General features: G+C 30.2%; 2 protein-coding genes across 4 annotated transcripts; both read right to left on the minus strand.

The window, feature by feature from the left end:
- Positions 1–2,831: 2,831 nt before the first annotated feature.
- LOC143080598 (transcription termination factor 4, mitochondrial-like) lies at positions 2,832–6,434 on the minus strand. Its single transcript, XM_076256521.1, has 2 exons — positions 6,259–6,434; positions 2,832–4,043 (listed from the first exon to the last, which is right to left on the minus strand). The coding sequence occupies exon 2, from the start codon at positions 3,922–3,924 to the stop codon at positions 2,893–2,895; it is 1,032 nt and encodes a 343-aa protein (XP_076112636.1). The 5' UTR covers positions 3,925–4,043; positions 6,259–6,434; the 3' UTR covers positions 2,832–2,892.
- A 2,044-nt stretch (positions 6,435–8,478) lies between these two features.
- Positions 8,479–53,749, minus strand: LOC143080599 (protein broad-minded-like). 3 transcript variants are annotated; one of them, XM_076256522.1, is made up of 36 exons: positions 53,680–53,749; positions 50,415–50,587; positions 49,042–49,197; positions 46,536–46,713; positions 46,013–46,084; positions 45,372–45,497; positions 44,806–44,881; positions 44,293–44,399; positions 43,171–43,232; positions 42,537–42,681; positions 41,522–41,578; positions 40,771–40,861; positions 39,104–39,238; positions 37,382–37,459; positions 36,385–36,524; positions 34,958–35,091; positions 34,305–34,506; positions 33,214–33,302; positions 32,619–32,757; positions 30,351–30,438; positions 29,346–29,464; positions 28,709–28,828; positions 28,178–28,266; positions 26,902–27,012; positions 26,321–26,432; positions 25,481–25,580; positions 24,338–24,373; positions 23,153–23,275; positions 22,207–22,290; positions 20,483–20,524; positions 16,204–16,273; positions 15,152–15,285; positions 14,210–14,364; positions 13,716–13,856; positions 12,142–12,330; positions 8,479–11,284 (listed from the first exon to the last, which is right to left on the minus strand). In XM_076256522.1, exons 2-36 carry the CDS (start codon positions 50,564–50,566, stop codon positions 11,171–11,173), a joined length of 3,966 nt encoding a protein of 1,321 aa, XP_076112637.1. In that variant the 5' UTR covers positions 50,567–50,587; positions 53,680–53,749; the 3' UTR covers positions 8,479–11,170. The 3 variants fall into 3 exon arrangements, with proteins under 3 accessions (XP_076112637.1, XP_076112638.1, XP_076112639.1); XM_076256523.1 differs by lacking the exon at positions 24,338–24,373; XM_076256524.1 differs by lacking the exon at positions 20,483–20,524.
- Positions 53,750–54,905: the final 1,156 nt, after the last annotated feature.

Consider the following 54,905-nt stretch of genomic DNA (forward strand, 5'->3'; position numbering starts at 1 on the left):
AGTTAAAAGGGGCTTAACGCCAATGTGACTCTCTCTATCTTGGGTCGTTACAAGTTTTCTGTATTTTGTCTGCTAACCCCTTCCAATGAGAAATTTTTGTTTGGCCTCTCTCCTTCGTGAAAAAAACAAAATAGAGCAAAACGAACCTAACCAAAAACTTAGATGAACACAGTAGGTTCCGAGTGGTGGGCAGTTCTTAATTCACTAGTCAGACGCGGAATCAGAGGGACAAGGGGGCGTTTCCTTCCTTTATAACGCTTCATTTGTGGTCAATCCAGCATTTTACCTGTTCCAATCCAACCTCTGTCTAGTTTAGGGTCCGCATCTGCTAGTGGCACCAGTCTATGCATATTTCAAAATAAAATCTAACAAGTTACTTTCGGTTATGTCATAAACTGATTATGAAAAGAAAACGGGATTGTGGTAGTAAAAAGTTACAATGTTGATCTTAGACGCCGATATGTCAAAGAGGTCAACTAAACATCAATCAAACTCGTAAAATAATTGTTAACTTTAACATTAAGAACCATTGGGTTAATAGCTTTCTGTCAGCAGAAACCCTATATCAAACAAGTTAATTTAGGAAAAAATCAAAACCTGTGTTTTAACTACTTGTAGATGTCGAATCCATATGCAGATTCTGTTGTTCAGTATTTTTGTGATTTTTCTTTTTGGTACATAGAAATGTAAGGTTCACAATGGGAACTTAAGTTCATGGCCCAACCGACCATTAATGCATGTCAATTTCTAGTTGAAAGCTTGGACTATTACTATAATTACTATAATACCAAATAAATAGTCCTGGTTGAAAGTCAAAATAGGAATCTTTATTAAAATTTAAATAGGATAAAGGCAATCAGCATATATTACCAAACGTAATATATGAGTGAGGGGATACAATCTATATAGAGGAGCCTGAAGTTAAAGGACGTCATTTCAAGAAGACCTTATAGGAAGGAATAAAAAAAGAAGATAACACGAAGATGAGCAAAATTGTTTTCATAAGTGAACTGAAAAATTTGACCGTCAGTCTATTGAAAACACATGTCAATCAAACGTAAAGTAAAAAGTAAAGGCTCTAAAGAATCTGTATCGACCGTTCACCTATGTCTTATGTGCAAGCAACATATACAACAATGTTGATCTTGTATTGCTGATTTTTTTCTGTTTATAGTTTTTATTGTCGCAGAAAGCGATACATAGGGATAGTGATCCGCAGGAGGCCGGGTTTAATAACTAACTAGCTTAAGTAGTATATATATTAAGTTCGAAGATGCTTAAAACTTTGTCTATGTCGATGTATTATGTTATGAAGTTTCTCTCTGTCCATTGTCCTTGACCTAATTTTCAGTGACTACTTGAAGAAAAGATTTGTTTGCTATGCTAATTTCTCTCTTATTATGAGTAATAGGATAACTATATGCGTACCTTGCAAGGTCAACATGTCTCTCAGACAGTTTTCCGTTGACATCAACCTCATTTCATGGATCAGTGGACAAGGTTAAGGTTTTGTGTCAAGGTCATATCTCAGATACTTTTTAGCAATAGGTTTACTATATTTGATGTATGGACTGATTGTAAGGTGAACATGTCCAACTGGCAGGTGTCATCTGACCTTGACCTCATTATCATGGTTTATTGCTCAATGTTATTTTTTTTATTTTTGGTCTTTCTTCAAACACTAGATGCATTAGGTCAACTGTGTATGGAATGATTGTAATGTATTTATTTCTAGCAGGTATAATCTGACCTTCACCCTATTTTTATGGTTCATTGGTCAATGGCTTCTAGCTTGGTTTGTCTGACTTTGACCCCATTTTCTTTAGTCATGTTAAGTATGTAACACTTGTAGTAAAACTTCTATATTGAGGACTATAAACATAAAATCAATGGTCAGTAAAGCAGCACACTGAATCAATCTAGTGCTTGCTTAAATCTGCAAAGTTTGTAAAATGATTGGCAATCAATGTGAAGACTGTTGATTTAAATATAAAAAATAACATATATTGCTTTATTTACTGTTTTAACAAATACCAAATTCGTTTTGTTTGTTCAAATCACTTTTCAACTTAGCCATTTAAGATGAAATAACTCTTATAGTAATTTTTTATGAAAAACATTTCAGGAAATTTCCGTATATTTCATACTTGTTGGAAGAAAACAATTTTGGTGTCACCATTCTTTGACTTTTTATTTTAAGCATATAACAAATCCTATCTTCTCATATTTTATTTTTAAACTCTTTCTCATTGATCTCTCTTTATTCGCTAGAAAGTATTTCTTCATGAAAAATTGCAATAAAAACTAGTTACTTTTAAAACAACATGGTGGCCAATCATTTTCATTATATTTTTGAAGAAAAACATGGTATATTCTAAATTTTGGCAAAGTATAAGAAAATTTTTATGAGGGAATATATCCCCTTGATCCACCTTAAAATCGGTAAACAATTATTAAATCAAACATGGAATGCCTATATCATTTTTATGAAACCATTTGGTCCAGATGGAATGACAGCAGCAACTTTCTTTTCAATTTATACACAGCATTTATATACTGGTTCAGCATAGAACATAACTGTAACATAGTGTGTACTGTGTAGACACCTGTCTATTATTGATAACTGTTTGTTGCTTTCTACAGGTTGTTCTTGACATCTTTTGTTTATTTTTGTGTTGGGTTTCATTGAAATATACCCTACATATCTTTTTATTCAAAATATATGCTCTTTGATAAATTGTCACTTGGATGGAGAGTTGTCTCATTGACACTCATACCACATCTTTTTATCATGTTTATATCTATATTCTCTTAAAATAAAACGACAAAAATCTTTTTTTATTATTTATGTACCAAATCAATCAATTTCCTCTTTTTCATGTTTTAATGACTTCAGTCCACCTCCTCAGCAGACATCTCTTTTTCAAATATTTTAACAAATGTTTGATATTCAGCTACTGTCATTTTGCCATGTTTCTTGGCAAATATCTCATCACTTGTGTCCAACATTTCCCGAAGTGATGGATTCTTGCCTATTTCACCTGTATCCTTGGTAATTTTCTTGTACAGTCCTGCTCTTGTTAAGAACTGATGCCTACACTTGATATAGTCCATCGAGTGAGAAAATAAATTGCTACGTATAACCTGTCCTGGTGTTGCTCCCATTCGATGAGAAACATATTCATATTTCAAATGGATCATATTTATATCTTCCGTAAGAACCAAAGGCGACTTTACAATTAACTGTAGAACTGACTTTGATAAAAACATTTTTTTAAGTTCATCAACACGATGAATTACGTATTCCTGTTCAAGTAATAAGATCGTTGGATCCGATACAACCAGAGCCATAAGGACATCATCACTGAACCCAATGTTACGAAATATTTCTAAGTTCTTAAGAAATGTCTCAAAGTTCATGTCTAAAATATCTGGAAACTTACAGAGTATATGAACCAGTTGTTTAGGAGAAAATCCATACTCTCTTAACTGTTTTGTAAGTGTACACGTGTCTTCCGTGGTGAAAATCTTTGGCGATGTTAACATCAATTGTTCAATATCCTTTATTTTCAACTTTAAATTAACCAGATGCTGGACATAGTCTTTTATTCTCTCTTTTCCTGATGAAACAATCATTATGTTGCAACTTCTGTAATATTCATAAATTTTGTCTGTTGTTTCTTCAATCTGTATTTCATAGTTTATTGTCACTCTTTCCTTCATGTTAGTAAGAGCTGCTTCAGAGGCACAATGTCTTATATGGAAAGACTGACAGCTGTTTTCATGAAAATCCCAACATTGTATACTGCCTCTAATACAATAATGTACTGATCTAGAAGACATGGTCATATAATTGGCCCCATATCTGAATAACAGAAATAATCTGTTTTTCATAGCAGCATGAAGAAACTTACAATGGAACATAATTTTTAGATTAATGTGACTATAAAACCTCAGAAATCTAGTTTATCCTCTTTTACAATCCAGAATTTATGTTTCTTCTTCTAAATAATCTTCTACACCTCAAAGGTGTCACTGAAAATCTGAAAAATATCAATAGTACTTTAAACTATATACTAGTAATCAGTTTTTGCACACTACATGTATCTATGTCATAATTATATAGTAGTGTGTTTGTGTACATTTTTCATAAACATTAATACATTTCTATAAACATGTATAATAAACATGATAAAGCTAGAATTTGAAATTACAGCATTAATTTTAAAATATCAGTATCCATGCATGTCTGGTATCAGAGACTGGATAGTGTAATTGTCTTAATAGATGACTGGGTATTAATTTGTCATGTACCTAAAAAAAACTTGTATGGTACACAACAGCCCTTATAGATTTTGCTCTTTCCACCTGTTAACAAAGGAGAGATCACCTGTGCCCACTCTTCTATCATGACTATATTCTCCTTTTATTGGGTAAAGAAATTCAGGACACAAAATTCTTCCATAAGACATTTTTTGAACTTAGACACTTGACATTGCAGGAGGTCATGTTTTCCTCTGACTGCTAATGACGTCTTTATACTATATCCATTGAATGTTTGATGTGTTCTGAATGAAACTTGGTCGGCAGCAGCTCTTTTCACAAAAAAAACTTAGGAGTAACATACTAGTTAGTCATACACATTTCAGTATAAATTTAAGATCAATTTTACAAATGTAAAAATATAAAAAATACAGGCAAAGTTTATTTAGTGTCCTATATTTTGACTTTTGCCAGTTTTGGAACCTTAATTGTGGAAAGAGTCGAAGGCTGACACCATAATTTATCGATTATTCTGCAACTTTCAAATTGTTTTAAGGTTTTATGATTTTAGTATGTTTACATGTCTGTCATTGTTTTATACTAGTATTACTACTCTTATAAATTTTGTTGCATGTTGATATTTAATCAAATACATAAACAGCAAATTAAAGTCAACAATTCTGAGTGGTTGGGCTGACATCCATAAAGGCGTACCACAGGGTTCGATACTAGGGCCATTGTTGTTTAACATATTTATAAATGATATTTTTCTTTTTGTTAAAAATGTTAGTTTAAATAACTATGCAAACGACAATACTTTGTCTTTTTGTACTCAAGATTTCGATTTCTTAATTTCAACTTTGGAATCTGATTCAAAAATACTTCTTGAGTGGTTCAGGGTGAATAAAATGCAAGCAAATCCTGATAAATTTCAAGTTTTTGTTGTTGGCAAAAATACCTTTGAAAAGAACCCATCTATACATATTCAAAATTCGAACCTCACATGTGAAAAAACAGTAAAATTATTAGGCATTGAAATAGACTACCAGCTAAATTTTGATGTTCATATCAGCTCAATCTGTAGGAAGGCATCACAGCAATTAAATGTTTTAAAACGTTTAGGCTCATGCAGTTTTGGATAGACCAAGGATTTGTATAGTACAAATCCTTGGATAGACTTAATAAACTTACTATATTTCATACTTTTATTCTTAGTAATTTTAATTTTTGCCCTTTGGCATGGCATTTTGCACTGAGAAAAATTCCAAAAAACTAGAAAAGGTGCAGGAAAGAGCACTCCGTTTTGTGTATAAGGATTTTACCTGCTTCTACGAGGACCTTTTACTTAAAGCTATGGTGCCCTCCTTGCAGATCAGACGGATAAGAACAATGGCTGTAGAAACTTTTAAAATTATAAACAACATAGCTCCTGTGTGCTTACAAAATTTGGTAAATGTCAAAAAATCTAAATATTCTTTCAGGTATGTAAATATTCTTGAAATTCCACAGGTAAAGTCAACCTGTATGGTAAAATACGTTTAAGTTTGCTGCTGCTACTTTATGGAACAGCCTTCCAAACCATTTCAGGACTGAAAACAGTTTTTCACATTTTAAAGTCTTGTTCAGTCCTGGAAGGGTTTGGAATGTAGCTGTTCTGCTTGCAGATAATTTCTTGAGCTGTTTATTATTTATGCTGCTTTAGGTTGCTCTGATCAATCATGTTTTTATTTCATTTGAAAATTTGTTGCTAATTTTTTATTGCATGCTATGTATGTGAGATTTCAACTTTGTATTAGAGGTTGTTTTTAATGTCAAAATGCACTGTTTTTATGTTATTTGTGTTTTTATATTCGGTCAAAAGCTCCTTAGAGCTTGTGTTGCTTATTTGTACTTATGCCGAATCAAAAAAAAGATTTTCTTATCTTATTTTATCTTATCTTATATCTATAAAGGAAAGGTGCATGTGTGCTTTGAGTCCTTCCCTCAGTGGTTTACCTGTTTTCATGGTATTATTTCCTGGCGAAGTCGTTGGTTGTTGATTGCTTTGTCAGCATACACAAACTGTATCACAGCGAATTCGATTCCAGACCATCATTAAATGAGTTGCAGTTCAGATTAGTAGAGGTCGAAGAATTTCTCCAATAGGTCCATATGTTGACGGGGAAAGAAACGAAATAATGATGCCAATTTATGTATGTACGTATATTCCTCCGTTTATTGGAGCACCATCCAAAGCTGCAATACCAGCACTGAATGTTAACTCATTAAATTTTCACTTTTGTTTTAACTGTGTACAAGCTTTAGTGGCCTTCTTTTACCGTCAGGGGTCCCCCACCCATATAAACCTATTCTAAACTACCCTTCACCCTAAACCTTACCCTATTAAACCAATACTTAGCCTAACACTTGCTCTAATAATAAAACCTTAACCTAACGAGGCTAGAAAATCCCCTAACCTATAAACCATAACTATGAATGAACCCTATAGTTAAGGCTACATCAGATAGTTTTGCTAGTGCCCTCCTCCCCCTTTTTGTGGTAAAAATTTGGTAAATTATTAGGGAATCACTGAAGCATGACTGGGGTGGGTCCCCTCTAAGGCAGTCAGTAGGCCCCCTTTTAAAAATTTCTGGATCAGCAACTGTCTTTGAAATAAAGGGGGGGAATAAAATTTTTTCATCAGATACCATTATTCCATCATGAATTCCCAAAATTAATGGGTTGTTAGTCTGTCAAGCAAATGGAATGTTATAAAAAATTTTAAAAAACTTGTTTTCCATCCAGTTCCATATTTTTTCTCATCTTTTTATGTGCACTCAAACTTTTTTAGAATGCATAACCATGTAAAAATGATTTAGAAACTCTCATATTTTAAAATAGCATAGGCGGATCCAGGGGGGGGGGGGGCCCTGGGGGGGCCCGGTCCCCCCCTTTCTTGGGAAAAATTTGGTTGATTATATAGGGAATCACTGAAGCATGACTGGAGCGGGCCCCCCCCTTAGGTCAGTCAGCGGGCCCCCCTTAGGCAAAGTTCTGGATTCGCCACTGAATAGTTTCAGTTAAGGTGTGAAAAATTCAAATTAGCATTGTTTTATAAAATTGTTAATGGTGAATTTCATCTGTGATGCACAGAGGCTCAACAAAAGCAACACCTATAATTTATGTAATCCGGTGGTGATCCAATGGGGAGGATTAGAGGGTGTACACCCCTTTGATTGCCATCAAAAATATTATTGTTTTTCATAATCTATATGATTTTTTCAGTATAAAATTATTCAAAAAATTAATTATTGAGGGACATTATATAGTTTGTTCTTATATTGTACTGCTACACCACTATCCAAAGTAAGGTGGAGTTTTGCTAGAAAACATGATTTACCCTGCCATATTCTGTATGTGCCTGTCCTCAGTCAGGAGCCTGTAGTTTCGTGGTTATTGTATATCATATTTGTTTTTCAGTTATTGTTTTGTTCATAAATTAGTGGCCTTCAGGGCAATAGTTTTTCATCTGAACTATTTTGCATTTGTCCTTTCAGGGCCTTTTATTGTTTCCAATGTGTAATGAGGGTAGGGATGCTCTTTACCGTCAGGCGTCAAATGGTCATTTTCCACTACCTTTAGCATCAAATTAGTTAAAATTTTACCGTGATCCATCAAAATCCTTCTGGTGATTTATCAGGTCTGAAATAATTATTGTTAGGCCAAATAAAAAAGATGTGTGTTTCATATTACTGTACCCTCCCTATTTTTTAAGCTAAACAAACCTACCCTAAAGAGTATTTTGCCATTTTTCAATAAGCACTGTTTAAGTTAGAATGTCCCTTCCATAGACTCAATGTAAAAAAATAATATTAAAATAAAAAAAAAATCCTACTTACCTACCCTATTTTTTTAAAAGCTGTAATAGGAAACACATATATTAATTTTTTTGGCCTTACAATTGTTTTTATTGTCTAGAAGAAATAGTACATTTTATCATTATGCATAATAAATTACTGTTAATGCCATTCTGCAATCATTTTTATCGAATTTCAACATGAAGGTACCCCCATTACAACTCTCAGTAATGGGTTTTGCTAATTTTTGAAAGATGTTGATGACTTATAGTTGGTAACTTCTAGTTGGTCTCTGGTGAAGAGTTGCCTCATTGACAATAATACCATCCTATCTGTCTAGTGTGTTTTTTATTTATAATGGATAACAAAATTCCAGACAAAAGTTTCCACATTTTTATTATCTCCCTATATAACAATTATATTTGTTACTTTTGTATAAAATCTTTCAAAGGAAAGAAAAATGTAAAAACATAAAATACATGTTATAAATTATAAACAAATAATAAATAAATAAAAATTTAAATGAGATATATTCAATGCATACTTTAGATTTGTTTTTAAAGCAATTAAAATGCCAGACAGCCCTTGAAATGTTTACCGGTAAATTGAATTTTGCTAATGTTAAACTACTTCAATCCTGTGTCGAAAAGAAATACATATCTTTTATGATTTGATTATCAGGATAAGGAGCTGCTTTTATATCTTAGTTTTAATTACGGCTTCTCATATAGAACCTATCTTTTTAATTGATTAGAGGTATTACCTAGAACTCAGGGCTGTTAAAAGATTTTACCTGTTTGAGACAATACACCTAATCACTAATCCCGGTTGACCCGGCCGCTTGAATTTTTGACGCATACAACAATCACTTTTCCTTTGTGGCGTCAGATATTTTGTTTTATGACGTCAAAATTTTACGGGAACCTGTGTGATATGCAGTAATGGCGGAAAAATAGCGATAAGGTGTATTTATATCTTCCCTGTCCCTTTACTTAGCTGCTACAGAGTTAATCCTAAATGTACCTGTTTAAACAATATCAAATATTTTGAGTTTTTTTACAAAGAAGTTTAAAATTTACAGACTGAATGACACAGAAAGTCCAAGAAAAGTATTTCAGGACCGTGGTGCAACAAAAAATGAAAAGAAAAACCCGTTTTATCAAATGTGTTATCTTAAGTATTTTTCACATTGTTAATAGATTATAGCAACCTGTTTTTTCTCAAATTTTGAACAAATAAAACACACTGATGAATCCTGGACAAATTTAAAAAGTATGAATATACTCTTTAACTGTCTAAATTTAAGTTTGGACAATTCTTCATTACAATTGAAAATACAGTACAATTTTTTATTAATGTAAACTTCTCAATGTATCAATGAAACCCTTACCATAACACATACAGTATCAATGAAACCCTAACCATAACACATACAGTTTCAAATACTGTTGACTGTGTTGTCCATCCACTTCAACTTGATTTTTGTAAAAACATTTGGAATATCTTCCTTAAAATATGCTCTAAATTTGTGTAAATTTTTTTTATTACATTTTCATGGTTTAAAAAAAAATCTGTTTATTTATCTTTATTTTATGATCAAATACATTTTATTGTCTTGTATTATATTTTTTTCCAATCTATACTAGAAGTAAACCTTTTCAAGATATACAATAAAATAGACAAAACTTGTTAAAACAATATAATCAAACCCAAATATTAATGCAAGTGAACTACTTAATTCAATAATAACAAATAATAGTACACCACCGGTTTAAAAACTGATGGCAATATAAACATTTCGTTAAACATTCAGACTTAAAGGAAATTCTTCCAAGATGATTGCAAAAAGTATGATTTTTGAATAATTTGTTTTATCATGAACCAGTATCTAATGAAAGATGGTCAGTGGAGTTTCCTGGGGATGGACCAGTGGTCGGACCCCCTCTTTTTGTTTGATGATCAATGCATTTGAATGGGAACATATGGTTGAACCCCCTCCCTTTTTTCTCCTAGTTGGACCCCCTTTTTTTTAAATGGCTGGATCAGCCCCTGATGGTATTTTAAAAATGAATTTTATAAAGCTTATGCTATAGAAAGATATGGAGATGTCGTTTGACGACCAATGAGACAACTAGTTCAAATGAAGAGGATGTAAGCAATAACAGGCAACAATACAACCTTCAATAATAAGAAAACCTATACCATATAGTCTGCTATAAAAGGCCATAAAAGGCCATAAAATGAAAAATAGCATGGTTAAACATGTTTGTGAGCACTCAACCCTCTCCTAATCTGGGATCAGACAATATTTCCCAAAGCTTGGCTATATCATACTTTTAAAAAGCTAAAATAACATTATAGTAATATTTTGTATTTTATTTTTAAGGGGGACCACTACATTTGTAAGATATCATTTTATATTAGAGTTTATTTCTAAATACATACTTAAACAAAGATCTATCATATATAAGATGAAGGTGATATTAACATGAATATTGCTGAAAAGCATTATTTTATATATTTATTACATAAGTAATGCAGTAAAATACATACAAATGTATGTAATATTAAACATATACTCTGCAGATTTTTCAAAATATATTAAAATTGCCATCGGATTACACTAAATGGTCCTTCAACATTTTTTGGTATACTTGTACACGATAACTTAATGAAAAACACATTCATTCCAAATGAAAACTAATAATATAGATTTATTTTCTCTATTTTCCGTGATTTCTAATCAACTGAAAAAATGGCACAACATTTTATGAATTTTAAAATCATAATATTTATCTATGTGTACAATGTTTCTTTGAGATTCATGAATGTTCAGAATGCATAAAATAAATTTTGGTATCTACATTGTCAAGAATTATTGGTTGATTATGGCTCAATGTCAAATGTACTACATTTTCACTATAAACATAAATTATCATGTTATTTCTGTTTGCAACATTTACAAATTGTAGCCTTTGATATTTTTCTCCATTTCCAACTTTCCTTTATCACAGTTTTATCCTCTGAGTTTTGCTAGCATATAACTTTTCCTGGTATCACATTATTTTCCCTCAAGGGGTTGAAACATGCATCATATCTGGTAGGACTATCTTACGATATCTTTTCTCTAAACTTTGCATATACTTTATATTGTCAGCAACGTGAAAACCATGAATGGCTGTTTCCTGTTGATAAAATAATAAATCAGTCAACATCAGTTGTTACAGAAATAGATCTAGACAGAAACAATGCACACTATTTCATGTCTCCACTATTACATTTTCATGTAATTGCAAAGTCTAGATAAAAACCGAATTTTTACATACCCCGGTACATATTAAAAATTTTACATCATAATGAACAGTTGTACTAAGTTTCAAGTTATTCAGACTACAACTTCATGTCAAACTTCCCTAAACAAAACTTTTAACTTGATATGGAATGGACAGACTAAACAATCTATGTAGAGTAGAAACAAGAGTGCTCCCTAATATTGTAGGCAGGATGTAAAAATGCACCAAACTGAAGAAAATCTTTAGTTTATCATGGGTGTGTGGTTATTGTTGTGTTTGTCTTTATTCTTGTTTAACTTGTAAGTTTCATGAAAATTTGGCACCAAAAAAAAAGAAAAGAAACAGAGGTGTTTAAATGTATAACAAATAAAAAGGTCATGTGAATTACCCATTATTGAATGTAGAAATTTTGTTGTAATTAAACAAATAATATCATTGATGTTGAATTCAAGTCTTTATGTAGGAATCTGGATAGTAAGTATGTGTATGTTGATCACCTTGCACTTTCACAACTTGACTGTGGTTTTCTATAGCAGTTTGTTCAAATTTCTGACCAACTGAACAGTTTGGTTTTAAAAGAAAATGCAACGCAATGGTATAAAATAAAATACAATTCAGTCATAATTTTGAATATATAGGTATAGAGCAACACTTACAGTCAAGTCACAGTACATTGTAATTGAAATCCGAGGGAAACTGGGCTTATCAAAACAACATTAATCAGCCTTATACTTAATAGTTAAACATACCTTTAGAAATATGATAAGATCCTGTGTTTGCATGTGTTCCATAATTTCTTTCTGTAGATGTCTTAGGATGGCAATACACAGATACACTTGGTAATCAACACCCATGACTATACTTATACATATGTAATGACAAATGTCTAACCAATCAAGGTAGTTCCAGAAACATTGCTTTAACCAATGCATACAAATCTGAAAAATACATGTGTAAAATACAAGATGGGATAAAGATGATAAGGGCCAAAAAAATAATACTTGTGTTTCTGTTAACTTGCTGTAAAAAAAATAGGGTAGGTAGGTAGGCAATATCATTTTATTTTACAAACAATTTTTACCTGGTAACTTCTAGGGACTAAGTCTGTTTTAAACCGTGCTTGTTCCAAAATGTCATAAAAAAAGTTAGGTTAGGCACTAAAAATTAGGGTAGGTAGGGTTAGCAGAAACACATATACTAATTTTTTTTTGCCTTATATCGCATTACAATGATAGTTTTGTATCTTATTCTTATAAACTTATATTATTGATTTACCCTTACATTTGATTTGGAACAAATTTAGAAACCCTCAAACCAGCAACCAGTTCAGTATTGCCTCATCATTTATCTGACAGATAATAAAATTGGTTCTACAACTACTGGTATGTAAGAAAATTGGTGCTACAACTACTGGTATGTAAGAAAATTGGTGCTACAACTACTGGTATGTAAGAAAATTGGTGCTACAACTACTGGTATGTAAGAAAATTGGTTCTACAACTACTGGTATGTAAGAAAATTGGTGCTACAACTACTGGTATGTAAGAAAAGGGTATGATTACTCTTTGGAAGCATCTAATAGATATATTTAATTTGTATGTAAAATTGTTCACAATCAATTTAAGTCAAAGAAGTTTCTGTAAAATTGTGTGTCTGATTCATAAGTGACCTTTAACATGACGGGTGCCACATGTGGAGCAGGATCTGCTTACCCTTCCAGAGCACCTGAGATCACCCCCAGTTTTTGGGGTTCATGTTGCTTAGTCTTTATTTTTCTATGTTGTGTCTTCTGTATTATTATTTGTCTGTTTGTCTTTTTATTTTTAGCCATGGCGTTGTCAGTTTATTTTCTATCTATGAGTTTGACTCTCCCACTGGTATCTTTTGTCCCTCTTTAATAGCTTTACTTTCATAAATTGTGACTTGGATGGAGAGTTGTCTCATTGGCACTCACACCACATCTTCCTTTATCTATATAATAAGTCTCATTATTTAAACCAGTTGACAGTATAATTAAAAAGTAATTGTTGCATGATGCCAGAAGATTTAATTTTAGAAAGATCAAGGGCAAATTGGAATACCAAGCACCTGTGTAACCTCACGATTTTGATGAGGGTGGTAAAGGGTTATTTTTGTGCAACATGTTTTGCCATTTCTATTTAAGGTGCAGCTGTGAAAAAGGTTCATTATTCATTATAGTTTGTTTGTTTTTATTTGCTATGCTGTTGTCTCTATTTCATCTACTTTAAAGTTTATGACTGCTCCCTTTTTACTCTTCACTTTTCACAAATATCAAGGGTGAAAAGGGAAATAAACATCTCACCTGAGCTGCAGTATAACCAGACATTTTAAAAGCTGAGGCTACCAATGGTAGCTCTATTTGAAGTAAAAGTTCTATATTGTGTCCAGTACTAGAAAACATTGGTGATATACCACTAATCATTACTGCTGAGGGAAGGTGAACCTGAAATAATAGAAACAAAAAAATGTTTTTAAATTGCTTTCAGATTTTTATTACAAGTGTAAAATTTTAACTTGATCTTTTAATTCTTTATTTACTTTTTATTTTTCAGAGAAAAAAAAATTTCCTGCTGAAGTTTGGTGGTTCTTTCCAGGCATTCAGGCATCCTCCACCAATAAAAAATGGCCATCACATAATACCTCAATTGTGCTCAATAGTGGCAATCAAGACCAAATATCAATCATCAATTATAATAACAAACTAAGTGTCCAAAAAGTTATTTTCTTAAAAAATTCATTCAAAGCAAAACATATGGATATAACACCCATCACTCAGGTCAAATTATCTATACTTACAGAACAATGAAGCCTATGTGGCCATAGATATCCAGATGACCCTAAGCAGGAAAACTTGTGTAAGAAATGCCATGACTTCTCTACGTTTCCATTAAATATTAGAAAAACAGTTGCTGCAAACCAGTCAAATCCAGGGTATCTGTTACTAATAAATTCTGAACAATTATTAAGGATAATAGATCAGAGATTACTGTACTGATTAAACTGAGAAAAAGAACAATCAGAATTTGCCTAACTAGCAGCAGGTTCATTGACTAGCATTGAATCTCTTCAGTTAAGTCATGTATGTACCAAACCAATCATTTCCCCCTCCCTGTTTTTTTTTTAATTCTCAATAAAGCAAAACAGTTGTGAGCACACTTTTATAATTTACTGCACATGTTCAAGAACCTTTGACCTTTCATGTTGTAAATTCATAAAATACTCTTTTTTTTTCCAATTTGCAGAATGAATAGCTTTTTTTGTGTTGTTTGATTGCTGTCTTATTGCATTACCCCATGCTTCCTTTTATTAATATTTCATCAAACTAATCAGTTCTAATCAGCTAGGAGAAAATTGTAAGTGTCAATGTCTTCTTATCTTCTTTTTATGAATCACTGCATACTTAAATGTGATGAATGTGAGCATACAAGCATAATAAAGTATATTTAACAGCACTTTTGTCATAAAGAACATTCTGTATTGAAGTCAATAAAACAACAACCAATAAACAATAAAACAACACATGTACAGCAATATATGGTCTTCACAGTCAAGTGTCTGTACCATATGTGATAGAAGCTGTACATTAAAATAATCTGGTAATAATTCAAGAAACAACTACATCTACCATCAAATTCTTAAACATAAAAAAAAATCTAGCAAAAAGGGAATATAAGAGATCAAACCCCTCTTACAGTAACACAGGTATACAAGACTTTATTTTCATTGTAATAAGGATACTGATTTTAGCATGTCCCCCTCTTTGTTCTGGTCTTTGTTGTTGCTGTAGGTAGAAAGCACACTGTTTCAATAGTAATGTCAGTTTCTCTGTCACATCAGAGGAGGTGTGGATCACTTTCAAATGGATTCCATATCTATAATGAACAAAAATTGGTGAAAACATGACAACCTCCAAAGATCAATTCTGTCAGGGACACAAAGGAAGTCCCTGTTTCTATACATAAATACTCCTCTTTTAATAAAAATCATTTACAATACAGTTCCTAAATACCTAGATAGAAATTCTTAGTGAAAAACTTACATACTTAACATCAAAATAACCTAAGAAAGATGCTGTCAATGTAATATTGTTCATTCTCTTAAGTAAATCATGGTCATCAAAACTTTAAATGGACTTTTTCACCTCTGTAACCATTTGAAATAATAAGAAAATTAAATGTTTAACAATTTTAACGTTATAGTTTGTTTATATTATCAAATTACTTATGTTGATAAAAAATTCATATATAATGTATGATATTATAGGGTTATTGCATGAATATTGGGGAATATTGTCCTGAGTAGAATTTTATATTGCATGAGCTTGCGAGTGCAATATATGTTCTACGAGGGACAATATTCCCCAATATTCATGCAATAACCCTTTTATTGTATAGCAATATAATATTTAAAAGGAAAAATTGGTTTAAACTAAGATTTTGTCGTTGATGACATCATGAATTTTGAAGATTTATTGCACTAGTGCAATATCAGAATTTATTGCATGCTAATACTTTCTTTTTGGTTACTTTCTGTGGGATATATTATATTACTATACAACAATATATATTATTTGTTCTTTTAACTAAAGTATCAAATGAGTTGAAAGAATTTTGAACAACATATTTCTATGATTTAATTATACAAAATCTTTGCTTAAAATTGTGTCTCCTTTCATTGTATCAAGATAAAGTTAATGCCACTTTTCTTTTTAAGTTAAGCTAGGTATAAAAAATGAAGTGGATTTAGAAAAATACTAATCACCAAAAATTTGAAATATCCAATATAAATACCTGATAGCAATCTTAATGCCTAGCTGTTGTAATGGAGTTAACTGGAATGATTTCAACGAATTCTCAGACCCTGAAATATAGTAATTAATCTGTTACATTCCTCAAATATCACAAGACCTTTTCCATTAGAAATAAATTTCTTATTTTAAGAGTAATAACTTCTTGTCTTACTGATTTAGTGCCTTACTTGATATCATGATAAATACATACAGAAATTTTGGTACATGTAATGTTTACTAGCATAATATGTGATGGGCAAAGTGCATATGTATATATTAAAAAGAACTTGCATTTAATTGCATTTATGTTTGTTGATTAACTATAGCATGAACGAAAGCACACAACACTTTTTGAATTTACACTACTACTTCATTGTAACAATTTTCAAATAAATAGTTTAATTTGTAATGATTCCCTATTTAAACTTTTATCAAACCAGATTAAAAACCCAAGATTGCATAAAGTATAAATATTAAAGTCCACTTCATATGAAGCATATTTATTAATTAATGTCTACTTTTATTCCTGTTTTTTTATTAATTAATGTCTACTTTTATTCCTGTTTTTTTATTAATTAATGTCTACTTTTATTCCTGTTTTTTTATTAATTAATGTCTACTTTTATTCCTGTTTTTTATTGATTGATGTCTACTTTTATTCCTATTTTTTCAACATGTTCAACACAAAAAGCCAGTTGTTTTTAGAAACTTTTATTGAAGGAATAGAACCTGATAAACAAGATGAATCTGAGATATATTTAAACTCTTATGCAATGGCATACTGTGGATTCATTTATTTTCATGGGTACTAATTTTCGTGACTTGATAAAAAGTTGTTTGTTTGAAGACATTTGATTTTTGGATTTGCAATGTGTATACATTTGTATACACATTGTACATGTGTATATATTTCATCTCCCAAAAATCAAAAGGATTTGCAAAAGTTTGAAATCAATACATGTATTTACATGTTGTATTAATGACAAGAATCAATATCAATACAAGTACACATATATTAAAGTAAATATCTGTTTAAAACTACCTAGCTTCCAACTTTTCTAAACATGGAAATTTATTGCACCAAAACCTAATCAAAACCTTACAAAAATATATATCATATGTCTTTATTGAAACTATTACTTTCAGTACCTCTCTACATACTATGAATATTTATAAAACTGAAATCAGACATAAGATCTAAACCAAAACCATCAAAACAATTCTACAGATATTTCAAACTTTACTCAAATGCCATGAATATGTAAAATCTTTGTTCTTCTTTGCTGAAATACAAATAACATTGGGCTGTTGAATGCATCAGGTTTGAGAATATAATGTAGCTTTATTGATGCTTTAGACTAATATATTTAGAAATTTAAACCTTAAATTATTGATATAAACATCAGATGAGTTGATTGATCAAGTCTGGTCCCTTCAACTTCGACACAACGAGGTTTAACTGTATGAAAGAAATAGACATCCTACTATTTTCGAAATGACTTCCATAGTTTTTGCTGAAATTTGCCTTTAAACAATGTCTGTTCTGGCAACTCTTCTGCCGTAAATGTGGACTGCGCTCCATAGGTACTATTTGCTAATTATCTCCCTTTATTATTGTGAACACACGGCATGTAACGCAAAACAAACTTTTACATTTTGGTTCCTGTGGATAACTATAGTGTATGTATGACTTAATTACTTTATTTTTTAGATAATCTTATGTTGCAGAACACTTACCTTTGAGGATTCAGTTGTTTTTATTGATAATTTCAGTAATTTGTGACAAATCGAGCCTTCGCTCTTGATAATTGTTTAAGTGTGTTAAATTCATAATTTTTGTATGAAGTAAGCCCGTTTTTTATCTTAATTAACTTTCCCTTGGTCTACATTATAAATCTAAGCTTTTTGAGAAATTTATATCATTTTTGTACAAGGGTTATGCTCGAAAATTTTCTGTGTATGGAACGCAAAAGCTGTCATAATTGAAATTGTGTAAAATTTTGTATTTTTTGTAAAACTCGATTTTTCTGTTAAAACAAGTGCTTGAATGCGTGTTTCTTTGTATTTTGTAGCTTTTTACCTGCATTACGTCCAATAAAGAAATTATTTGAAGGCCCGTCTTATTTAATCTTTGGATCTAATCTGGTAGAACTATCTGTGGTGACAGAATAATGTCTGCATTATCATGCCAACACTAAAGTTTTAGTCTGATTTTATAGTAAAGGACTAACAGTTCATCATCAAATATATGAATGCATTTGATATGCATTATATTAATTTTGAACTTAGGACATAAAAACTTCTTGTTGCCTAAAAATAAACTTATTTATGGTGGGAGTTATCTAATGTAATTGTTCTCAATAATAGAGAACAGATTGCACTGCAAATTTACCCATTTTGCAATATAGCAAGGAAATTAGTAGTGAACCCAGTCATAGATTTATTTCACCAGTACCATCTTCATAAAAATTGAAAACTTTAAATTATGTTGTTTGAAAACAAAAATGTAGACAACAAAACTATTTGGGAGTTAGAGATTGATATGTGTCCTGAATATTGACCTTCTGATGGTATGTTGTGTTATTGAAGCATTCAAATATAAAATAGGAAGTTCTTTTGCGTGAGGTCAACCCTTTATCAATTTTTATGCATATCCACATGACAGGATTATTGTAGTGTGGATTTATTTATTTTTGTGGATTGAGGAAATCTAGCTTTTTTTTATGATATTTAATTTCATTGATTGATTTTCAAAGTCTGTGTACATTCCTTCAGACAACTTGTATTTCAAAGTTTGCGTACATTCCTTTAGACAACTTGTAATTCAAAGTTTGCATACATTCCTTCAGACAACTTGTAATTCAAAGTTTGCGTACATTCCTTTAGACAACTTGTAATTCAAAGTTTGCATACATTCCTTCAGACAACTTGTAATTCAAAGTTTGCGTACATTCCTTTAGACAACTTGTAATTCAAAGTTTGCATACATTCCTTCAGACAACTTGTAATTCAAAGTTTGCGTACATTCCTTCAGACAACTTGTAATTCAAAGTTTGCGTATATTCCTTCAGATAACTTGTAATTCATTGAACATTTAAATCGTTGGTTCCACTGTACATTCCTTCAGACAACTTGTAATTCATTGAACATTTAAATCGTTGGTTCCACTGTACCCATGAAATCAATGACAATTGGGATCCAACAAATATTAATGATTCTACAGTATTGATAATAAGAGAAATGGCTGGGTTCTACTGAACCACTTTGTCATATCCATATAAAGGTTGAATTGATAATAAGAGAAATGGCTGGGTTCCACCTACCCACTTTGTGATATCCATATAACGGTAGAATTGACCAGCATTGTCTTTGAATACAACTAACAATAGTTTAGAATCAGTAAAAACAGAAGGTACAGAGACAGAAAATAATAAGTTATCCAGCTGATTTTCCATCAAAAGGTGAATATTCTTATTTCTCTAATTCTTCGTCAATTTATCCCTTTCTGCACCCATTGTATAAAAAAAATTTAATCAACGTGTGCTTCGTTTGATCTCAGTACTTCAATGGTTAAAATCCGATTATGAAGTCGAATTTTCTTGCTTTCCTCTGAAATTCCTATTGTGATGGCATGAAAAAAGGCGACCATGCCTGATGACGTCACATAGAAAGAACACATCTTTTTGCAGATCATTTAAAAAGAAGGAATAAGTCTGCATAATGTTAGAAAATCATTAGAGAAACAGATTAGACCACCAAATCTCGTGCAATACGATATTTATCCACTCTCGACAGTTAAATTTTAAATATTCAAAACGCTCGGGCAAGCCTTGCGTTTTAAATTTGAAAATTTAACTGTCTCGAGTGGATAAATATCGTATTACACTTGATGCAGTGGTAGAATCTATATTTCTATCAAATGTTAGACCAGGTACTGTAAATTCACAAATTATTGCAAGATTTTTTATTATTGTGAAAAATGCGACAGGGTTATATAAGAAATAATTTATACTCACATTTTTTTTCTTTATGTATAAACTAAACAGGATTCTACTCATTATAGAAAAAATTGAAATTGTATTTCAGTCTCAAATGACAAAATCGTAATAATAAATGCATTCAATAATTTCTGAATTTACAGTATTAAGACAATATATGAATGCTAAAATTAAGTTTGTTCTGTCTCACAGACTAGTGGTTGTCCTGTTTAGGTTAAATGTATTATATATAATATATAGTTTTATGTTATTCTGATAATATTGTGCACATGTTGTACTCACACATGACTTTAGATGATCTGTATATTTTGCCCCTATGTATAACTGTAATTTATGCAGATCTTTTTATAAATACACTATGTCGTTGGGTTGTATTTTACATACAGTGGATTCAGTATCATTTCGCGGTGACGAATAACAAATTTAAAGGTTCAACAAACTTTAAACTTGTAATTTCTGATTTTGGCAAAACAAAGAAATCAAATATTCATGAAAAAAGTTTTTCATTAACCCCCATAAATTGGTATCCATGAAAATAAATGAATCCACAGTATATAGACACATATGTAGGATTGTATTTCATACACTTATGATTTGAGTACAGGAAAATAATATTACTTCAGTCACCTACCAAATTATTCATTGATATTATTATGTTTCTTAAGTATCATTCAGTGATTTTGGAATGGAATAAAAATACAAATCCATTCCATAAGCTTAGTACTTATAACAAAGAAAACAATGATGTTTTTTTTTTAAATCAAAAAAAACATTTAAGGACCTAACAGTCAGCTAGAATTTCAAATCATCATCAATTTACTAGTTTCTGATGCTATTCATCCATAAGTTCTAATCAAGTTAAGTTTAAATGCATGTTAAGCTTCTCCAGATGTTTAATAAAAAAAAGGGGATTAATAGCCTATATACATCACGTGACAGCAAAAACTGACACCAACCTTTGGACCAGGGAGGTCAAATATACAAAACCCTGATTCTCAACCTTAATGCCAATTTCATTTCAAACTTTTTTTGTTCCTATCTGAGATTATCCACCTTTTTTTTTACCATTGAAGTGTTATTGTGTTAAAATTCACATAATAAATATAGTTGAATTGCAACAAGTTTATTCTGATGATGCATACGTATATGATACATGGAGAGCAACCATGAGGTGCAAGTAGAAAAGGGGTCAATGAAATGATATTGTATAAATAATGATTATCTCATACAAATGATAATGAGTTATCTGTCATCTTTTGCATGTTTTTAATTGGACACACCTGCTTCTCTTGTAAAGAATGAATAGTGAAAAGAACTGATAGAATTATATCAAACTGTTTCATTTTATAAGATTATTCAAAACATTAACCAACAATGTTCCAAAATATCTAAGAAGCTACTTGGCATTATATTTACAATTACCTTTTTGTTTCTTCCTTATAATTGCAAATTTTTCGCTTTGGTTGGGATGAGGTAGAAAACAAATCCTTATTATTTGCAATATATTATATCTTCTCACTAGCTGATTTTGATGCCATCACAAAAGGGATTTCTTTAAAATGGATAAATGATTTATTTTTGAGCTCTGGTTATGTACAAACTAACTCATATTTTCATATTTACTGAATGCTGTACAACCTTATCTTATTTACACCCCCAAAAAAAAACATGTGAATTTTTGCAGATCTAGCATATTGATTGATAGATGACTGTTTACTGTCCAGTGGTAAATTAAATGTCATTTCTGGATAAAAACATTCTTGATGAGAACATTTTAACAGATATGAACATGAACCCTGCTTAAATAGTACTAGACAGACCTGCTGATAAAGATTTTGAACGTGCTTGTTCACAATATTATAGTCTACAGGAAGACATGTTATCCCAGCCCTAGTCTTACCTTTATCTCATCAATGCATGAATGCAACGTGTCTATATATCAAGAGAGTCTTAGCTTTATCTGATAATTGCTGCTGAGTGTCTATTTATGAAGAGAATTTACTTACCTGTAAAATCTACTGAGGGAAAGATGGACTCTTCCTGTATCTTTGACATGATAGGTGTGGCTACATCTAATAGCTGCTGGATAACTATAAAAATATAATATTATATGGAGTTAAAAAAGTAATAAAAGGAGTTATAAAAATATAAGATCAAATATTAATGAATCAAGAGACTGCTGGAATACTACTTATTATTGATGACAATATTCTCTTGTCAAGAGTTGTCCCATTGGCATATACATTTGTACCAAATTATCTTTTTCATTTTTTATAGATACTTATAAAGACTGATAATTTTTTCACAAGGAGCACAAACAGTTTTGTTTAAAAGCACAAAAAACATAGTGACAAGAGAAGGTACATTTGCACAGGTTGTAAAATAAGTATCATTTTAATTAAGCCAACATGTTGAATAAAATTAATGGGGGTCTCATTGGAGAGTTCTGATCCCAGATCCTGATTACTGTTTTGTCAGATTCCTGTATCCCGCTTACACTATGTATGTAAGTAATTCTCACTTTTTTGTTATTTCCTGTGTCCCACTAGACTTCATTTCCCGTTTTCACAGCGCAAAAATTTGACTTTCACGTGTCATGCTTACAGAAAATCGTCAATCCTGTGTCATGCTGACCCCAATGAGACCCATATTAATCACCACTTTTCTCAATACAATTTTTTTTTCTGATAAATCAAGAAATACTGATTAATCAATATCTGACACTAAATGAACTTGGTTGATATGTTAAATCAGGATATAATATAACATTGGTAAAATTAAATTTAATTTATATCAAAATAGGGTTTTAGGCATTTCTTATTAAAAAAAATAAATAAAAACCTCATTGCTGCCCAAAAAAATGAATTTTATACCCATCATAAGATGAAGAAATAAAAGTTTCAGATATATTTAAAAAGAAAAGAATAGACTTTTATCAGCCATAAATCTTACCATTTCCTTTGACTAAATCTGCTCGGTTCAATAAAATCTTGATAAGGTTAACTCTACATTTGTCTAGCCAACTCTTTCCTTGATCATGTTTCTTAAGTGAAAGGAACTTCACCAGGTCGTTCTCTGAAACAGTCATTCAATTTTTATTTAGGGTATATTTATACAAAGCATTCATTAACCATACATGTAGTAGTTCTTATGTCTTCATTGGATCTTATAACTTAGTTATAGTGTACAAAAAATTGTATGATTAATGTATATCTGTTCTCAAACAAAAGATAGAATGCAATAAAGGCCTTATGTATCCTAATTTTTAACTGCAACTGGTATGTTATTTTTGACTTTGAATTATTCTTGTACTAAGCCACATTTGTTTCTTTAAAGATAGGTGTAACATAATTGTTAATAGACCTATTTGGTATTTTATCCTGATTTGTATCAATAGTCTCAGTCCTAGCCTGTTGGTATAAAGTATATCATAAAGTTGCAATAACTTGTTTCCTAATCCACTATAAATAAATATGTTTAAACTGAAGTAGCTACATCTTTTTTCACCTTTGGACAATTTGGCATTGAAATATAAAACAAAACTAAACTGCCTACTTTGAAACAGCTGATGAGACAGCTACAAAAAAAAATCATTAGTAATTTTCATATTAAATCTACTTTTAAAGTTGATGTTGATGATAATTGGATTAACTTTATAATAGCTTCAACTATATTCTACCATAAGAAAATCAAATTTTAGATACTATAGAAAAAACATATAAACAGATTTCAAAACATAAGTGAAGAATTCCCTATTGCTTACACTGCTATTTTACACATTGTTGTACAATACAATATTAACTTTGTTGAAAGTTTCCTTTAAATATTCATATTCCATTTTTCCAAAAGCATGTGCAAACCTATTCACACTGATTTCATGCAAAACATGTTTTATAACTCCACAAGTTTCATGCAAAAGTCATTGAAAAAGAGTGCTGCATAAATGCCAAGTGATACCAAGAGTTAAATAATTCTATCAATTTGTCATTCAATTAACTGTTTATTTATCTTGAAATATTGCGTCATCATTAAATAATTGGTGTTTTAAAGCATTTGTCAAGCCATTTTCAATATGTGCAAGCAGATGCTTGAATCCAGATCACCAAAGTGCTTTCATTTCTACTCAGGGGGAAATACCTTGAAGATCAAACAAAGCTTCATCTGATTCGGATTCTGTAAAAAGCATACTAAACTAAAACTAAACCCTTCTATGTAATAAAAAAACATTTAGCTCAATCTAGGCTGTGACTGTCACTAAAAAATCTACATGTCTAATAACACATGTGGATATGAAATGTATCTATCTACTTTTCAATGCTGTTCAAATCATGAATTATAAAAGTTTATTCAAGTCAATTTAAACTAAACTATACATATAATTTAATTGAAAATCACTTTTCATTAAAGAACATTATTAAGTTTCCTGTGTATATCTTGCTCTTATGGACAGATATTGTACTGATGAAACATTGTAAATATAACCTAGCTCTTTGCAGATTTTACTTCTGACCGTGCAAGGGCTGTATAGCCAGTCAAGGTCGTAAAAACTTTCATTTGTTGTCAGATTTTCTGTTCTTTAAATAATTAGCAAACCAAATATATTTGAATACAATTTACAAGCCCTATAGTGTAAAGAATTAGATTACAAAACATACAAGGAGAACATGTTCCCACAAAGACCACATATCTTTTAATCTTTTAAAAAAGGCAAAGATGTGACATTTTTTTATGAAAATATATTTTATCTAATTCACCAATTCTGTTTAAATCTTATCCATCCGAACAGAAAAATAAAACTTAAATGAATCTCTTTTTTTCCAGATATACAAATAACAGTTAATCGTGTTTAATCATATACTCCAATACATTTAACCTTTTTCAACATTTTATCTGAACCCAAATAGTGCTTTTATTTTCAAAATACAAATGTACTGCACTCCTTTTTATTTACACAGGTTATCAGACAGGTTGGAAATATAGAATGTTTCAGTGTTTCCTCTGTGTTATACACAATTGATCTAGGCATTTCCTAAAAATTCTTGGTCAATGGATTAGGAATACATGTATAGACAATATATGGTAACTAAGACAACAAAGATTTTGAATTGATTGAATTAAAGCAATTTTGATACCTTATTTGACTGTAGATTTTAAAACATTTAATAATACCTTGTTTTACTGTAGATTTTAAAACATTTAATAATACCTTGTTTTACTGTAGATCTTAAAACATTTAACAATACCTTGTTTTACTGTAGATCTTAAAAAATTTAATAATACCTTGTTTTACTGTAGATCTAGCTCCCAGGTTAGGAATGTAAGCTCTGGGTACTGGATACGATGATATTAATGGATAAGGATATACATGTCCACGAGTGTCCTGTTAAAATATCATTTATATTTAAGAAATAAGTCATGGCACCCATAGATTTGATGTAATTTAACCATGGGGTGGGCATTTATATCCGATTATTTTATCCTGAGCATTAGCGGAACAGCAGTTTTGTGTGTTTCTGCGTTTGCGCTAAAAGTAGATATACTGTGACTATACTGGTTGACGATAATAGGTCCTCATATTAGAATAACAAAAGTTTGTCAATAAATAAAAGATCATAAAAGTCAATTGAATATCTTGCAATAGATGAATAATAACTAACAAATAAGAAACTTTACAACAGTTTTATCCAAATAAATTATTTGTCATTTCTAACTTATTTACAACTTTCCAAACTATGGCGCAAAATCAGGGTAAAAAAATCTTATTTACGTATATACATAGTTATTTCTAATTATTATTGTAGAGCCTAAGTGGTCAAGTGGTCTAGCACGTTGGGCATATTGCAAGGCAATTTGGTGCAATGATATCTCAGAAGCATGAGTTTTAAATCTCGGCCATAGAAGAACAAAAAATATACTTTCACGAATTTACAGATGTTACATTGTTGGGCTGATATTTAGAGTAGACAAATCATAAGTATTTTTGTATATACGTAATTCAATTTACATAAATACAGCTTTTGATTTCTATGTTTGGTTTGCTTTTGACAAGGTTAACAAGTGAAAACTAAACAATTCACCAACAGTACATCAGACAACTTTATACATGTTATATATACTTACCATATCTAACCCTCTCGGTGGCAGAATCCTTTCAGAAGGACCCCCTATTAAGAATGCTCTGACTAGTACGTAGTTTCTTTCTATAGATAACATGTCTATTATTATCTCTTCTCTGCAAAAAAAAGGAAAGATAAACTGTAAGCAAATCTAGGTAATAAAAAACGAAGTATATTCTCTTTTCTGTCTTAGAACATAAGATAACATTGTTTGTTTGAATATATGAAAATCATAATATGGACACTGTTGTAATGCAGCAAGTGTACAAACAGTATAGAAAGCTCACATAAATCTTAGTTCCAAATTTCAGAAATGAATACTTGGCAATAATGTGTTAGAATGTATAAGTATTCAGTTAATAAAAAACTGATGAACAATGAATCTGAAAATCCATCAAACTAAATAGATGCTTAAAAAAACTTGTTTTCAAATTTCAATAAGCCTTGATTTAAACTTCCTGATGAAATTGCATATTTTCCACCTTTGAGTTGATAACTTACATGTCTTTGATATGATTTTTCACCTGTGAGTTGATAACTTACCTGTCTTTGATATGATTTTTCACCTGTGAGTTGATAACTTACCTGTCTTTGGTATGATTTTCAGCCTGTGAGGTAAGCAGTACATCCTGGAACTTATACTGTGACTGCAGTAACAGATACGTATCCAAACAGGAAATCATCACACTAAGACATCTGAAAAACATTATAATAGCAAATATTGAATCAATCTACAGGTTTAGAACAAAATTATCAATCAATTAACAGTACTGTATTCCAACTTATTTATTTCCAGATACTCTATTTCATGTTTAGTCCTTTTTAGCCCACTTCGCAGGGATTTAATTTCCTGATTTTTAAATTTACTTGATGCAGTTTAATAAGAAGAGATCCAAGTTTTACTTATTCATGACAATTCATATTTGCGTTATTTTTCTACTTGGGAAATTCGCAAAAATAAGTCTCTTAACCCTTTCGCCGATGAGTCCCGGTTTACCGGGATTCACGCTTCAGACAGCTGACGATGAGTCCCGTTTTACCGGGATCGAAATACATCTTTTATGTTTCCCGCTCAAAACAGTGCAAACATGAGTTATCTTTCTTTGATGAATACCCGGATAAAAGTGTAAACATGGCGCTTCCGTTTGTTGAAAACCGTGTCAAAATCAGACGAAATTTACGGAATTTACGAGAATTTGAAATGAGGGAACATTTTTTTTGGAAGAATATGGAAGAATTGAAGCCAAACTAGTATACTTTTTTGAAGTAAAATGTCGTTTTACGTACAAAACACTTGGAATGGACATCGTTCAGTGTGAAGAATTTGTACAGCCTCATAAAAATTTTCAAAATTTTGCCGTTTTGGGTTTAAAAATTACGATTTGGGGTCTAAGAGCAGAATTTTGAGAATTTCACCTAGATAATGCCGAAAATTTGAAAATTTGAATATTTTATGAAGAAAAAATTATCAAAACATGAACAAAACTGTGAACATGGTGTTAGTGAATGAAATAAATATACAAATAACTACGAACAAGTTTTTATTGACATATATTATGAAAATCTCCCACTTGAGTAATAGTAGCCAGGGAAGCCATCGTCTCAGAGTAGCTTCTCTCTGGGCAGCAATCGGTGAAAGGGTTAAAAAATATATGTAGTTTCTGCAATGTGGGTCAAGTATATTGAAGGATGATCAATTTGGAACACATTTAAATTTTAATAGTACAGATATTTTGTTTTGCCTTTGCCTGATCCATTAAAATGTGGTAACAAATCTTTAGACAATACTGATGTTTTTCATTTAAAATTAAATGTTTTTACTTAAAAAACAAATATGATATTATAAGCATATTTCTCTTACCTGAGACCAAATACATGAGACTGTTCAAAATTAAATAATGAATGGATTTTTGCCGGTGAGTCTACTATCACAAATCTGTCTACAAACTCCTAAAGATAAAAACATGCTTAAATAAAGTATACATATTTGAGATACAAGAATGCTTAAATACTATATCAATATCAAGGATAAAACAAGAACTTTAATTATAAGGAAAAACTTTATTATGCAAAAAGCCAGAAAAATTCAAAGGTTTTCTGCTCTTTGGTAGTGTTTCTGTTTTTTTGACACATTTTACCAATTTCATTTAAAATTCTATATAAAAATTTGTATATGAAATATCTCTGATATTTTAATAAGTTCAATATACTATTAAAAAAATCCAAACATTCTGGAGACACGAAACCATTTGGCAACAAAAAAATACAAACAATTAATATCAACAAATCTTTATCTCCATATAAATAAGAGTGATAGATCCTTAAATTCTATGGATGAAGGAATTATCAATAGTATTTATTATAAATGTTCAATTATGTAATAAAACATTACCACAACTGAATCAGGAATTTCTCGAAAACCGTAACTTTCTTTCTTTGGTAAAGTTTTATCTCCCAATAATTCATACACTGCATGAAAGCTTGATAACACATTTAACAACTTTATCAAACTCTGAAATGTAAAAATAAACATATTATGACAAAAAACTGTTATTGAAGTTTTTAAATTAATGTCTCATTGACAAACACCCACATTTTTCCGTGTTGTTGTTTTTCTTTTCTTTAGAGGTATTGACAAACTGTAATAAGAATTTTGCAGAAATTAAAAGAAATAAAATAAATCAGTATTTAAAGGTGCAATAATTGTATGCAATTATTAGGTGCAGTTAATGTGTTTAATGTTACTTTTATTTCTATTCTTCATACTATTGCTATACTTGTAGATCAGTGTTGATGTATCTTAAATTTGCAAAATAAGCAAGTTTTATCTGACTTTATCCAAATGTATCATACATGCACTGTCTTTAAACTTAAAATACACCAAATATTTAAAGAAAGTTGAGAAAATACTCATTAAATAGAAATGACAAACATTTTAAAAGATTTTGTTTTTCAATTTAAGTACAATAATTAAATATAAATTACAATGATTTTTTCTTCCATCTTATAAATGTGTTTATTAATCTTACCTTATGAGATGATCTTTCTATGGGATCGACTGGCCAGGCCTTTGGTGTAAACAACACTGTATCTAATGGACTTGACTCTATCACTGACCACAGCTCGGACAGCAATGCTTTAATATATCCTATAAATGTATTCCAATAAATTAATTATTCATAAACATTTTATTCTGTACTCCATTTTAAATCATAAATGAGAGAGTTTTTACACATGTAATTTGAGTTGTTTAAAAAATCTTACACAGCAACTAAGTACATGAAGTAGTATATATTTTCAATAATTAAAAACAAGAGAAATGTCTGCCCTGCTTTATTGATCTTGATTGATCATTATGTTGCAAATCTTTAAGATAAAAATATCTTCCACAAATATCTACAAACACTTAACATTATCAATATTTTAAAATTGGTATTTGCTGCATTTACACTAAGCATGCAGCATTAAGGAATAAGGGCAAAAACTGGTCAGCTCAAATTTAGTATAATGTAACAGGTAGAATGACATGACTTACTGCAGACTGTTAACTAGCATGTTTAAAACCTTGCTTAATATGACAGACTAGTACAATGCAGGTTAATATTGATATTACATTAACATGTTCTCGTCCTGAATATGCATAGAATTGACTTTAAACAGTCATCCATCATCGTTTGAATTCTTATAAGTGAAAAAAATCATATGATAAAATAGCTTTTCAGTTTTTGTCTAAGCAGTTGGTGAACAATGAAAAAGAGATCATGGACAACAAACGCTGGATGAAATTTTGCAACACAAGTCATCTGTATACATGATATGAAGTATTCTGGTATTCCACCTTCTGAAATATACCCTGATTAAAATTTATATGTCGCACATTCTGCAACATTTGTAGCAGGCAAGTAGAAAAACCAAATCAATAGAAAATGTTTTCTACTGGCAGAATCTGATGCATATCTAAAATGTCAACTTTAAATACATTATTATTAAGGGGATTGGAATAAACCATCTGTGACTACAACCAAACAACTTACCTGTTTTCTGTAGAGCAACCATACCAGGGGCAGTCCCTGCTACTTGTGTTACCATAAAACCATAACCAAACTTCTCACATTTGCTAACCTATACATATTCAAAATAAAAAATAATTTACATAATAAAACAAGAGTGCACACGCTGAAATCATGTGAAATGTCTCGCCTTCTTTACTAATCATTGATATTATGTTGATAGTCCTAAGTATAAAGCTTTATTACAACTGTCTTATAAACTTAACATTAACCAAGATAACTAAACATTGACCAATGAACCATGAAAATGAGGTCAAGTTTAGATGAACCATGCCAGGCACACATGTACAGCTAACAATGCTTCCATACAACAAATATAGTTGACCTATTACTTATAGTTTAAGAAAAATAGACCAAAACACAAAAACATAACACTGAGCAATGAACCGTGAAAATGAGGTCGAGGTCAAATAAAACCTACGCGACTGACATATAGATCATAAAATATTTCCATACACCAAATATAGTTGACCTATGGCATATAGTATTAGATAAAAAGACCAAAACTCAAAAACTTAACTTTGACCACTCAACCATGTAAATGAGGTCAAGGTCAGATGACATCTGCCCGCTAGACATGTACACCTTACAATTATTCCATACATCAAATATAGTAGATCTACTGCATAAAGTATGAGAAAAACCGACCAAAACACAAAAACTTAACTATAACCACTGAACCATGAAAATGAGGTCAAGGTCAGATGACATCTGCCAGTTGGACATGTACACCTTACAGTCCTTCCATACACCGAATATACTAGCCCTATTGCTTATAGTATCTGAGATATGGACTTGACCACCAAAACTTAACCTTGTTCACTGATCCATGAAATGAGGTCGAGGTCAAGTGAAAACTGTCTGACAGGCATGAGGACCTTGCAAGGTACGCACATACCAAATATAATTATCCTATTACTTATAATAAGAGAGATTTCAACATTACAAAAAATCTGAACTTTTTTTTCAAGTGGTCACTGAACCATGAAAATGAGGTCAAGGACATTTGACATGTGACTGACGGAAACTTCGTAACATGAGGCATCTATATACAAAGTATGAAGCATCCAGGTCTTCCACCTTCTAAAATATAAAGCTTTTAAAAAGTTAGCTAACACCGCCGCCGCCGGATCACTTTCCCTATGTCGAGCTTTCTGCAACAAAAGTTGCAGGCTCGACAAAAACTAAAAACTTTTGAAAGTATAGAATTATAATCATAATGAAAATCAGTCAGTTGTTATCATAATGAAAATCACAGGCCAGTAATATGATTATCATTACCCATACTGATCATTCTTTTAAACTATTTAAACCTATTAAATTTACCTTTCTTTCTTTCTTTTTTTAATATAAAAAATGCTCCCAATGCAGCATCATATTTTGCACTGTCAAAATCTGCCACACTATATAATTAACAAGAATGTGTCCCCAGTACACGGATGCCCCATCCGCACTATCATTTTCTATGTTCAGTGTACTGTGAAAATGGGGTAAAATCTCTAATTTGGCATTAAAATTAGAAAGATCATGTCATAAAGAACATGTGTACTAAGTTTCAAGTTGATTGGACTTCAACTTCATCCAAAACTACCTTGACCAAAAACTTTAACCTGAAGCGGGACAAACGGACAGACGGCCAGACGGACGCACAGACCAGAAAACATAATGCCCATAAATGGGGCATAAAAAGAAAAGTGTTTTATATGTTTAATGATTACTTTTATGCCAATATATTTTAATCATTTCCTCATTACTCTTTTTAGGGTGGCTTATGTTGTTTACCTTTTATATATGATGACGTAACAAATAGGTTGTATGCTTGTATATATATATTTCTTTTAAGTTTATGTGTTTTTATTCAGTCTCTCGTAATTCTTTTTAGAGTGGCTTATGTATACGTTGTTGTTTACCTTTAATAAATGTTTTATATGCATGTACATAAGATGAGACTTTAATAAAGCATTTGTTCTTGTCTTTTCTTTGTCTATCCAATGCATTTTTAAAATTTCATAATTGAGGGTAATGCCCTTTAGAGTTAGGCGTCAAACGGTCATTCAAATTGATTAAAATTTTACAGTGATTCGTCAAAGAATCCTTATTGTCATTCATCAGAGGTCTCAAATTTCATTGTCATGCACAAAAAATAACGTTAACATCATTTAGCGAGAATTTTTACTGTTATTTTTCATGAAGGTAACCCCCATTACCACCTTCATAATTGGTAAGTCTTACCTGTAATTTGTTTTTATATCTATCATACATATAGGTCATACATTCATTCATAGCTTTAGTTTGTTGCAACAACAATATTCCTTTAGCAGTACTAGCAAAGTTCAGTAAATTATCTCTCAGAGTGTCTTCCCAGGCATTTCTGTAAATAGTTACGACCAAAAGGTGTTTAATAGAAACATAATGTGCTTATAATTCATTATGACATCATGTGTTACAAGAGATACAAATATATGTGCTGTGTTTTGATTCTTTCTAGATAGTGTATATTCTGTCTTCATATGATTTTTATAAGACCATTTACCAGTTTGATATCAGAATTGTGATTGTAAATCTACAACGTTGGAGTTTGTTTCTACCTGTAAATCTACAACGTTGGAGTTTGGTTCTACCTGTAAATCTACAACAGTGGAGTTTGGTTCTACCTGTAAATCTACAACGTTGGAGTTTGTTTCTACCTGTAAATCTACAACGTTGGAGTTTGTTTCTACCTGTAAATCTACAACGTCGGAGTTTTATTACATGTATATTTATTTGGAATAATTTCTTAATATACAGTAATAATATGAATCAATGAATACTAAGTAAGATTATTTACATGTCATATGCTTTAGTTGTAGTGGCAGTAGAATCAGAACTATCATCAGACATGGTGGGTGTAGCTGTTCTTTCTGCTTCAGAGTAGGCCTGCAAGTATAAGTAGTTTATTTAAGTTACTGAAATCTCTTTATTTAATGGAACTTGGAAGGACATTTTACCTCAATCTCAAAGAATACTAATTACATCAGATGTATGTTTCATATAATATCTTATTTTGATTGGATTACAGCAATCTTGCGTCATTCATTTCAAAATAAATTGTAACATTCATGATAACACACATTTGAAATAAAATGCACAGGTTAATAAAAGAAAAATTTGATAGTAATCATGTTTTTATGATCACAGCGGGAAAATGTAATTACGGTATAAGTAATGGAGAGTTGTCTGATTGGCACTCACACCACATCTTCCTATATCTAATAAGTATTGAATGCTTCTTCAAGTAATTTCATAGGGTTGTAAAAGTGTTGACTGATCTCAAATTATTAGAATGAAGCGCTTCTACGCTTCATACAAAAAGTACTTCAGTCAACACTCAAACACCCCAATGAATTTACAAAAAGAAGCATTTGAGATATTTTTACAAGCCTCCTTCTCAAAATGATCTCCCAACTTTCTGATTATAGGACTCCTATGAAGTTTTGACGAGTTGTAACCTTTAAACAAATTTGTAAGGATCTAGCCAAACTTCAGTTTACTGTAGACAAGAGTAAGATGGGATTTGTGTTTAAGTCTCCAAATGACAAAGGAGATCAAAAATTTAATATCTAGTAATGAATATCAGTCACCCAAATGTGTAGAACATCCAACACAACCTGAAAGCCCTATCATAGCAACAAAAAGTGATGAATGATGGACACACTAATGAATGGGTCAGTATATACAGTATATAAACAACTTTGGTGTATGGGTTCATTCTTGTAATATTTGACACTTGGCAATTTAGCAAAATGCATGTACAATCAATCAAAAATATTCATATACTATTATTCTATCAGTTGTTTTGATGATGTGAATTTTTTGTGAAACATGTAGTAGCAATATACTAATCATCATTAAAAACAAAATTCTAAATAAAAGACAAACCTCTCTCCAGGCTTCAGCTACAACTTTATGTAGTTCATACTGATATAGTACAAGTAATCCTTCACATGTGTTGTATAACTGTCTACAGATATAAAGGAATGCTCCAATCACAGCCTGGGAGGGCTTTGGTCCAGATTGTTTTGGAAGTTTGTCTAATAATGCCCTCTTGGTAAACCTTGCAATCACATGGGCAGCAGACGATCTGTTAAAATTTGGATAATATAGACTGATAAAATTAAAGAATGCATAAACCAAATAGAAAAAACAAAACACATAGTAAACATCTAATTTTTTCATCAGTTATATGAACTGAAATAAGATCAAGTCTTTCGTCTAAATTCCTAATGAATATTTTAATTTCCAAGAACAGTAAAGTGAAATTTGTGGCATCCCTATGATGGGCAATGTCATCTGTTGTTTTGAGTGTGTACAATTTGTTTAAAGATGATGACAAATTGGAAATGAAAGAAAAATTATTTTCAAACACACCATGTCTACATTAGATGTATGTTTTGATTTATGTGGCAAATATTAAATGTATGGTATCAACTTTTGTTAACATAACTTTACAATTTTTTAAATGTTTACATCAAGGTATTACTGGTGTCATCTTTGAACTGATGTTAATATTTATATTATGCCATTTAACTTACACATTTGGTTTAGTAAACATATCTTTTCTTTCGCCATACATCAAGTGTCGTCTGCCCCTAGTACTTGATGCCACCATGGCAAACAGATCAGCCACATGTAACATTGTATTCTCACTTGGTGCATAGTTATGCTTCTAAAAACAAAATAAGGAGAAAGTAGTATACGATTAGAAAAAAATAACTATACTTCTTTAAAATATATATTTATGTGGACCTGAAAAATAGCTGCGTAAAATAATCTACTTCTACAAGAGAGCCAGTGTTTCAGATAAGGTCTGGAATTTAGCCTTAAAAATTAATATACAGACCCTAACCCCAATTAATTAATAGATATTATCCTCCATCATGCAAATACCTAGAATTCTTCAAATACATTCTTTAATTGTAACATTTCCATTAAGACCAGATACAAATGCATATATTTATACATGGCCAAATTCAATAATGATATATATGTTTGTGAATTGTATATTTTTTTAGACAAATATTTCTTCCTTTTGATATTTAAATATAAACATTACAGAATAAAATTTCCTTGAAAAAACAAAAATCTGAATATAGGAAAGCAAAAACTATCAATAAGATTTTGTACAATCATTGATTTGGAATGGAATTATTCAGTTATATATTATGTATGCAACGGAAGTTTTTAACAAACAAACAAAGTTTTTTGAAGTTGGAAAAGGTTTGGTTGCGGTATATAAATCTTTCTAGACATGTGATTTTTCCAAATTTTAAAAAGCTTGCATTTTAAAATCTTTAAATGATAATCAAATATTGAACAGATATATCATGTTAAGGAGGGGTATTTGCGAAAAATACCAGTCGAGAGAATGTTAAATTTCACGAGCCGTAAGGCGAGGGAAATTCATTCTCAAGACTGGTATTTTTCGCAAATACCCCTCAATAACATGATATATCTGTTTAATTACACCGAATGTTAATGTACTAAAACGCATTGATGATCGTGACGTTACAAGCGTCCAGTCGGATAGAGTATTTTTTGGCAAATACCACGGCAGAGAGGGTAAAAAAGGCATATCCTTTTAGCAAATACCCCGGCGACGTTAAAAATGAACGATATTCATTTGATAACAGTAAATTGGTGAAAAATACACTGGCTATTAACCAATCAAAACCCCGGATTCTTACATAAGGTGTAATTAGATACTAAATACATTACTGTTACTGGTAAACCAACTTATTATCCAGGCTTATTTTTTTCATATTTGGACCTTTTTATCACAATTTAAAGCAATTTCATTTTAAGATTCTAAAAGTCACTGGTTGTAGTTATAGACAAGGAACAATCCAGGTTTTAAATTTTCATGAAGATTCATATTCATGTTACTTTTCTTATAGCCAAAGTCGCAAAAATAAAACACAATTGCGAAAATTATTAGGCTTACAGTATTAGAAGTACCAACCTTTGGTTCTAAGTAATGTGATACAGGAGCCAGTAGAGCTGTAACTATCTCATCTTTATACATACATATCTCACAGACTTGCTCTGAAGTACATATTCCTTTAACAATCTCTGTCACTAAATTCCCTGGCTCATATACAACTAAAAATAATATTGAAATCATATAACACTGTGACACCTTTAAACTCTTAAATCTGATTAAGCACAGGATTTATAATCTATCTATTATCAATATTTTAAAACAATTGTGAAAGAATTCCAAGATTTATCAATTTCAATTTCTTTTAGAAAAGAAGAAGCTCATGTCATAAAACTATTGCAATTGGGTCAATGTTCGCAATAGTTTCTCCATAGGCTGTTATGGTAACGTTTTCTTCTGTTGCCCAGTCCATATTGCTAACTTGGATAAGTATGATGGCTTGCTTCGAAGCTGAGACATTTCCACATACGTGGTTAAATTTTCAGGGTACAACGTGTGATTACTTTTTTTGTAAATTAGCAAAACCAGAGTATCCTTTCCTCATTTCGAGGCGCATTAGGGATATTGTCCCAATTTAGAGGCAAAGTACTTAAGGTTTACTGATAAAGAGAATAAGGAATAGAATGTGAATTCAAGTGATGTTGAATCAACTTTCACTTTAACTTTTCAATAATATTATTGTTCAATTTTACATGAAGTAAACCAGCAGTCAGAAACATTGACAGTGGCATTTTTATTTCAAACGAAATGCCATATGGAATGCCAGGTTCTATCATAGTGGAAAATATCTTCCATTTTCTAAACATAATATTCTCCTTAATCAGAACTAATGTCCTAAAAACATTATACAAAAGTTATTATGATGCATTATACACATACTAGTGTTGAGTGCTATATTTTTTTTTTACAGTTACATATTTTTCATGCAATTGAGATTTATTCATTATTTCGTTAAACCTTCATTGAATGGATGAAATATTGCTAGTACATTATATTCTGATGAAGCATGAATGTATACCTGATAAATGTTTAGATGGAGATGGATCAACCAGCACTACAACCATGGATACAAGTAATTTAGTCACTGTTACTGTTTCTGAAAATGATTATAGCATAAACTTTTAATATAACCATTTATAAAAAAAAAATGATTTTAAAAGTAAGCTATGATGATACTTACTTAAGTTTGTTAATAAGAACCATCTTCAAAATATATGTATTAAGCAAGAAAAAAGTTGTTTTTAAATAGCAAAGAATTTTTAATCTATTATTTAGCAAATTTCTTCCGTTTAAAAAATGTAACATTTAAAAACAGTTCAATGCAAAGAAGCAACGGTATAGTCAAATCATACATTTTTATCATTAGAAATTTGTTTCATATTCTTATTTAATTTTCTCTTTATTTTTATGTTATTCACACCTCTATGCCAAAAAAAATCACTAGGAATCATTATCACCCGGAGTTCTGAAATCGTCATATAAGAGTTATATCTTTTTTTATAAACTGGAAACCATAATGAGTTCTATTTCAAAGTTCTTCAACAAGGTTTATGTTAAATGACAAGAATCAAACAGCTCAACCCAACTTTATTTTACTTAGACAGTCAGGGGACTTACTGAAATAAGTGATTTTTAAATCACTTATTTGAGTAGCAAATTCGAGGTTTTGTCACAAATTGGGATTTTGTAGTTTTTTCAAAATTTTAAACACATAGGTTTAAATAACATCTTTTAATTAGTAAAATTAAAAAATATGAACTTTTTGCTTCTTTTAAGTAGCAAGTTTTATGCCTTTGATGCTATCATTTACCTGAAAATTCTATTTTAGTTTAAAAAATGCTATAATAATGGCTTTACATAATGAACTGATACTTTCTTAAAAGATTTTTGACAGCAGTGGGAGTATTTTTCCTGTGAAGTTCAAGGTTTCATCTTTCAGATTATGTAATAAAATTCTATTGTTCGCGATAAAAATTTCACTGTTCGGGGGTGTTGAAATTAGTGGGGGTTATTAAAAGAATGATACTTAAAGAAGTGATTTTTGGGAAGGAAATTAAGGTCTGATACTTAAACAAGTGATTTTTATGTCATTATCCTAGATTCAGTACAAGGTCATCACCTGAAATGACCTGGTCATCCTAGACAACACAGATGTTGGTTCTGATAAGTTTAGAAACATAATTAGTCCCTGGATCATTAGTATTCTATATTTAAAGCTACACTAATATTAAATCACTTCTTCTAGTGATTTATTTGTACTACTTAAATAGGTGATTATTAAAGAAAGACAACTCTAACTTCCAACCTTTATGGAAATAATGTTACTTGAATCAGTGATTTAGAAAATCACTTGTTTAAGTAAGTCCCCTGACTGTTAGAAGCTAACTATTTACTACCAGATAAGTTCTTATGATGAAATAATTAAAATAATGGCACCAAAAATTAGGGTAGTACTGCACTTTACATTCAGGCGTCAAACGGTAATTTTCAGCTTCTGTTAGCGTCAAGTAAGTTAAAATTTTACCTTGATTTGTTAAAATATCCTTATGGTGAATCACTGGTGATTCATCAAGGGTCTTAATAAATCATCATTACTGTCAATTTTTTACGAAATTTGTTAAAATCAGTCCATTTATTTATTTGTCATGCACTAAAAATTATCATTAACGGCATCTGGCAAGACATTTTACCATTATTAATCATGAAGGTAACCCCATTACGACCCTCATACATGTCTTACCATCTGCTTCCTTTAATTTGATAGGGAAAAATCGTCTTCCATTCACAAAACACATCATCCTACCAAGCATAAAGGCAGAGTGAACAAAGAAGGCATACTCAAGCTCAGCTTCTGTATAGTAACTTCTTCTGTTATCTGGAAATAGTTATCACAAGTATTGTACAAAAGAAACACATATATTGTACAAAAGAAACACAAATATTGTACAAAAAAAAACACAAATATTGTACAAAAAAATCACAAGTATTGTACAAAAGAAACACAAATATTGTACAAAAAAATCACAAATATTGTACAAAAAAATCACAAATATTGTACAAAAGAAATCACAAATATTGTACAAAAGAAACACAAATATTGTACAAAAAAAACCACAAATATTGTACAAAAAAATCACAAGTATTGTACAAAAGAAACACAAATATTGTACAAAAAAATCACAAATATTGTACAGAAGAAATCACAAATATTGTACAAAAGAAAACACAAATATTGTACAAAAGAAATCACAAATATTGTACCAAAGAAATCACAAATATTGTACAAAAGAAAACACAAATATTGTACAAAAGAAAACACAAATATTGTACAAAAAAATCACAAATATTGTACAGAAGAAATCACAAATATTGTACAAAAGAAATCACAAATATTGTACAAAAGAAAACACAAATATTGTACAAAAGAAAACACAAATATTGTACAAAAGAAATCACAAATATTGTACAAAAGAAATCACAAATATTGTACAAAAGAAAACACAAATATTGTACAAAAGAAAACACAAATATTGTACAAAAGAAAAGAAAACACAAATATTGTACAAAAGAAATCACAAATATTGTACAAAAGAAAACACAAATATTGTACAAAAGAAAACACAAATATTGTACAAAAGAAATCAAATATTGTACAAAAGAAATCACAAGTATTGTACAAAAGAAAACACAAATATTGTACAAAAGAAAACACAAATATTGTACAAAAGAAATCACAAATATTGTACAAAAGAAAACACAAATATTGTACAAAAGAAATCAAATATTGTACAAAAGAAATCACAAGTATTGTACAAAAGAAATCACAAATATTGTACAAAAGAAATCACAAGTATTGTACAAAAGAAAACACAAATATTGTACAAAAGAAATCACAAATATTGTACAAAAGAAAACACAAATATTGTACAAAAGAAATCACAAATATTGTACAAAAGAAATCACAAATATTGTACAAAAGAAAACACAAATATTGTACAAAAGAAAACACAAATATTGTACAAAAGAAAACACAAATATTGTACAAAAGAAATCACAAATATTGTACATAAGAAAACATTTTCAGTAAAACACAATATGCTTATCTTCAAAATAAACATATTTAAATTGAAAATTCAACTGTGGTAGCTTAATTGAAGCTCATCAATAAATAAAATAATAGTCTATTGACAATATGAAATATGACCTGTTGACTTTAATACTATTGCTTCAGGTCTATCTTTAAGTCAGCTTAGCTTGTCAAATGACCATTTCCATTCTCAATTTTATTGACTATCGGAACCTTTGACCAGCTGACTCACAAAAAAATTATAGCTCTGCTGCTAAATCAATTAAGCTTGTCAAATGAACCTTGACCATATGAATTTCTACCTGTTGGCTTATACTAACCTATTGCCCTTGCTTCAGATCTATCTGTTAAGTCAGCTGAATGTTTTCTATGTAGTGAGAACTCCAGGCAATGTCGTATGGCATTAGTTACCTGAAACATACAATCTCAATGACAATCTGACATTATATTTTAATCTTTTGATATAAATTAAAAAAATATTACCATAGGTTCTTGCAACTCACCAAGAAGACTCCTTAAGAAATTAGAAATAATTGGTGATTAACTCAAATCTTAAATTGGCATCTGGCTCTAATTAATCCATGTTTCATTGTCAAATAGACAAGGGATTATCACATGAAATGTATAGATGGCATGAAAAATATGTGCTTGTATGATTAATAATTATAGCTTGGTTTTCTGTTTTAAACAGGACAAAATATACTATCTTGGTTGGGTATTTTATACAAGATAAACTATAATAACTTTGTTTTTTTGTTTTATTCATGATAGAATATGATATCTTTGTTTCTCTGTTTTATACAAGATAAACTATTATATCTTTGGTTATCTGTTCTATACAAGATAAACTATGATATCTTTGGTTTTCTGTTTTATGCAAGATAACATATTATATCTTGGTTTTCTGTTTTATAATTGAACTTACAAAGATAGAATGTAAAGAAAAATAAATATAATGCTTTAAAAAATACCTTTCCCTCGCTTGGAGTCAGTTTGATTGACTCAATAGATATGAGAAGTTGGTAAATACACATTACTCTGCTCAATGAGTTTGTGTTTGATAATACTTACTATTGGTCTGTATTTCTCTAACATTCGAAGAAGACATTGTCTACTGTAGTTTCCATGCTAAAAAATATACAGTTATTACTATGGATACAGTTTGTTTATAAACAAATATGTATAAAAAAATTAACAACTAATATACAAACATGCACTGAAGAAATAAATTAGATCCTTCAATATGTTAATATGTATTATCTAGTAGTTGTCTATAGTTATATATGTAAAACATTTGGTTATTTTAACACTTAACAGTGGTGGCTGATTTTTTTTACACCCCTATCAGTTTTTTGGCTTCTTGTTTAGACTTCTTTATAGCTAGGTTTACAGTATAAATGCCTGCCCGTCCTTGGAGACTATGATTACTTCTAAATGTAGGTTTATTGAGTTGTTTGGTTGCTGTATCATTGACATGTATCCCACATCTGCTGGTATTCACAACATTACAGTATGTGTTTGGTTGCTGTATCATTGACATGTATCCCACATCTGCTGGTATTCACAACATTACAGTATGTGTTTGGTTGCTGTATCATTGACATGTATCCCACATCTGATGGTATTCAAAACATTACAGTATATGTTCTTCATATATACCTCAGGTTTTTTTTCTTCTTCTGAATATTGAGTAGACTCCTAGGTAGGAGTGTCAAACTTCCCGGTTTTAACATGAAAATAATATGTTTGTAGATTGTATTTACTGCAATAATTTATTAAAGATTTCTCAGACTTTAGTGAACACTAAATTAAGGAGGTAGACCTAGGTTGAGGGATATAACTCTTTAAATCATCTGTATGTTTGTGTCAACCATTTGCATAAATATATTCTATAAATGAAACTGGACTTTTCTAAAACATAACTGATTTAAAGAGTTATCTCGCTGAACCAAAATTAAATGTGAGGTTTTACAAAGCTTCAAAAGCAAAAGTGACAAAAAATTTAATCGACAGTATAATAATTAAAGAGCATTTCTTTTTTCCACTTAAAAAATAGAGGGATTTAAAAAATATCAATACTACATACCATCCATTTAATAAACCACTGTGCCTTTGGATCTATTAATGCTATAAAATGTACTGGTGATAACTGTAGTGAAGATCCACCTTGGCTCCCATTCTGATTTATGGCATATAAAGTTAATGTACTCTCAATTATCTCTTCCAAATATCTGAAAAATAATTATATATGTTTATCATTATGGAGATCAAGAATTTAAAAAGAAATATTCATATCTGCTACTGATTATTATATAGAAAGAAGTTTATCATATAAGGTTTTACTTTTCTCTGTTTCATATTTTCAAAATCTTGAAAATATTAGGCAATGACATCCTTTATCAGTGTAAAAACACAAGGTACTGAAGTCCACCAACATCCAATTATCAATGCAGTGCATATTAATTCATTCATACAGCCATACAACTATCCAAACACTTTGTACACATTAAAGTAGATTTACTAACTATTTCATTATTCTTCATATTCTCAACCAAAAAAACATTCCGTTAACACAAATTGCTGATTAAACATTGAGTGGCATTTTATTTTTCGATACTGACTGAATCAGCTGGAATATCAGTTCGCCCTGGCATGCTTGCTTGATATTCTTGCTGAAAAAATCAGCATCAAAAACAAAAATGCTATATGTATTTACTAACCTGTCAGGATATCTTATCCAATAGTTTATGGTTTCTTGTTGGAACTCATTCAATAAACGGAACTGAAATATAATAAAAAGTTATACATTATCTTCTTGTTTTTTACTAATGCATACATCTAAATAAAATGCTTTGTCAAATTATCTATGTTACCTTCAGTTCAAAAATAAATTGAAAATAAAGGAATTAGAAATTACTTTTTTCAATAATATCAAATATTTAATTTAAAGCTTTTAAGTAGTTGGCAATAAATGTGATCAAAAATCCAAATAACTAATAAGGCTTTAGTTTTAAGCAACATTATCAAAACAATTTTTTCTTCATCTTCATATATTCTATTTATAACTTATGTTTGCTATCAATGTTTTCTTCACTAAAGGTATTTCAGAGAAGATTTATGAATAGTCTTTTGTGTTATATGTTTTAGTCACCAAGATAAAATTATAAGTGAGAACATCTGCATATTCTGTATAAGTGTTTTTGGCTTGTTACAGTTGATTCATTATCAGTGATACTCATTTGGTACCAATTTACATTCATTATCACTGAACTAGTATATATTTGTTTAGGGGCCAGTTGAAGGACGCCTCCGGGTGCGGGAATTTCTCGCTACATTGAAGACCTGTTGGTGACCTTCTGTTGTTGTTTTTTTCCTATGGTCGGGTTGTTGTCTCTTTGGCACATTCCCCATTTCCATTCTCAATTTTATTTCAGAAAAAAATAATTTTCATAGATATTTGATTTTGTACTTTTTGCTATAGTCTGCATACTAATTTATAGAAAATTTGTATTTCATTGAACATTCAAATTCATGGTTTATCTTTTCCCACAAAATCCACAAAAATTTGAAGCTCTTGAAAAATATGGAATCCACAGCAGTTAAAATTTGTAATTTATAACAACACAATTAGATGCACATAATTCTATTTCATCTCATTTCATTATTCTTTAATTTCAAGGTCCATATTTCAGTTTTGTTAATTTTTTATCAAATTCACTTTATTTGTAATAGCTTCAAATCTATGCCTGTACTGCATTGATTAGATATATAGAAAGATGTATCACAATTTATACCAAAGACATAAAATTATTTTACAATTATTCTTTGCCTAAAAAACTTACAGCTTTCATTAATTTGACATTTTCAGGATTGGTGAAGTCTAATCCACTCTTTATATTTGGTATGTTGTTTCCCTTCTTTGCATTGAACTGGGAAATCAAGTATTCAACTGTTAAAACAAATACAATTGCTATTATATGTATAGGAAATTTCCAATGTTTATTTCATCATACTGTTCCAGTGCTGAAATCTTTTTAAGATGCACAAAATAAAAGGGAAATATCTCTTATAATCTTACTTTATATAAGGCTATTTTTGTGAACTCTGTAAGCCAGTTAATCTTTAATTTAGTTCATTACTCCTATTCAAAAGCTTTCTACAGTCCAGTTAACAGAACAGTAAAATAATCATGTAGGGAAATATCAAATAATTTTAAATTAACCTGGTAATAACTTTACATGAAGCTTGATTACAAATTTGTTATTTGACGAATCCTAAAAAAAATTGTGACCAAAACTGTATTACTTTCCCTTAACTTGACTTCATTAAATTATTGATGAATTGCTAATACCAACCTAATAATGTATACACTTCTCTTGTCTGTGGTGATGTGTTGGTGAAAGCTCTTGTTATAAATTTGGTACTCAAATGCTGAAATCAAAACAATGTATAAATAACTAACATATTACCAGTAGTTTTGAAATGTCAAATTCAAGTCCTACAATATTCTTATTTTTTATAACCAATCCTGAATTATTCACATATGAATGCATTTCAGTAGCAAAATATATAATTTCTTCAGTCTTTACAAACAAATCAATTTTATCCATAGTCTTTATTTTAACAATTTTAATGACATCTAAAGTCTAATTTTTTCTAATATATTATTTAATTTCAAGAGACAGCAATTTCATGCTGAAATGAACTGCAAACTGAAAAAATTAGATATAAATGCATTAGAATGATGTATCTCTTTACTATTACGAGTAAACAACTTAAATACATCCAAAAAAATGTAATTTCTCAAGTTAATATATTTCAGGTAAAGAGATTTGCAAGATTAATTAAAATAATCTCTTAATCCTTTTTCTTTCTTATTAATGTGTACAATATTGTTTGTATTCTAGTCTAATGCACGTACCATAATTTGTACATTAGATTCATCAAGAGCATCTATGAGGTGACGTTTCATTGTTGGCCAATGATCACTGCTGATAAAGTCTGCTGGTAAGTTCTGATTCAGAGTCTGCAATGCTTCTACTCGTACCTAAAATTAAAGTCAGTTAACATTTAAATATAATGAAATCAAATACTGTAAACTTAGAAACTATTGCGTTCATTTGTTATTGCAAATTGATCATTTTAGACTAAAATGCGATTTTAATTTTTGTGACATTGCAAAAGTTCCTGTTTAATTCATATTTAAAATTTCAAAATGTGAATTTAAATTATTGCAATTATAACCCTGTAGCATTTTTCCCAATAAATTCTGAATTTACATTAATACGTTTATTAATCATACATTAATGATAAGATTGTAAATTAAAAATCCCTAGAAAGTGCAACAAAGAATATTTTTTCCACTGCTTGTCCGTTTATGTATTTATAAATCTTTCCAAAACATAATGCCAAAATAGCAACATTTCTTAAATAATGAACTTGATGCTTATGCATATTCAGAAATAAGAATATCTGCATATTGGTAAATTAAACTTTGTATTACAGAAATCAGAAGTGATATTTAAAATATTAATTTATTCCTAAAGGTGCCTAGAATCTTACCACATTATCTCTGTGGCGACTCATCTTCTCTGCAACTTGCTGCATTATTTCATGGTTGTTGAAAAACATACCCTAGAAAATATCAAATAATAAGTTATATCGTACAAATAAGGTTATTAACACTACAAGTCAATAATTTGATAAGGTGGTTAGTTTATTCTTACTTAGATATAAGAAGATGTGGAATGAGTGCCAATGAGACAACTCTTCACTAAGTTACAATTTGTAAGAGTAAACCATTAAAAGTCAAAGTATGGCCTTCAAATACAAAGCCTTGGCTCACACCTAACAGTAAGCTATAAAGGTCCCCAAAAATGACTATTTTATCTATTTTATCTTTCCCCTTTGCCTTCAATTTAAATGGGCTGATACATTAACAAGTTTTCAAATTTGGCAGTTTTCACCAAAGACTTTTTTAAGACAGGTGTTGAATGGTCTATTAAAATTGCTAACCACCTTATAGCAGATGTCTTTTCATTTTATGACAATGAGATAAATTCAGAAAAAAAACACCATATATTACCTGACCAAAAGAACTGCCACAAGATTCATCATCTTCATCACTCATGTAAGACCTCCGTATAGGATGATCTGAGGTCTCATGATGGCTATTACCGCCAAACTCAGCATCAAAGTTCCTTATCAGCTCATCAACAGCACCCTGAACATTACCTCTTAACTTCTTTGACAAGTCATTATAACTGGAAAAAAAGAAAAGCAGGAGATTTAACCAAAAGTTCTAACTATCATTGTTTTTTTATTCAAACTTAATGATGTGACACTTTTCCAAATAAATTTTATTAATCAGAGCTGATAGCTCTGAGGTGGAAGAAGGTGAATAAAAGGTAACTTGAATTACCATAAAGGCAGCCCCACTAACCCAGTCTGCTTTGTTCCATTATCGTTATGACGTATTTTTTTTTTCTTCAAACAAGAATGTGTAATAAGTGCATGGATTTCCCACCCGTACAATCATTTTCTATGTTCAGTGGACTGTGAAAATTAGGTAAAATCTTTAATTTGGCAGTAAAATTAGAAAGATAATATCATTAGGAACACATGTCTACTAAGTTTTAAGTTGATTGGATTTCGACTTCATCAAAAACTACCTCGACCATAAACTTTTACCTGAAGCAGGACGGACAGACAGACCAGAAAACATAATGCCCATAAGTGGGACATAAAAATAGTAGGACTTGTTACATACCCGCCAACTTTTGAAAGTTACCATGGGGGTTTTTAGTGTGCAACAACAATTTAAAGGTTACAATTTTTAGCGAAGTATTTTGCACGATCTGAATTGTCTAGAAAAAGTGTCATATTTGTATGATGAACTCACATGCCTTTTTCTTTAAGTCTGTTTGCATGATTCTAGTTATTGAAACGGTAGAATAGATGAACATATAGCTAGCAGACCAGGGTTTATTTTCTTGTGTACGAATACTAGATGCTTGTTGAAATTTCCAATTTTTAATTATGCACAAAGATGGACCTTTAACAGGTTGGAAACAACACTCCAAATGAGGCGTAACCCTCATTGGACGAACATAGCAACCCACTGTTTGTTGGTCTTTGTGAAAAAAGAATAGTACATTGTCCTTTAAATGATTTTATAATTGAATACAAAAATAAAATATGTTGCAACAAGAATTATGTCAATAATTTAGTGAAAAAAACCTATTTATTATCTTTATGGTAGTACTGCATCATTGAATTTTGTCAATCAGCCATGCTTTTATCATAAAACTAAAGCTGTGTAAGAACGATTGCAGTTGAAAATTCACATTTTACAACTAGATGAAAACAACACAAGTTCAAAATCTAGCATGTTAGCATAATCTTTAGAGAAAACGTTTTTGATTGGCTTATTAATTGATCATGAGAAACACAGAATTTGATTGTCTGAACACGATTGTCTTAACTTGGGAACAAAATAAGGAACAGATGATTTTCACTAAATCGTGTTTTAGAGTTTTTTAACGATACCCTAAATATTAATATTTTTTTAATAAATGCAAGGACGTATTATAAAACGTCCTTGATAAGAGTAAAGAGAATGAACACAGGGTGAACATACTATACGGGCGAAAGAACTCAGGACGAACAGACCAAGGGCAAACATGTAAACAGGGCGAGTTGTACCGATACCAAATTCACGTATGCATACTACAAATATCTACAGTAAAAACATCCGGTTACACGTAAACAAACAACGTTCATGTAGATGAGCAAAAACTGATGAGATGAAATCTAATAATTCACATAAATAAAAGGATACATATTTACGATAGTGAGTGTTTTTCAATCCTAATTTACAAATTAAATGATTCAGATACTTAATCATGTGTAAAAATCAGTGTCAGGAATCAGAAGTTGTTATGAAATTGTAATACACAAAATCGAATGCGGCATACGGAGGCTCAATGATTTAAAGTCGGCACCATTGGCCCTCAGAAGACTTGGTCTTCTTCCACCAAAAACTAATGGTGTGATTATAAAATGAATTTAACAGTGTTCCAACTTCCAACTAAGTCATATTCTGACAAGCATATTGCAATATTTTTACAGTGATGCTTAAAGCTGTTTTCACTCTAATATTAGGGCTCTCACATATTTTATAACCTATTCCAGGATGTCAAAATAAAAGGGCAACTTCACCTATTTGTAAAATTTCATTACTTCATGACAGCTTTGGTACAAACATATTGTTTTGTTTTTTGTTTTTGTATTTTTATTCTCTTTTTTTTTTTTTTTTTTTACCAATATATTGTTACTTAACCTCTCATCAACTTAAAGCAATATACATGCATCTAAAACATCTAAAAATATGATATCAAATCCTTAAAAATTTGTACAGAATACAATTATAGTAAAGATTAAGTTGAATTCAAAGTCATAAAAGGGGGTTAAATTTGTTGATGACCAAAAGAGGGGTCAGTTTTCATTAATAGCAACATCAAACCTTCTCATAAAAAATTTAATATTTCAAATTTCTTTGTTTGTGTCAGACTATTGAGTTTATTACATACTGTCTTGAGTGAAGTATTTTATCTGTAATTTTGTTGATGAGTGTCTCTTGTCCATTGGAATCATGTATACTAGACTCGAATCTTTCTATCTCTTCTTCTGCCAGTGGACCAATAATGTCTTCTATTTTTCTTCTTAAAACCTTCACAAATTCATGCCTGTAAAATAAATTACAAGGTCAAAACTGATGCACCATACCTCTATTTAGAAAATATATTTCTTCTCAAAACCAAATAATTACATTAGATGTATGTTTCATTATAATACGTTATTCTGAGTGGCTAACTAGCAATCTCTTGATATTCCTTAATCAATTGCATTACACAATGCAACTTTTCATTCATGATGACACGAGGTCCCACAATAAAGTGCACAGGTAAATGAAAGAAAAACTTGATAAAAGGCTTGTTTTCATTATCCTATAGGTAAAAATGTAATTATAAGTATTGAATGCCTTTTTTTGTAACTTTATAGGGTTGTAAAAGCGTTGACCGTGCGCACATTTTTAGTATGAAGCGCTTCCGCGCTTCATACAAAATGTACTTCGGTCAACGCTTTTACACCCCAATAAATTTACAAAAAAGAGCATTCAATTCTTAAATAAAATTAAGTGAAATGTATAAAAAGTTAATTAATAATAAAAAAAAGTACATTCATAATGTTTTTACTGTTTCCAATATAACAAAAATAACTGCAATTTTTTCATGACATAGGTTTAAGAACATAAAAAATTCACAGTAAATGTATGATTTTGCCTTTATTCTAACCAATTTCTATTTAATTCTTTTTTATATACAAATAACATTACCAATATTCTGCATGTATTCCATGGTTTCATTGAAATTAATTGTAAACTTATTTTTATTGGGAGTATTATATAGTACATTTTTTCCTGGAGTTTGTTGTACAAAATGCTAACACAAAGAAATTATTAGAGACCATAAATATTTTGCTTTATATTACATGTATAATCAGCCTTGATTATATCAAATGAATCCATCTTACACTTATTTATGAAATTTATAAACATTTGTATCTGGTATATATAACACACTGTTAAAAACAACAATGTTGATGATTTGTATATATTCATATAGAAAATGTAAAACAGGTATTACGTCTTGCTCTATTGAAGAGAAAATATAAGATTTAATACTCTAGCTGGGAGTATTTAGTACAAGAATTATACAAAAAAAAATGTTTCATGAAATATTTTGCTGATGTGTAAAGATAGATCACAAAAGTTTTACAATAAGGATCAGGTATAACCACCCACTTTCTGCCATCATTGCCATTAGTGTATGTTAATAAAGTAAATGATGGTACAAAAGTCAACTTGATCAATGTTTTAGAAATTACAAAAATCATATCTGACCTATGGAAATGTTCATCATTTTCCTCTAGATGATACAAAGCTTCTTCTGATTGGTCAACAGTCCCAGCTTCTCTTATCTGAGGTTCAAAACTAATGACCAGTTGTCTCAGATTCTGGACCAAATCTTCACCCTCCAAACCTTTCCACGACATTATCTAAATACTGTGTCTACTCTGGAAAAACAAATAATATATTTATTGAATAAGAGTTTCAATAATTTATATTGATCAATTTAAATGATAGAGCAGTAATATGAAAAATATGTGATATACCAAGAGAGGAAAGTCCTATTTTTTGTAAACAAATAATGTTGTCTAAAATTTTTATTCATTAAATATTTGATACACTAGATTTTTATCTTTTCTAAAGGAACAGAATGTTCAAATGAACATGAATGGTCAGATCATATGTTTGCGTCAGACTTGGGGTAATTGTAATTGTAATCATTAATCAGCTGTAATTGATTACAATTTTACAAGTAATCAGTGTAATCGTTAATCAGCCAAAAATCTGATTACATGTAATTTAATATAATCAATTACTTTTCAAAATACCCTGTAATCATGATTACTTTTTGATTACATTCTGATTACAATAAAAAAAATCTAAAATTGTGTTTTTGGTCATTAAATAAACCTCTTTGTTATTCATATTTGATAAATTTTTAACATACTAAAATGGTTTGGTTACTCTACGCATGTCTACTTCAGTATAAAATAAACTGTTACAGTATTGAAAAGTCATCATTAGCCTAAGCAGAGACATATAATACAATTATATACCTTTTATCTTAGTAAAAGATATTGTATGCATGTATATTCATCGTTTTATAATGATCTTCATATTAATATTTGATAATAACTGTTATATATTCAAGTAATACTTTTCTTTAACCCTGAATTATAATCTTTTGTTAATATTTGTGATTTTTGTCAACTTTGAATTGACAGCTAGGTATGAGACTAATAAAGGTTTGTTTTTATTGCAAATTACCAATTGAGTATAGCTGTAGGGATATATATATGATAAAAGATAAATCAGACATGAAAATTTATCTAATTAGCACAAACTAAATTAAAAGTTGGACAAATATGTTGTTTAAAATTTTTTAAAATGTATTTGGACTGGACATGTAAAATGCGAAGATTTTTAGTACTTACATATTGTTTACAATTTGATTAAACATTTCTATTAAAATTTAACATAGTTTTAACTGGTAACTGTATTTCATCCATATTTAAACTTCCATAAACTGCAACTTGGAATACATATGAAAGAGGTCAGAAGACAAATAAAAAAAACTCTTGATTATGATATATCTTTATTAAATTTAATTCAAAATAATTCAGAGATCATTGGTGATAAAGTGTAATGTATATATATGTAGTGAAATTTGGTGTTTATTTAAATAGATGAAGTTTAATTTGAAGTTATTATTTTATAATTGAACATGTTGAACCAAATAAAATACTTTCTCAAAAATGCTATAGTTATATTGAACTTTTATTCATTCACATCATTCAAAATGTTTTGTTTTTAAATTCATTGTAATCAGATGTAATCATGATTACTTTGCCAATGTAATCATTAATTTAATCAGATACTTTCAGAAATGATGTAATCATTTATTTAATTTAATCGTACAAATGACAAAGTAATTGTAATTTAATCAATTACATTGAAAGTAATCGGACCCATCTCTGGTTTGCGTATGTCAATTGAATATTTAGAATACATACTATGCATACATTTTTTTGTACTTTGTAATGGAAATTATGACTTCAATATACACGAAAACCCATGAAATGAGGATATGTTTGTTTTACTTAATATTATTGGCTCAATAAATCTTGGTATTAAATTGGGGTGGGTCTTACCACTGAACACTCAAAATACCACCAACCACAAAGAAAAACAGTAATATTAAATAAAGTGCATGTATAAAGCACTGAATGGTAAAGATTACTTCAATTTATCAGGGGGAAGTAAAGATGAATATTGCATTTTATAAAGCATTGGGTGTAGTGGATTTAACAGTCTAGACAAATGATGACTTTAACAATGCATGACATCATTCATATTTCTAAAACAGATATTAGATTCCTGCACCTTGCAAAAGTTATGTAAATTTCTTTTCATGTGTAACATCATTTTGTGCCTTGAATATCTGAGCATATATTACATCGATAAACTTCTGGAAATGTTCATGGGTAGAATTTATAGAATGTTATGATCAATGCACTATATTTTGTGTACCAAAAAGGTAGTGATCAGCCTTGGAAATAGGGGGAAAAAATTGTGAGTTGTCCTCTTGACAGTTTACAGAGTGGTCTTACAGACTACTTTTCTGTTCAATGTAGATATTTGGTCTTTTAATCTTATGACTTGTTAATAACTTAAATATGATATTTAGGTCACATTTATAACAATAGAAGACAAAAAACAAATTGAGGTGTTTTTTGTGTTCGGTGGTGAAAAGATACAATGTAGGCAACTGACTCTCCTCATAAATAAAAATACATTTGTGTCTGTACATGTATTTTTATCTGTATTTTATTTTTCATTCACATGTTGTACTGTTAAATCAATCATCCTTAATCAGAACGATAGTTGTATGTGTGAGTGTATGCAAGTGGGAGAGAAAGGCTTTTTATTTTTACTTTATCTGTTTATGTGATTACATGCTTGTTATGAGCCCTATGATTAGGAAATAAAATATCTTTATCTAAAAGACCTACTGACATGACTGATTAAATTGTTTGTTTTAGTTATATATTCTACTTGTGCTTCATGAAGGGGATAGGACCTTAATCGGGACTACAGGATCGGGTGTTTTTAAGCTCAGGATTTCTTGATTGACCCTTTCGGGATCCAGTAATTCTCTTTTCGAATTTCAGGATGACAGGATTTAAATTTATTTAAATTTAGGACCTCAGGATTTCATGATTTTAAGGATCAGGACCCCTCATACCCCCTCTCATAAGACATTTCCAAGGGGATAAGGTTCGGTCTTTTTATCAGTTAATGTGTATGAGGTCCATTTTATGAACATGCATGCAAAGGGTACTAATGTGCTAAGGCATAACATGGTCATGGTGGTTCATGAGACAGCTAGTAATAGACTAATGGGAAGTTTTTCCCTGCTAATAAAATCCTAATACTACTTTACAAGTGAGTGTAAACATAATCAATCAGTTGATGTATATTAAAACAGTCTGATAAGTATAAAATTGTCAATTTTAAATGGGAAATAAATATTGTTTACTATTTCCGCCATATTGAAAATGTTCCTAAACTTCTTTTCAAAGGACAGCGCTGATTGGTTAATAGCAAACTTTTGACCAATGAAAATTTATTTTATAGAAATTTGGTTGTCAATCAGCATCAGGGGATCTGATAGGGGAAATTATAACGTTATAATATGATTTTTATTAGTGTTAGATAAAAGTATAATATTTTACAATGCAACTTTTTTTCACGATCATGTATGTTAATATTTATTGTACGTGCAATAGGTCATAATTTGTAATGTAAAAACAACATAAAAAAAGTTGAATTATTAAAATATGTTTGGAGTGTACGTATAAACTAATTCTTTAGATATGACGGGTAGATAAATTACGTGCTTTTGACATACGTACTTGGGAAAGGACAATCTTTTGGTTGCCCTCCCCATTTTTTTTCATCAAACAAACAATAATAACAGATTTTGAAAAAAGGGGGACGGCAAGAATAAAATGTCCTGCCTCCAAGTATCTATGCCTTTTGATCTGGTCATTCTATTTCGGTTGATAATTTTGAATTTTCAACTCTCAACACTATAGCTACACTAAATATAACGGAATTTGATGAGACTGTCATCAAATAGAAAGGGTTAGCGCTATAAAACCAGGTTTAATTAATCCACCATTTTCTACATTTGAAAATGCCTGTACCAAGTCAGGAGGAATATGACAGTTCTCATGGTTCTTGTCCATTCGTTTTTGATGCGTTTTGTTATTTGATTTTGCCATGTGATTATGGACTTTCCGAATTGATTTTCCTCTAAGTTCAGTATTTTTGTGATTTTACTTTTTTTCCACAAAATCTTATCGAACACCAATTACCTCTCTAAGTACTATTAATTTAAATACATGGTCGTTGAAAAAAGGCTTTCTTTTAAAATCTAAGAATACAACTCAAGTGTTATTTCCTATTTCCATGTTAACTAACAACTATTCAACGATTTTTGTGATAGCCGAGTGATAAGTTTGACGGTATTATAACCCAGTATGATGCTTTTTTTTTGAGAGTATGATTTTTTTTTTAGATATTTGCCATTGAACCAATTAATGAAGTGAATTTAGTTACAGATATAAGTCAAGTTAATCGTATCATTAACATCAGAACTGTTATGGATTGTCAATATCGAGTCTTGCAAATTTAAGAGATTAAAGTAAGTTCAAACTTAATAAACCGTAAATTTGCATAATATTTTTTCAAATATTCCCG

This window comes from Mytilus galloprovincialis, chromosome 6 (assembly GCF_965363235.1).
Source record: "Mytilus galloprovincialis chromosome 6, xbMytGall1.hap1.1, whole genome shotgun sequence".
NCBI classification, from domain to species: Eukaryota; Metazoa; Mollusca; class Bivalvia; order Mytilida; family Mytilidae; genus Mytilus; species Mytilus galloprovincialis.

What these genes read in the sequence shown, in the direction of transcription:
- LOC143080598 (XM_076256521.1), bottom strand. Translation starts at nt 3,924, where the DNA reads ATGTTCCATTGTAAGTTTCTTCATGCTGCTATGAAAAACAGATTATTT.
- LOC143080599 (XM_076256522.1), bottom strand. Translation starts at nt 50,566, where the DNA reads ATGTCGTGGAAAGGTTTGGAGGGTGAAGATTTGGTCCAGAATCTGAGA. An exon ending in TAGAGAAATACAGACCAATA is followed by an intron (nt 40,862 to 41,521) that starts GTAAGTATTATC and finishes TGTATGTTTCAG; the next exon opens with GTAACTAATGCCATACGACA. An exon ending in CACATAGGCTTCATTGTTCT is followed by an intron (nt 13,857 to 14,209) that starts GTAAGTATAGAT and finishes CTATTATTTCAG; the next exon opens with GTTCACCTTCCCTCAGCAGT.